Source organism: Rhinopithecus bieti, unplaced genomic scaffold (genome assembly GCF_001698545.2).
Source record: "Rhinopithecus bieti isolate Rb0 unplaced genomic scaffold, ASM169854v2 scaffold_4553, whole genome shotgun sequence".
NCBI lineage: Eukaryota > Metazoa > Chordata > Mammalia > Primates > Cercopithecidae > Rhinopithecus > Rhinopithecus bieti.
In genome coordinates this window covers 4,854,521-4,923,471 of record NW_016804694.1, presented here as the reverse complement: position 1 = coordinate 4,923,471, position 68,951 = coordinate 4,854,521, and the positions used below count along the sequence as shown (strand labels likewise).

The window sequence follows — 68,951 nt, the reverse complement described above, 5'->3', positions numbered from 1 at the left end:
GCGGGAGGCTCCTGGAGCCAGAATGGAGATTACCTCCAGGCAGACGTCTCCGTCCTGGATGGGTCTCCCACGGAACGGAATGGAGTTCCTTTGGGCAGACGTCTCTGCCTTTGGGAACTTCCCTGGGTCACCTGGTGACCGGACAAAAAGCCTTGGGCCTGCGCAGGACTTCTGGCCAAGGAATATGAGAGGGAGGCAAAAGGTACTCACCCATAGGAGACTTGGAGGTGGGGAAAGCGATGTCCAGGTCCTGGTCCGTCTGAGGCGTGGAAGGAGGAGGCTCCTCGGGCCTTGGGAGGCCCTGAGGAGGGGTCTCCTCCCGGGTTTCGGCACCACCTGATTTGCTCCAGACGACCACCAGAGTAAGTGCCAGAGAACAGGCAAGTAGGCAGGGTAAAAGAAAACTTTATTAACTAGCCAATGTGAAGGAGGGGCGAGGTTCACTGGTCTCCGGCGGCGGAGGCCGAGGAAGTCGCTCTGGTGTTCTCAGGCGAGGTTCCTAGGTCTGCATACGAGCAGGGGCTGAGGAAGTTCGCGCCGCACCCCACCGGGCGCGGCTTTTATGTCCTGGGCCTGGGAGTGGGAGGGCAGTGGGCAGGACATAGGTGGGTTGGGGGCGGGGCGGTAGGCGTGGCTAGGTAGGTTTCGATTTTCTCCGTCAGACCTCAGACTGCACCTGCACAGTCGACCTGTGTCTTTCCCAGGCACGGGAAAGTTGACAATGAAGAACCCGGAAATGTGCCATTTTAGTCCCTTTGTTCTTTTGTTCCCTCTCTCCCTCCCTCCCTCCATCCAGACACTGGGGAGCTATGATTATCAAATGTGCATGCCTGTCACATAGCAGTGTGCAAGGCTGTCTGCGCATGGCTGGTGCTGTCTCCAGTGGCCTATGTGTGTGTTGGCCCTGTGTGAGACTCCCCTGAGTGCTGTCAAGGAAAACTACAATGGTGCTAAATGATGCAGCTCTAAGTGCGATGATTAAATAGTTCAGTGACAGGAGCATCCTCCCAGGGAGAAGAGCAACAGGAGGCTCCTGAGGACATGCCTGAGAGCCTCACAACAGGGTTCTAGTGAAGGGAGCTGGCTAGCAGCACAGGAAGGTGGTGAATGCAACTTGTTCCAGGAGAAAGGTGACCTTACCCTTTTTGCAGGGAACAGTCCCCTCTGCACCAAGGTGGTAGGGAGCCGCTGTGCTCCTCAGGCCGGAGCTAGGAAGCTGTTGGACTGACACAAGCTTAAGGCATAGTCAGTTGTCAGCACTGTGCCATTTGTTCTGAGCACCCTCGGGCCCTCTTGTGTAATGCCGCATTTCATTTAGATTTTCTTGGATGCAACTCTTGCATATGTTAAGTTTCTCCCCATCACAGAGGGAGATTCCAGGACAGACTTTAGGGTGCAAGGTGTTGATTAGAGGTCAATGCCTATGAAAGCGGGGAGGAAGTAGAAAGGGGAATAGAAGTTGAGTAATAATGCAAACTCAACAGAGCCTCAGCTGACCCCTATAGGGAACTCTGCAGCCACTCCTGCCCTCCAGTTTTGGGCCAAAATGAGCAGGCCTCTACACCTTACCCCTCTGTCACTGGTCACAAACTGCCCAAGGAAGGGATGGATTCAAGTCCTTTCTTGATGGATCTAGGTGGCATATCTCCGTGTTTAAAACACTTTCCCAGTTGTGGCTCTGGTAGCCTATAGGATGGGGCTGCTCTCTGACCAATATGTACAGACCTCAGATCATGAATGGAAAGGATGACAGCCCCTGAATCCCTAATAAGGTTGGAATAGGAGCTACTCCTGCATGAGACAATGGGGTTCTGTGATGGATCACCGTAGTTTCTATTAGTCTGTAAGGTGCAATTTGAGTTTGTTTCAGAAGTTCAGCTTGAACCTACACTCGGCCTCTTTGGCACATCCTTGGTGTCCCCTCCTCCCTAAGACAGCCAGACTCAGATTGATGACACATAAGCCTACTAGAGGTATCTTCCTTAGGCATGGGACTAGTGATTGCAGAGCAAGAAGTACATTAAGAATCTGGATAATTAGATATATGCTAGTAACTGAGTGTCAGCAAAACTGCCATTCCCTAAATAGGAGAGTGCTTTCCCTCTCTTGGCCCCTGGTTCACCTCTGTGATCATCTGGATGGTGGTTCTGCTTTGGAGGAGCTGGATTATGCCATCACCCTGAGCTCTTCTGATCAGGTTGCTCTCACCATCCCCCTGCTTCCTATTGTAGCCCCACAGAAAAGGAATGGCTGTGTACTGAGCTCAGGAGAAGCTACAGTCACCTCAGGGCTCCTGTAGTCTTTCCCCAACTTCCCCCATCTGCAGGCAGTTATTAAAGGCTATGCTGTGTGACAGGATGAGACTGAGGGCCTATTTGCTTTTGTTCCCAACCAGCCGGTATACAGCTACCTGAGTACCATGTCACTTGTCTCCTTGAGCTGCAGTCTGGAAAGATGAGGCTTGCATCGCCTACTTTTGCCCAGCTATAGTTGGGAGAATAATCAGAAATGTGCCTGGGTAACCAGACATTCCCAGATACCACTAGGACTGAGCTCTAAGTCCAGAGCCAGATTTTCCCAGAGAATCGAGATCCTGCCTAGCTGAGGATTCCAAGCTGCTGTGGCCTAGATATTGCCCCTGAGGCTACTCTCACAAAACCTGCAGTTTGCTGTACCATATGCCACTCTTGGGGCATAGCCCACTGGCAGGGGCTATTTTCAGGCACATTGATGCCAGGGGATCATTGGGCGGCCTAAACTGCTGCTTCTAAGGCTATCTTTTCCATTCCTAGAGGCACCTATCAGTTAAGTTGGAACCAACTCCCAAATCCCCCTGCCTCTGGAGGGGCTAGAGGAAGCTGTCTGCCAAGGGATGCTGCTGACCCTGAGGCTAGCAGAGCTCCTCAGCCACTCAGCTCTTGGGATCATCTGTCAACGGGGCCCTGATAGGGAACTGATGGCTCAATCAAATTTGAATCATTCAAAAAATGTTGACTTCCAAAAGAGCTAACTTTGAAGCTACGGGTCAGGGATAGAACTGTCTTAGTCCATCTGAGCTTCTATATCAATATCATTAACTATGTGGCTTATAAAGAGGTCTATTTCACACAGTCCTGGAGGCTGGGAGGTCCAAGATCAATGTTCTGGTATATCTGGTATCTGGTGAGGACCTGGTTCATAGATGACACCTTTTGCTGTGTCTTCAAATGACAGCAGGGGTGAGGGAGCTCTCTGGGGTCTCTTTTATAAAGGCACTAATCCCATTCATGATAACTTTACTCCCATGACCCAATCACTTCCCAAAGGCTTTACCACCTAACACTGTCTTGAGGGTTAGGATTTCAACATGAATTTGGAAGAACACAAATATTCAGACCATAGCACAAAGAATGATCAAAAACATCAACGAAGTTGTTACCACACCTGAGCCCAAAGGTATTGGGGGTGTCCAGCTGGGGAGGTCACCAGAACCCAGGGAGCCAGTTCAGAAGAAAATACAGCCTTGAGTAGAACAGTGACTTTTTATCAAGGGTACAGGCAGCTTGAGGTGACCCTTCCACCCTTCCGCCCTTCCCTGGTATTCTTTCCAGTTTCCCCATGAACTGAAAACAGCCAGGAGACAGGGCAGGGGGCCCAACTGATGCCATTCACACAGCTAAGCCTTCCAAGGTAGAGTGAGGAAAGATGGAGAGTTTATCTGGAGCAAGTGGGACATGGGTACAGAGCTTTAACTTCCTCTTCAAGTGTGTGTATCCCTATCAAAGCTCATTCCCAAGGGCTGGCTAAAAGGCTGGTCTCTTATGTGCTTGTATTTACATATTGCTGCATAGCAAATTACCCTAAAACTTAGTGCCTTAAAACAAACATTTATGACCTGATGGTTTCTGTGGGTTGGGCATCTGGGACAGGGTATCTGAGGAGTTTCATCTGCAGGCTTGACTGGGACTAGATCATCTGCTTCCACAGTGACTGATTCACACACTCTTAGCTCAGATGACCAACCCACCCTGGTTTGCCCAGTATTGTTTATTGTTCATGGCAGCTGAGGCAAGCTACAACAGAAGAATTGACTAGTTGACCACTTGGCCCTCAAATCCTGAATACTTAAGGTTTGGCACTTTCTGTAGTTTGCCAAACCTTGACATAGACTCATGCTGAGAATCAACTCCAGAGGAAAAAAAGCTGCTTGGCCCCCAGATTTGTAGCAGATGCTCTACCTTGGTGAACACACATCTGCAGATGCCACCTCGGGACTGAGCTAAGCCCGTCCCCACAGATATTAGGGCCAGAGTCTTAGGATCCCACCTGATTGGAGATTCCAAAGCTCTGAAGCTTGGGTATCTTAACACCTATTTGATAAACATGTTTTGATGCACTTCAGTTTTGGCATTATGGGTGAGAAACTCATTTAAGTAAGACAGTGTTGGTGGCCTGCCCACATCCATTCATTCTTACCACTTCAGTGCCCCCTCGCTCAGTACTGACTAGCACCTATGACTCTTCCCCTGAGAGCTTTCTCTAGCTATTGAAATCTAGCACATGGCAGGCCAGAAGGCTAGGGAACTAACACCACTGAGAGAAACCCTCAGGCAGTGGCTTTTACAGAAGTTGATGTATGAATACCCCAGCTGCCTCTTCCTTCCATGGCAACAACTCTGTCCTGTACTGGCTCTCAGAATTCCCCTGTAAAGGTATGTTCCAGTTGCCCTTGATGGTAATGAGCTTGCTAACACACCAATTGTTGACTATCTTCCCTTTGTCTCACTTCTTCCCTGCCTTTCCTTGGCTCTCCTCTAAATAACTTGCTCAAATCTTGAGCTTGGGGCTCCTCTGTCAAAACCCAATTTAAAACACTGGACACTCAGACTTGAGGTGGCCTGAAGAAGCCCTAGATCTGGCTTAGATAGCTGATTCCAATGGTTCACTTTGCTACTTGCTTGTATGATTTTGTAGTTTGAAAGCAGCATGACTGCCCAATTTTCATCTATAAGATGGGAATGCCACATTCTTGATATCCTGACTGAGACTAACAAATCCCCCAGAACTCATTTGACATGAATCCTGAGTCATTGGAATGGAATGTTCGATGGAAATCTCTGCCTTGGGCATAATAACCACCACTCCTTTGGCCTTCTGCTGTCAACAGTGTGGTCAAGAATGCTGCCCTACAGGTGATTGAGTGGATCAAGCAAGAGTGGAAAATGAGGAAAGAGCCCCTGTGAGTGTCCTGCTCCCTGAAGAGCCTGAGTGGGACACAGGCAGAGGCTTACTCACCTCACTGGGGCAAGTAGCTGGAACTGGTGGTATGCCATGGTCTGAATGTGTCCCCCCAAACGTTCATTTGTTGGCAATTTGGTCTCCAATGCGGCAGTGTTGGGAGTTGGGACCTCTGGGACGTGACTGAGTTGTGAGGTCTCCGCCCTCATGGATACATTAATCAGTTCACGGATTAATGGATTGGGTTATTATTGAAGGGAACGGGTCATGACTGGGTCTGTCATAAGCCAGTTTGGCCTTCTCTCACAAGCCCTTTCACCATGTGTTGCCTTCTGCTATGGGATGATGCAGAAAGAAGACCTTTGCCAGACGCAGCCCCTCAGCCCTAGACGTCTCAGCTCCAGAATCATAAGAATTTTCTTTATAAATTATTCTAACCTTAAGTATTGTTACAGTTACAGAAAATGGATTAAGACATGGTGCATATGATGGCCCTCTTGGATTCAAGATACTAATGGATTCAAGTGAGGTCCTTTTTGGTGCCCAAGCCTGAGGACAACTATCCACCAAATCTATCGGTTTTCTGTGGATGACAATGCCAAATCTGATGTTGGCCCTTAGGAGGAACAGGTATTCCATGGAATTTCAGAATACAATACATTACAAGTCAAGAAGTGGCACAGGAAGTATCTGGAATATAATGTACCCTGACTGAATTACTGAATTGTGGGGATCTTGATTTCACTGAATCAATCGATTCACGATACATGCTAACTTGATTTTGACAGATGCTGATCTAAATCTAATGTTGCTTACTTGCTTGGAATCTGACAAAACTATTGTCTTGGTGCCGAAATTAACATCCCATCCCAGGGTAAGAGCAACAGAAAGGTGTTGGGCGATAATGGTCCCTTTATGATAGGGAATTTCAGAGCCAATATAGGAGGCAGGCTAATACTTTCAAAGGTAGTTGGATAAGGTAACAGTCTAGATGATAATTCTAGATAGGATATAGTCCAAGAAAGACTTCTGGAGGTGAAGTACATTACACAAGACAGATAGATGGGATTGAGGGAGAAATGTAAGCTGGCAGGAAAAGGGGCTTATAAGAAAGAGCTTAAGAAATTGAAGCTTTCAGAAGAAGCTGGATGGTCATGGAAGCAATCATATGGCCTTCAAGTCAATCTTGGGTTAGAATTTAACCTAACTACTTACAAGCTAAGAGCATTTTGGGCAACTTTCATGATTTCCACTCCAATCATCAGCTTGTTAATATATAAAATGGGGATTCACAACTATTTCCTAAGGGTGCTAAGAGGACTACAGTACCATGTTGGTAGAATGTCTAGCACACAGTAAATGGTCATCAAGTGGTAGTCACTGTCATCCCATGTGGCTTGCAGGAGAGGGATATAAGTTGGACTATATGGCCCAGGAACTAGAAGTTACAGGGAGACACGCTGGACATTCGAAGGACTGTCTGAATAATAGTGGATGCCCTAGGAGTCAGCGGACTCTCCTGTACTGAGCAGCAGCTGCTGCAGGATCATTGCTTGGCTGGGCTGCTGTAAAGGGTTTTGAGACAGTCTCGGATGGGTAGTCAGATAAGGTTCTAAGGTCACCTGAAACCCTGCAAGGGATGTGTACTAGTCTTGTTTTTCAGACCCACTAGACTTCAGGTGAACCTTGTTCTGACCAAAAACTCAGTTTTGTTTCCAAATCTCTTCTGTTAAAACCTTGTTGTATCTCATTGTCCAATCAGAGATTTTCATTAGGAGTAGTGAGGTAGATAATAGGTATGAAAAATGTTTTGACCTCCTTCAAATCTAAGAAAAAACAAATTACATTCCAGGAAATTTATTATAAATTGAGGTTCTGCACATAGCCGTGCCCACCCTAAACAAGTTCTTGAACCTGCACAGATTAAATCACTATAAATGCACCAGGAGAAAGCTTGCTACTTAACCTGCGTCGGAGGATGATTCACATGTTGAAGGATTCATGAGAGGAATGGATTTGTTTGTGTTGAAGTGACTAGTGAAACCATTTTGCAATTACTACTTATTATAAAATGAGTTATGTTCTCAGAAGAATTTCTTGCATCATTGACTAAGTATGGGGAAGAGTTAAAGGACCCATGCAAGTCCTGTAGACCCCTGTTTTTGCAATAGGCCTTGACCTTGCCTTTACCAGCCCTGCTTCTGGGACTCTTCTGGATGTATAAGTGTGTGTGTGTGCATACATACATACATACATACATATTTATGTGTGTATACATACATATATATACATACGCACACACACAACTGGCTACACAGAATCTGTTAGTGACCCTTCTATTTTCCTTGGACCTTTAGAGTATTCAGGGCTGACTTTTGTCAGCATCTACATCTCTGACAGCTTTTTTCTGAAACTGTAAGGCAATTGACATTACCTTAGAGCTGCCCTCAACCAGTGACTGGCACAAACATAACCCCAACTTCCTCTTACACAGACATACACACGACCTGGGGGAGATAATTCTGACATTAACTCTGCACCAGTACCTAGGGTCTCCAAAAGGAAGTTCCTGTTGCCCTTGCTCTCTGTAGCTTTATTGGCCTCCTTCCCTTCGCTGTATCACTTCCTATGTCCCTACCAGTTCCTCCGCATCTCCCAAATAAACCTGCATTGAATCCTTTCTGAGGAAACATAAACTAAGACCCTGGCTGTGTCAATCCCTTATGAGCCCTATTGCTAGATTGTTGAATACCAGGCCACCTTCTCTGTGTACACACCTACACTTTGTCTCCAGAGATCTCAAGGAGGAGCAGTACAGCCCTCAAACTGTGCCATAGTGGGGTCATGGGATTTGGGACTGGGGACCTGTTCTGAGGAAAGCTGCCAAGGGTCCATTTGGCTATTTGTTGAAGACTCAAGTTTCAGAACCAGGGCATAGATTGCTGCAAGGAGGCAAGGTATTCTTAATCACCTTATCCTGAAATACCCACCTCTTAGTCTTAAATAAATTGACTTTTCTGGATTCTTAAGGTGAGTCTGGCGTCTGTGTCCCTGTGAAGTCCATTTGAAGGGGAGCTGCTGTGTGGGTGTTCACCACCGCCCATTTGAGGAGAGTTTTCATGTTGTCAGATAGTCCTGCCTTTCCCTCTACCCACAGGATCAGTAGGGAGGGGTGTTCTTGGTTAAAGGCTTAGCAAAGTTCTTGGCATCATGGTGGTGCAGGCCTGTAATTCCAGCTATTCCAGAGGCTGAGAAGGGAAGACCGCTTAAGCCCAGGAATTTGAGACCATCCTGATCAACATAGCAAGATGCCTTCTCAAAAATAAAATACAACCAAGTGAAACACAAGATTTGCCAGGCACAGTGGTGCATGACTGTAGTCCTAACTACTTGGGAGGCTCAGGCAGGAGGATCCTTTAAGTTCAGGAGTTAAGTCCAGCCTGGGCAACGTTGTGAGATCCCATCTCAAAGTTTAGCAAAACCCTGCCTACTTTTACTTTATTCAAATGTCAACTTGAACAAAATATGCCTACTTTTATGCAATGATTTCTCCATGCCCCTACAAGGGAGGATACAACCTATTGGGAAGATTTGAGGGAAACTGAGATAAACTACATCTTTGCTAGAGGTTCTTATCAATGTCTTGTGGCTACTGACCTTTTCATATATCAGGTACCCATTTCTGCAGTTTACTTTCTTTATTAATATTGACTCAGTTCATTATCTCTGTCCACAAACTAATTCAATCTCTTGATTCAAATTCAGAAGGCATGTTAATTGCTCCTGTCTTAGTAGAAGCAAAACTCCTTGAGTGGCAAAATCACAACTTTTGGGTAGGGCTGAGGTTGAAGTTCAGGCAGAAAAACCTAGGGTGGCTCAATGCCACTTCAGTCTGGGCCTGGCTGAGATTTCATAGTGTTGACGGATTCTTTACATCCCCTGCCCCTCATATTTCCTTCCATGAATACACTGCAGATAACCCAAGGGTATTTAGAATGTCATTGTTTTGGTGGAGGCGGGGAACGTGCTCGTCCCCCAGGTGATGTGATAGGCCTGTTTCGCAGGGCTCTTCCCTCTCAGTGTGTAACCACTGATGCCAGACACATGGCCGTGCTGGTAAGAAGGAGCAGAGGAGAGTCATGAGTGATGTTCACAAGGGAAACTTTGAATTTTTAACTTGAAAATGGTGACCAGTTTTTTAATAGGTAAATATTTACAAACTGCTGCTACTGTATTAAATTATATCCAGTGTCATCACTTTTTATCAGTCCCATTAGCTTTCTGTTCATTGGTACATGGAAGTACTGTTCCACCTCGTCCCTCTGAGTTGGATAGGACCTTTAATAAGAGGTGGGACTTGAGGTGCCATCATGGATAGGAAAGGAGCAAGGCAGAGGGCAAGGTGGAGATACATGGCATAGATGGGGAGGTGCTAAGGGTGTGATAGGATTCCTTAAATTTAGAGCTCCTTAGGACATCTCCCTTAGTTCTGTGCCTGGATTACTAGATTCCTGTGACTTCTGCTGTGTTTGTAATTCATCCCCAACTTAAATAACTTCACAGCAATAATTGTCATGGGAAGAAAGGAAGATCAACTTTACTGAAGGGTATACCTTGAGGACCTGAGAGTAAAGTATATATGGGGACAAGGAGTTTACTGTTTTGCCCTAGAAAGGAATACAGATAATTCTTGGGGTACAAGGTGAATCTTTACCATCGATGCCCTCATATGTCCCATTTCAGTAGCGCTGTGGTGAATCTTTGTGGGATCTAGTAGGAATGGCCAAATTTTGATAGAAAAGAGAATCAGAAAGCAGGCTGAGGTGGCAAACTTCAATGTAAGACTATAAGCTTCCTCAAGGGCAGGAATCGCTTTAGTCCCTAGTGACAAGCAAGATGTTTTGATAAATGTGATCCATGTTTGTGCTCAGAAAATGCATGTTTGAGTGGAGAGACTCCTGGGAGCCATCTTGGCTGCTGGAGGTGAGTTTGAGCTCATGGTTGGGCTCTGTAAATGTCAGGGTCCTTGGAGGGGAGAAGTAATTACAGTTCTGACATTTGGAGCATGAGGCAGAGCTTGTGGAAAATGCCTGGCCCAGTGAACTATTATGGAAGCTACTGAGTGGAATGGGCAGCAAATTTTATTGGGAAGGTGCAGGGGGGATTCTCTCATCTTCCTATTTATGCTGCTTTTCCTCCCAGCCTTCCCACCCCTAGGATGGACCACCACACTGCTATACCATAAATACTTGTTAAAACCATGCTTTCTTCCTTCACAAGCTGCCTTGTTTGGAAGGAAAAGTAGGGTGCATTCAAGGAACAGCACATTCAGGGTGGTTGGAGGGAGGCAGTCTAGTACAAAATAGGTGTATTAGGTTCTTCAGAGAGACAGAACTAATAGGATATATGCATATATGAAAGGGAGTATATTGAGGAGAATCGACTCACACAATCACAAGGTGAAGTCCCAGGGATTAGGCCATCTGCAAGTTGAACAAGGAAGCCTGTAGTGGCTCAGTCCAAGTCCCGAAACATCAAAAGCAGGGAAGCCAACAGTGCAGCCTTCAGTCTGTGGTCGAAGGCCCGAAACTCCGTGGCAAACTACTGGTGTAAGTCCAAAAGCCAAAGAACCTGGAGTCCGATGTTCAAGGGAAGGAAGCATCCAGCATGGAAGAAAGATGAAGGCCAGAAGACTCAGCAAGGCCACTCATTCCACCACCTTCCACCTGCTTTTTCTAGCAGTGCTGGCAGCTGATTGGGGCCCACCAAGACTGAGGGTGGGTCTGCCTCTCACAGTCCACTGACTTAAATGTAAATCTCCTCTGGCACCCTCACAGACACACCCAGAAACAATACTTTGCATCCTTCAAGCAAGCTGACACTTAATATTAACCATCACAATAGGAATATTCACACACCTGAATGACTGTATTAAAATTAATTAGGGTCACTTTTTCTTTTCCTTTTTTTTTGTTGTTGTAGCCTGTCATTTTGTATTTAGTGTTCCCTGCCTATAGCAAAGAACTGTCTTTGCCTAGCTCCAGAAAGCTCAGGGCACTCGAGCTACCATTTTTTCTATTAGCAAGGATGAAGATGTTCCAATGTCTTTTCTCCAAGATCATCTTTGCATAATCTACTAGATCCCTTATGTGTAGAGACTTATCTAAAACCTCCAACCCCCTCCCTACCACCAAATGAGGGACACCTGGATAGTCTCCATCATAATCTTATCCCTAATGAGGTGGTTAGTGGTCAGAGCTGCTTTTGTGCCTGAACCAGTTTTGTAACAAAAAGGAATGGACTGATGTTGTTGTAGGAGTGAACATACTACTTCAAACCCTAGGTCCCTGATTTTTTGATTCGGGAAATAGGGGCCGGTGTTAAAGCTACTTAGTCTGACATCTGGAATTCCATGAGCTACCCCAGTCTTATCAGCCCAAACTCCTGATGTCTGCATGGGCTTTAAACCGTGAAATAATTTCTAGAAAGGGCTCCATCTGAAATTACGGCAACCAAATAGTCTATATTTTATAGGCCCATCCTTCAGACTAGAAATGGTTCTTTTAACCAGAGTTTCTATTCCTTCTGTACACCTTCTTCCACCCTCACAGTGCTGGTATCACAGCTATACCATAAATACTTGTTAAGATTACATTAGAAATCATAAGAAAATAGTGCATCTTAGAATTTTGTCCATCGTGGCACTTTTGTCAAAGTATGTTTTATGTTGAGAAGCAGGAGTCAAATCCTAACTAGTGTATCACCCAAGCCATTTCTTAAATATCATGTGACTCTCAACACATGATGGTGGTTTGTCTCCATTAGCCCCATTTGTCTCTTACTCCAGCTGTCTATTTGGGTTCTATGACTGGATCATAACTTAAAGTAGAAATGTTCCTGGGAGGGGCAAAGGATTAACCAAAACATTCTAGACATAAGGCTTTAGTTCATAGGTACAACTGTAAAGTATAGAAATAAGACATAGTCTAGGACATGAATATGTATATTCGAGGCTATGTGGGGCACCAGAGACTTTTCCCTCTTTAAACTCCTAGCTCATGAAAAATCTATCCCCAGTGTCTGGCATTTAAAACCCAATTAACTGAATGAAATCTTACAGCATAACTGACTCCTAGTCAGTTGCTGCTAAGCATAAACAGTTGGTCAAAAAAATGAGCCCCAGAAAGTGCTTTTCTAACTCTCTACTTTCCTCCACCCTCACTGCTCTGTCCCACTTTGTACCAGTGGCCCATGTGCCTTAGATCTGGTCTTGCTGACCTGATTGAGGAGGAGTTACAGCTGTGGCAGAGTCCACCAAAATACAAGTCTATTAAAAGCATCAGTTCATCAAAGTCCATGAAGTTAACTTGCTGGGTAAGGGGTCCCATTGGATTACATTTTTAATTGATATGAAGTGCAGCCCAGAAAACCAGGGTCTTGGGGAAACTTGATTCCTCAGCCTGGCAATAATTAACCAACTTCCTCCAGAGGTACTGCCCCCTTGGAGTATTGGAGTTGTTAAATCACCAGGCAGGGGGAAATTCTATTATCTAGAAGCCTAACCCTTATATATTCAGTTCTCTCCTCTACTCCCTTGCCATCTTACTGTTGTAAGTGAGCTATTTCTGACTCAAGGCTGCCGAGGAGACTCAGATCCTATAGAACTGTATGACCATGAGTGAATACCTGTTCGTTTGGGTATCATCTCTAACTTGTTTTCAGGGGCAAATACATAGGAATCTTAACGTGTTCAAACTGCTGTACCAGAATATCATAGGCAGAATGGCGTATAATGTATTTCTCACAGTTCTTGAGGCTGGAATGTACAAGATCAAGATAATGGTAGGGGACTACTTCCTGGTTCATAGATGATGCCTTCTCACTGTAACCTCACATGATGGAAATGGCAAGGTAGGTTTTCTGGTATCTCTTTTATAAGAGCATTAATCCCATTCATGAAGGCTCCATCCTCATGACCTAATCACCTCCCAAAGGGCTCTACCTTCTAATATCACATTGGTGATTGGGTGTCAACATACAAATTTGGGGGAAATAGATGACAGTATCTCACTCCTGACCCTCTAAAACTTGTCCTTCTCACATTAAAAATTTATTTCATCTCAATAGCAACAAAATTCATAACTCAATCCGGTATCAACTTCAAAGTTAAAGTTCAAAGTCTCATCTAAATATTATCTAAATCAGATATGGGTGAGACTCAAGGAATGATTCATCTTAGAGCAAATTGCTCTCCAGCTGTGATCTATGAAGTCAAACATGTTATATGCTCCCAAAACACACTGGAGGGATGGACAGAGGATAGGCATTTCCATTTTAAAATAAGGAAATAGGAAAGAAAAGGGTATTGGGGCCCAAGCAAGTCCAAACCTCAACAGGGCAAACAACAAATCTTAAGGCTCCAGAATCTTTCTCTAACTTGATGTCCCACCTCTAGACCCACTGAGGTGGGAATTGGACCCTCAGGTCCTTTGGTGGCACCACCCTCATGACTTTGCTAGGTACAGCCCATGCCACAGCTCTTGTGAGTTATAGTGGGTGACTGGTTCTAGGCTGGAATTGCACACCAGTAGCTCTACCAGTTTTGTGGTCTTAGAAATGGCTTGTCCCCCATGACTCTGCTGGGCATTGCCCTGGTAGGGGCTTTCTATGATGGGCCCTACCCCACAGTTCTCTGGGGCATCCTTGACAATCTTAGGTAGAGGCTGCCATACCTCTATAGCTTTTCCTGGTACCGCGCACACTGCACCTACCATGGCCAATGAATGTGGCAATGGAGCTCTGAGAGTGGAGCCTATGATGTGAGGTGGCACCACTATAGCAGCCCCTCCTTTAAAATCATCCTGGCCCATAGACCCTTGCATTCTGGGCCTGTGATTTGGTGGTACCCTGATTTCTGAATTGTCTTCAGGGTTTATGTTCCATTTCTTGGGACAGTAAGTCCTGGCTTCTCTTTAGATTACTGACTGATCTCTTTATCAGATGGTCATCCCCTTGTTTTCTCCTAAACATGCTTTCTCATTCCTGATAATTTTCCAAACTTAAGTGCTGCTTTCCTTTTGATTACAAATTTCATCTTTAAATTTAAGCATTCAAGAGAAGCCAAGTCACACCTTCAACACTTTGCTTAGAAATTTCTTCAGCCAAATATCCTATTTCATTGTTCACAAGTTCTACCTTCCACAAAACACTAGAAAAATATAATTCAGTCAAGTTCTTAGTGACTGGTCGCTTTTCCTCCAGCTTCCAATAACATTTTCTGCATCTCATACCTCATCAGAATGACCTTTACCATTCATATTTCTATCAGAATTGTATTCTCTAAGAAGATTGAGCCTTTCTGTATAGCCCTCCTACTCCTTACAAGTCCCTACCAGAATCGCCTTTTACAGTCTGTTCATGGCAATGCAGGCTCTCTCTAACATAGACCTCAACTCTTCCTGTCTTTACCCACTATCTAGCTCCAAAGCTGCTTCTACATTTCAGTTATTTGTTGTAGGGGCACCCATACTACTTTTCAGAACCAATTTTGAGTCTATTCAGTCTGATATAACAATACCTCAGAATAAATAGCTTATAAACAGAAATGTATTTCTCATAATTCTGGAGGCTGCAAAGTTCAAGATTAAGGCACCAGCATATTTGCTGTCTGATGTCCCATTTTCTGGCTTAGATATACTTTCTTGCTGGTAGAAGAGGTGAGGCAGCTGTCTGGGGCTGGGGTTCTCTTGTAAGGGAAAAAATCTCATACATGAAGGCTCCACCCTCATGATCTAATCACCTACCAAAGGCTCTACCTCCTAACAACTTGATAATTAGGGTTTAACATGAATTTTGGGAGGACACAAAAATTCTGATCATTGAAGAGCCCTTTAGACTGTCATTCCAGGACTTGAGATTTTCTACTACCCTCTGTAAGCCTGTAAGCCAAGATTGTGGAGTAGGATCACAAACTGTGATACAGTCATACAATGTAGAAAATAACAGAAGGCAAGCTGTGTCTTCCCTGCAAGGAATAAAAACATAATACACATAATACAAACTAAGTAATAAATTGCCAATCCAGTTCATGTTGCTGTAACAGAATACCTGAGACTGGGTAACTTTAGAGACTTCCCAGCCTCCAGAACTGCAGTAAGTCTGTCAAGGGACCACATCTGGTGAAGGCTTCTTGCTTGTGTCATAATGTGGAAAGTATATAGCAAGAACATGGAAGGGAGATGGGAGGGAAGCGTTAGGAAGGGGTCCAAACTCATCCTTTTCATCAGAAACACAATCCAGTGATAACCAACTCTATTCCATGATAATGGCATTAATGCATTCAAAAGGGCGCAGTCTTCATAACCTAATCACCTCTTAAGGGTCCTACCTCTCAGCACTGTTGCATTGGGGATTGTCTCCAACACAAACTTTGGAGGACACATTCAAATCATAGCAAGAAGAAACTGATACATGTGACAACATAGATGAATCTCAAAACTTTTTTTCCAGTAAAAGCCAGGCACGAAAGAGAAGCTGTGCTTCGGTATAAAGTTCAAGGACAGGCAAAACCTGTTGCGATAGAAATTAGAATAGGATTTGCCTATAAGGTGGCAGAATAGAAAATAACTACTAAGTGTGAGGGAGGTTTCTTGGGTGGCAGAAATAGTCAAGCACCACATGTTTTGGTCGACGATGGACCAAATGAGTTAGTCCTGTAGGATTGATACCATCTCTTTTTCTATGTTTAGATTCATTTAAATATACAAATACTTACCATTATGTTACAATTGCCTGCAATATTCAGTAATGTGCTGTATAGGTTTGTAGTCCAAGAGCAATAAGCTGTGCCACATAGCCTAGGTGTGTAGTAGGCTTATACCCTTTAGGTTTAAGTACACTGTTTACACAATGACTAAATCACCTAATGCGTTTCTCAGAACAAATCCCCATCGTTAAGCTACACGTGGCTGTAGTTTATATATTGAGTGTTTGGTGGTTAAACAGGCATATACAGTTGTTAAAATTCATTAGGTTGTACACTGAAGATCTATGCATTTCTCTATACGTAAATTTTACCCCAATAAAAGAGAATTAGACTTGAAGGGAACAAATACACATACCTCCTTTAACTCAGTAAATTCTACTGAGAATTTGTCTCATGTCATTAAGCAAGTATATAAAAACTCATTGCAGTTCTTATAATAGAAAAATATAGAAATAGAACTTAAATGCTCAGCAGTATAGTTAAATTATGGTAGCTTAATACAACAGAATGCTCTATGGCCATGAAAAAATAATGTTGAAATGTACTTTGACATGGGAAAATACAAAATGTGACAAATTATAAACATGAGAGTACAAATCCATTTTTGCAAACACTAAATATAACTGGCTTTTTTGTTTGGCTTAATTACAGGCAAAATTCATGCTTTTCTGAGTCCTATAAAGTATGTAACAGTATACGTGTCTATAATTAATGTGTGCAACTTAAATTTCTAGTTGTATTCTTACACATCTTTAATTAGATTTGGGACAGCTCCTACCACAGTGCCCAACTCTTAGAGTGCCAATGCTCATAGTCTGTTCTGTCTCCATTTCTTTCCCTTCTACTCAGGCTCTCAATCTTATATTCCTTTATTCTCTCTAGAAAAATAAAACCAGGAGCTTAGCTTTTTCTATATTGTTGATACACTGCCACCATTTAGTCCAGAGGAAGATACCTGTTTCTTCTTTTGGGCTTGAACTTGTCAGCCTCCTAGCAGTGGTCTGCTTCCAGTCACAGCAATCTAGTCCACATGCCTAGGTTTCTGCACTGCTCTTTCATGAAGGTGCAGAGTGACCTGGATGGGATCTATGTACCCTTGAGGGCTTTAAGGGCCGGTTTGTTGGTACCTTGCTCCTACTTGCAGGCCCTGGCCTCAGGTTCCAGGTGAGATATGCACACTTTGGGCATACCAGGCTGCTTCTCAACCTCTGATTTTGGTCACATCTCCACCCTGTTCCAGCTGTCTTGTCTTCCTCTGGCACTGTCTTTGGGCTCACACCTTCTTTTCACCTACCTTTTATTCTAGGTTTTCAGATCCTGAGACTCTCAGCTCAAAGTGCTTGTCTATTTTCATATTTTGTACAAAGAAGTAGTATAGCATAGATAAGTTGAATAGCCACCCAAAAAAGTATGTAAAAGTCCTAACCCTCAGAACACTGTGAATGTGACCTTTTGGATATGGAATCTTTGAAAATTAGATGATATCATCCTGAATTTAGGATGGCCCCTAAATTTGATGACAAGCAGCCTTATAAAAGTGAGATGTGACACACAAAAGACCATGTGAAGGTGGAGGCAGAGCTTGGAGTTATTCCGCAACAAGCTGGGGTACACCCGGAGTCATCAGAAGCTGGAAGAGGCAAGGAAAGAATCCTCCCTAAAGCATTGAGGAAGCATGGCCCTGGCCATCCCTTAATCTCAGACTTCTGGCCTCAACACTGATGGAATGAATTATTTTAAGCCACTCAATTTGTGGCAATTTACTCTAGCAGCCACTGGAAATGAACACAGGTAGTAACTGGCAAAGCATCTGTATCAGTCCTTCTCCTACCCCTGCCACTTAACCTGGTAGAAGGAACTGTGGTCTACACATGAAAGACACACATGAAAGCCTGACGTGAGGGCTGGTGTGAGTTCAATGCAGTCTGAGGAGTGATTCCATGAAACTGAGTTTGGAAACAAATTAAGTGAAATCAGGAAGGAGGGGCATCCAAAATAAGTGTGTGTGGTGTAGTAAGCTTGTTACCACCGTGGGCAAGGGAGGTATGCTTTTGCAGGGATTCTCCAGGAGTTATAGCAGTCCCACCACCACCCCAGAATTGTCTGTTCAAGGGTCAGAAGAGGGGAATATTTATTTCTTGGCTCCCTTTCCTAGTTGGTCAAGTCACCTCATTGGACATTAACTGCTCATTCCTTGTGCTGCTTTCAGCTGTGCCTGCAAAAGTGCCAAGTGAGAGAAGGCCCTTGGCAGCAGAATGTGAGATGTGCGGTGCCAGTGCTGGAGCTGGTATGACAGCTGTGGCTGGAGTAAAGGTGGGCTGGGAGGACTAAGGCAGGCCACCAGAGGTGTGACCTAGAGCACAGAAAGATGTGTCATCAGACTTGGACTGCAGTCTGTAACTTCAGGGAAATGCTCTCAAAACTCTCAGCATGCTTAATTTATAACAGCTCATCTGACTTCCCAGATCTGATGAAGGTCTGATAAGAATGAATATGAAAGTGTTTCATAAACTGTAAAACACTAATGAATACCAACCAGTATTTCCCATTGTATATAATCCACCCAAACTGCAAGAGCCTATTTCTTCAAGTCTCAGCCCCTGTGCTCCACTCCTTCTCCACTCCCCGCCTCATTCCTGTCAGATCTTGTTACATCTCAAGCAGGTGTCCTACCCAGACTACCTGCAGATGCAGGTTAAGGGGCAATTAAGTCCCTCGGAAGATGCTGCCCGGTGGAGGGACTTGGAAGGGAGAGAATGGTCTCCCCAGATACAGAAGGAACTCGCTCTCCTCAGAAGCATATTTTCCTATAAAACCTAATTGCATCTTTCCTACTTCTCTTGCAAATGAAGTTTAAATATTTAACAAGCACCCTTTGGGTGGTTGCAGTTTCCCCACAGATGAGATCTCAGAGGAAGGCACCTACATGGAGCCCACACAGTTAGCAGATCCTGTTCCTCTCCCTCACGTGCCCTCGCTGACCGAGCACCCAGGGTGGGTGGCCTGGGCCATGGCTACTGTTTGATGCTCTTGCCATACACAGCCTGAATGGGGCTTCTGCCACAGTTGGGCCAGATCCTGGTGGGTACTGTCAAACCATGAATGCAGACGGGCCAACCCCATGGTTGATGGGTTCAGGAGCCAGACCTGATGTGTAGCTACCTACCACCAGAAATGGATGGTTGCCCCCGGGAGTGGAGCCTAACACCCTTAACGGGCCAAGTGGCTACTTCTGTCGTCTTACTTTCTGTGATATGCTATGTCTGATCACAGGCCCCCTAACTATTTTTCAGAAGAAATGTTATAGGAATAAAACATTAAAAATCTATGTGTAACTATATTTTAAGTATACTTAATTATTATATAAACTATTATAACTATAATACCTATATTTTATAAGTTAGCTGTATTACAACTATGGTAAGTATTAGTCAAAGTTTCAACTGACAGATAGCTCCCACATACTAGGAGAATTGGAGGTTTATTTATAAGGGAACCCTTTACACAAAGCAAGGATGAGGTGTGCTGAACTGATTAGCAACAGTGAAACTGTGATCACCCTTAGGCCTGATGGAATGAGGAAACGGAACCCTGAAAGAGTTGTAACCTACAGGCCGCCTGGAGAAATACCCTATGAATGCACTTAGAGAATGCTACCATGCTAGGCATTGGGGATTGAGAGATGAAGGAAGATTCCTTGTGTTTAAGAAATTCTGCTTAGAAAGTGAAGCAGTTACCAAAGGCCATACAATAGGACAGGTGTTCTACATCTTACAGTTTACAGATACCTGTAGTAGGAAAGAATAGTGAGCTCCCACTCTTGGAAAGCTGGTCAGAAAGAGATTACTAGAAGACTTCACAGATGATAGCTGAAATGAATTTACGAGGTGTTGTTTAGATAAGCTTTAGGTAGAAGGAACAGCATCTGTGTACACTCAGTGGTATTTGGATTCCTGCCACGTTTTGGGAAGGACTGGAGTTTTGACACAGCTGCCAGTGGGGGTAGGAGAATAAAAGGAGATACCCCATTCAGTGACTTTCCAACACCTAACTCTCTGTTCCCACTTTAGTCAGATGCAGAGGATTTGGGGAACTACCGGGAAAGTCATTGTGAGGTTGGACACCCCATGCAGCTGATGGCCTACCCAAAAAGTCTGAGTAAGCTGCTCAAAGCTGTGGTGTAGGTCTATGAGCCCTCCTCCTGCTTTCTTCCTGGAGCCTCTCAAGGAGTATAGGCAGACCTGAAAAGACTGAAGGTTTGTGCAATATGGGACTGAGAAGCCTTGGGGTCTGGAAATGGGGAGGCCACATCATCTCTCTAGTTCTTGCCTGCACTCAGACTTGTTCCTGCAGGCATGCTGAAGGCCCCAGAGGCCCTTCCTCCTAACCCCAATTCTTAGGCTGTCTCTTCCATGCTAGTAGCATTTAAGAATCAATCCAAGATTTAAAAAAAAATCAATACTTAAATATGTACCTTCTCAGTTATCTGCCTATCTACCTCTTAATATTTCTACCACTCTTAAGGAATTTTGAAAGTCTTTTGACCAGATAACACCTGATAAAGTACCTATGATGAAGAGGGGAACACTATTAACCTAGTATCTATTATTCCTGGCAGCACAGATGTTCCCTTAAATCACAAAGATGGAACCTGGGACTGACAAAATTTTGAAAAGGGAAGAGAGAAGATGGAAAAATGTTAGGATGTAAGATACTGAATTAAGGAGGGTTAGCTTGAGGATTCTCTATGGATAGGAGAAGTCATGCAGTGAAGACCAAGATCAGTTTGAATTCATCAAATAGTTACTTAATCCTTCCTTATCTGGCTTGGACTGATACACATATTTCATTGGAAACCTATCTGGGGCATGAGCCCCATGGTGGTAACTCTGTACTCCATTTATCCTTCTTGGGAAATGTAGTTAAATCTGTGTGAAAAGGGATATCATCTTGATAGCCATGTCAGGGCACTTGATAGGAATATGGTTCCCCGCCAAGTCATCATTTCTTTACCTTGGGGGATGGGTAGAAAAGTAGGAGGTGCTCAAGACCTTTGCAGGCAGAATGTAAGGGAGGACTGACTCAGACTTAAGTAGGACAGTCTGAGTGTGAAGGACATTGTGGCCTTTGGGCTGGTTACTGAACCCCACAAGCCTTAATTTCTCCCATCTGAAGTTGAGTGAGTAATATCTAGCCCTCTCATATAGGTTTGGAAGGAAGAAATGAGAAACCAACAGGGTCTACCAAGGGGCTAAACTAACTGGTGTTCATTCCTTCCTATGAGATTAATACTACCTAAAAATGCAGGAAAATATCAAAAGTGATGAAACTCTAAAGGGCAGAAGGGAGGGACCATCGATGTGTGCTTGCCGTGGGAGAATAGAGGAGCACAAATAAGAGCATCTGTTTCATGACAAATGTGCAGCATCCTCACGATTAAAACCAGGGCAATTCAGAAGCCCTGTGCTCATGAGAAACTGCAGAAAAATAGGGCACCAACTAAGGAATTTTCTAGAAAACTTCCTCTTAACTACCAGTACTGCTGCTTTTTACTGTTTCCTTTGCTGTTCAGAAGTTTCATGCAGTTCTACTTGTCTATCTTTTTATGGTCTGTGCTTTTGATGTCTTGGCCTCCCAAAAAATTATTCTACAGACTAATGTCACTGAGCTTTTCCCCTTGTTTTCCTCTAGTATCTTCAAGTTTGTAGGTCTTTAATTCATTTTGGATTTTTTTATGGTTTGAGAAAATGGTTTATTTACATTCTTCTAAATGTGAATCTTGTTTTCCCAAAATCATTTAAAATACTACTCATTTTCCATCGTGTATTCCTGACACCTGACTATAACATCAAAGATCAATTGACTGTAAACTCCCTCAGATTTTCTTTTAGAAGTCCTTATCTCTCCGTTTTTGAAGGATGGCTTTGCCAGGTGTAGTAGTCTTGGTTGACAGTTTTTTTCTTTTCTTTCAGCTCTTAGAATATATTATATCACTCCTGGCCTGGAAGTATTCTGAGAAATTTGCTGATAGCTTTATGAGATCTTCCTTGTATGAGATGATTCACTTTTTTTCTTGCTGACTTCAAAACTTTTGTCTTTCACTTTTGATAACTATAATGTCTATGTAATCTTTGGGGTTATGTTTCAAACTTCACAGGTATGAATGACCATATTCCTTTCCACATTTGGGAAGTTTTCAACCATTTTATTAAAGCTTTTTGCCTCCCTTCTCTTCTCCCCTTTGAACTCCCCTAATGCATACATTGGTTCTCTACATGTTGTCCCATAAATCCTGTATACTTTTTTCTCCTGACTGGATAATTTTATATTACCAGTCTTCAAATTCAGACACTTGCTTCTGCTTGATCAATTTTGTTCAGGCTCCCTCTTGCATTTCATTTTATCCATTGTATCCTCCAGCTCCAGAATTATTTGGTTCTAAAAATGATTTCTACTTATTGAACTTCTCATTTTATTCAAGTATTTTCCTGATTTTATTGAGTTGTCTTTTCTCTTGCAGTTCACTAAGCTTCCTTAAAACAATTATGAATATTTTCAGGCAACTAATAGATCCTCATTTTGGGAAGATTGGTTACTTGAACTTTATTAGTTGCCTTCAGTGTCATATTCATTTGATCATGATTTATGTAGCCTTGTGTTGATGGCCTTGCATTTTAAGGAGCAAACACTTCTTCCTATCTTCTATCCTATCACAAGGACTGCAACCCCTAGGCAATTCCTAGTGCTGTGTTGGGCTCAGAACCAGTGGACTTCGGGAGCATGTGACCTAGTGAGATACCAGTCCAGGCAGCTAAGAAAGTGTTTCTGTCACCCTGTCTCCCAACCCCAGACAGCATAGCTCATAGCTCCAAAAGAGACTTCTTTCACTTGAGAGGAGAAGGAAGAGTAAAGCGTATTTCATCTTGCAACCTGAATACAGCTCAGCCACAGTAGGATAGGGCACAAGGTAGAGCCATGAGGCCCCCACCATTCTAGGCCCTAGCTCCCAGATGACATTACTAGACATACCCTGGGCCAGAAAACAACCCACTGCCTTAAAGAGAAGGGCCCAATCCTGGCAGGATTAATTATGTGCTGAGTAAAGAGCCCATGGGCCCTGAATAATCAGCCGTAACCAAGTAGTACATGCTATGGGCCTTGGGTGAGACTGAGACATTTCTCTAACCACAATGGAATAAAAGTAGAAATAAAGAAATTTTAAAAAGTGTACAAACACATAGAAATTAAATATACTTCTGGATAACCAGTGAGTAGATAGAGATTAAGAAGAAAACTGAAGTTTCTCGAAACAAATAATGAAATGACATATCAACCTATGAGACAGTGAAAGCAGCACTAAGAAAGTTTATAGCGATAAATGCATACATCAAAAAAAAAACTTCAAATAAACTTAAAGTTGCATCTTAATGAGAAAAGCAAGAGCAAACCAAACCCAAAATTAGAAGAAATAGGGATGAGAGCTGAAATAAATGAAATTGAAACAAAACAATATAAAAGAACAATGAAACAAAGTTGGTGTTGCGGAAAGAAACAAAATTGACAAACCTTTAGTCAGGCTAGGTTAAAAAGATGACCCAAATAAAATCAGGTGAAAATAAAGACATCACAACTGAGAGTGCAGAATTTCAAAGGATCATTAGAGGCTACTATAAGCATCTATAGTAAACTTGGAAGAAATGGATAAATTTCTAAACATATAACCTACAAAGATTGAATCATCCAGAAATCCAAAACCTGAACAGACCAATAACCAATGAGATTAAAGTTGTCATAAAGTCTTCCAACAAAGGAAAGCTTGAAACCTGATGGCTTCACTGCTGAATTTTACCAAACATTTAAAAGAACTAATCAAATCCTATTCAAACTATCCCAAAAATAGAGGGAGTGTCTTCAGACTCATTCTGTGAGGCCAGGATTACCCTGACACCAAAACTAAAGACGCATCAAAAAAAAAAAAAAAAAGGGTCAATATCCCTGATAAACATTGATGCAAAAATCCTTAAAATACTACCAGACCAAATTCGACTCATCAAAAAGATCATTCCTTGTGACCAAGTGGGATTTATTCCAGAGTTGCAAGGATGGCTCAACAAATACCAATAAATGTGATACATCATGTCAACAGAATGGAGGACAAAAATCATAATCATTTCAATTAATGCTGGAAGAGTATTTGATTAAAATTCAACATGTCTTCCTAATAAATTCTTGAAACTGGGTATAAAAGGAATATACATCAACATAATAAATAAAACCTATATATGTGAGACCCACACAGCTAGTATCATACTGAATGGGGAAAAACTTAAGTGTTTCTTCTAAGATCTGAAACATGATGAAGATGCCCATTTTCATCATAGTTGTTCAACATAGTACTAGAAGTCCTAGCTGGAACAATTGGACAAGAGAATGAAATGAAGGGCATGCAAACTGAAAGGGAAGAAGTCAGATTATTCTTGTTTGAAGATACATTTGGAAAAACCTAAAGACTCCATCAAACTATTAGCATTGATAGATAAATTCAGTAAAGTTGCAAGATACAAAATCAAAAATTAGTACCATTTCTATGACAGTAGCAAGTAATCTGAAAAAAATCAAAGTAATCCGAATTAATTTAACCAAGGGAATGAAAGATCTATAACTACAAAACATTGATGCAAGAAACGTAAGAGGACACAAATATATTTCATATTCGTGGATTAGAAGAATTAATATTGTTAAAATGTTCATAATACACAAATCAATCTACAGATTCAATGCAATTCCTGTCAAAATACCAATAATGTTCTTCACAGAAATATAAAATACAATCTTAAAACTTATATGGAACCAGAAGAGACCCAGAATAGCCAAAGACACCCTGAGCAAAAAGAACAAACTTGGAGGAAAGAATCACATTATCTGACTTCAAATTATACTACAGAGCCATAGTAACCAAAACGGCATGGTAGTGGCATAAAAAGAAACACATAGACTAATGGAACAGAATAGAGAATCCAGAAACAAATCCATATATCTACAGTGAACTCAATTTGACAAAGGTACCAAGAACACACATTGGGGAAAAGACAGTCTCTTCAGTAAACAGTGCTGGGAAAACTGAATATCCATACACAGAAGAATGAAACTAGATTTGTATCTCTTGCCATATACAAAAACCAAATCAAAATATATTAAAGACTCTAAGACCTCAAACCAAAACTAACAAAAAAACATTTGGGGGAAACTCTAGGATATTGGATGGGGCAAAGATTTCTTGAGCAATACCCCACAAGCACAGGCAACCAAAGCAAAAATGGACAAATGGGACCACATCAAGTTCAAACTCGAGCATGGCAAGGGAAACAGGAGACAACCCACAGAATGGGAGAAAACATTTATAAACTATCCATCCAACAAGGGATTAACAGCCGGAATATATAAGGAGCTCAAACAACTCTAAAAGGGAAAAACCCTAATAATCCACTTTTAAAATGGGCAAAAGATCTGAACAGACATTTCTCAAGACATACAAATGGCAAATGGGTATATGAAAAGGTGCTCAATGTCATTGATCATCAGAAATGCAAATCAAAACTACAATGAGATAATCTCATTGTAGCTTTGTGTAGTTAAAGTGGCTTTTATTTAAAAGACAGGCATTAACAAATGCTGGCAAGGATGTGGAGAGAAAGGAACCCTCGGGCACTGTTGATGGAAATTTAGATTAGTACAACCACTATGGAAAATAGTTGGGAGGTTTCCCAGACTAAAACTACAGCTACCATACGATCCAGCAATACCATTGCTAGATGTATATATCCAAAAGAAAGGAAATCAGTATATTGAAGAGAGATGTGCACTACCATGTTTATTGCAGCACTGTTCATAATAGCCAAGGTTAGGAACCAGCCTAAGTGTCCATCAACAAACAAGTGGATAAATAAAATGTACATATACACAATGGAGTACTAGTCAGCCATCAAAATGAGATCCTGTCATTTGCAGCAACATGGTTGGAATTAGGGGTCATTGTGTTAATGTTCTCATTTGTTTATGGGAGCTAAATATTAAAACAATTGAATCATCCATAGAGACAGTAGAATGATGGTTACCAGAGGTTGAAGTATAGGATGGGGAAGTGAGGATGATTCATGGATTTAAAAAAATAGAATAAGGTCTAGTATTTGATAGAACAGCAGGGTGATTATGGTCAATTTGTGTACACTCAAATAAGTATAACTTGATTGTAACATAGGTTAAATGCTTGAGGTGATGGGAAGTGGTGTGAACATGAACATGATGTTGCCTGCTGTGCCACAATAGTCCTTTTATCTCGTACCCGTGAGTCTCATGTCTTCTGCCAACATCTATAGAACTATGGCAGGCTAACTTACTAAGTAGAGTAAAATCTCAAACTTTTCGTTTCTTGACAACTATCATCTCAAAATGTATAAGATAAAGAATGTAATAATACTCTACAACTATTTGTGATAAAAATTCTTATATAAGACAACATTAAAAGCATTCTTTTCAAATCAAGAGAATAATTTTACTGTAATTCAATGTTGTATTGAAGATCCTAGTCAGTATAATAAAACAAAAATACAGGCATAAGGATTGGAAAGGAGAAATTAACTCATAAGAAACTCAATCTACAGACAAGTTATAAGGAAAAATACACATTAAGATGGCTATAAGAATGGCATTCAAATAGTATATTCAAATTTGGTTGTATATCCATATGCTAGAAGCAAATAATTTAAAAGCGTAATCAAGATTCTGTTTAGAACACAAGTACAGAATATCAGGGATGTAAGAATAAATCCAACAAAAAACGTAAGACCTCTATAGAGAAAAAAAAGCCTTAACGCTGAAATATCAAAAATGGAGAATTACAGCATGTTTATTAAAGGCTGAATGTTTAAATTTTTATAGAACTCAATACTGTCACAAACTTCATATAGAATAGTAAGTATTCCAAGTATATCATCCAATAAAAGAATAGGAAGGGTACATTTGTGTATCAAAAAAATAATCATCATGCTCTATTACACTGGTTGATCTTGACAGGGGTAGAAAATTTGACCAATGCAATAGAATAGGGAGTCCCAGAAACAGACTCTGAAAGTGAGATGTCATGGGTGAGGGAATTTTTCATATAGCTGGATTATTTTAACCTTACGAGAAACAATTTAATGCCTACCTCACACGACACCCAATAATGTCACATGAATTAATAATTCACCTGTTTTGTACTGAGGGTTTAAGAAGCTTTATTTTTTAGCCTGGGAGTTAAGAAAAACCTAAGACACACAAATATTGACTATGAAAGAAAATTAATAAACTTCATTAAAATTCACTTTATGAACTATCAAAAGCTAAGAGAAATTATGAATTGATATTTTTGCAATACATACGAAAAAAAATTTTCAGAATATGCAAAGAAGTCCTACAAATAAGCAGCAAATGGACAAAAGACATAAATGGGCATTTTACTGAAGGTGAAAAAAACCAATAAAATAAGAGATTTTTATTGGTGATAAAATGCCATCTCATTGTGATCTTGACTTGCATTTTGACATCCATTCAACTGGCAAAAACTTAAGTCTGACAATGCCAAGAGTTGGGAAAGCTGTGATTCTGTAAGATTTCTTATCTTACGAACAATAACTTGAGAAGATAACATTAATACCATAACTGATGAAATACTTCATATATACACACACACATACATATATACAGGAGAAGAACTGTTAGATTATAAAGTGTTTTAATATTCAGCTTGAGGAGATGCCACCAAATTCTTTTCCAAATATATCTGATCTACTCTCTTCTCATCAAATATACAACCTAGCCCCTTTTGCTTAGGTGGAGCCATAGGTCTAGTTGTGACCAATGAGTTGGGAGTAGAAGTGACACGTTTCTTCCATGCCAGGGCACTGAAATGTTGATTCCAGATTCTTCAGAACTTTTTCCCTCTGGCAGCTACTGTCAACCTTTCAGACAGTGACTGTTCTGTCAGCCTAGGTCCTTGATTCCATATAATACATTCTTTCCTGTTGAATACAAAGGACATACAGCAGAAGTGAGAAATAAGTCTTTGTAGATTTAAGCTGCTGAGATTTTGAGGGTTGCTTTTTACTACAGAATACCATGACCTATTCTGACTGATACATACACAATAGAAGACATGGACAAGGCTGTTTTATAGCACCAGTGTTCACAATGGCTTTGGAAAAAACCCAAATACCTGTCCCCTAAAGGAGGATGACTAAACTGTGGTATATTTACTCAGTAGGTTATTCAGTCATGAGAGTAAAATAACTACACTGACATATAACAACACATATGAGCTTTAGCAATATAAATAAAGTGAAAGTAAATCCAAAAGTTATAAATGTCACATATATTTTCATATATATAACAAGACGCACTCTTTAGAAAACTAAAATTCAAATACTCTCTGAGAATACATATAGGCATCATAAAATTGTATAAAAAGGAAAGCAGAAAAATGATAACCGCAAGTTTCAGAATGGTAGTTACCTGAGGTAGGAAGAGTCAAGGGCATAGGATGAAAACTGCATTGTTATATGTAAGCTGTTATCAAGATCTCGATTTTTGAGGAGTAGCAGAAGTATTTTATAAGTATGATATAATTAAAAATAGCTAAATGGCAGTTTATTCATGATTGAATGCTTTATGAACTAGAATCATAGCTAATTCATATTCTAAATCTATGTACCTGAGATTGTTACACATAATGACAGAACTGGTCCTATTGTCGCTATCTTTGCAGAAAGAGGAGCATATATGTGGATGGGTTCTCAGTCACCCAGGGTTCAGTTAGAATACAAATGTGCGCCTTTTACCAGCATTAAGTTTTGAGAGTAGGGTGACTTGTGACCAAAAGGATCTCTTTTTGATAGGATCCAAATCTGCCTGAACATTCATGTATCATATTTCTTCTATAAGGTTCTTAGTTATATAAATTCTTAGTTAAAGGCTGAGCAGGAGGTAATTTCTGCATGAAACAGGAAAATTAATGATGTATGTAGTAATTACTTGATGACCATCTTACTCCTTTGTTCCTATTCTGTCAGGCATTGCTCCAAAGACTGGGGATGGGAATGGTACACAAGTACTCTCAAGGCCGGGAAATCTGTTTGTTGGGATATGCAGGCAAACAAAATGGATGTTATGGGAAGTAAAGGAAGGTCCCTAATCCAGACTGCTACTGGGAGGAGAGGTGACCCCACCACCACCACAGCTGAGGCCTAAGGTACAAATATGATCTATCCAGGTAAAAAGTTGGCATGATGGGGGATTAAGGGTGCAAGATAAAAAGAAGGGGTATCTCAGGTAGAAAGCAGTATGCAGCTTGAGGTTGCAGCAACAACCTCGAGGAGGTTTTGGTCAACTCTAAAGTTTAGTCTGACTGGACAGAAAAGAACAAAGGGGAGAATGACAAGAGGAAATGTGAGAATAAACAGATTATGCAGGGCCTGGCATGAGTTGGATTTTAACCTGAGGGCAGTTAGTCACAGTGTGTGTGAATCAGAGGCGTGATGTCAGATTTGCATTTCAGAAAAGTGACTCTGTGCTGCTGTGTGAAGGAGATACTTAGAGGGTGGATGAGGGTTCCCACAGGAAACAAATACTTATGGGGTTCGATTGAAGAAAGTTTTAGGGAAGAGCTACTTCTCTAAATGTAGGCAGATCAAGCCAACCACAAAGGGGACAGTAGCACCCAGGAAGTGGCAAGAGCAGAGCCTTTACCACACCAAGACCAGAAGGTCAAGGTAGCACAGCTGTGTACCAGGGCTTGGTGGGACCTGGAGCCAGGAAAGTGGCCACCTTAAGCTGTGGCTCTTGAGGAATGACACTGCCAAAACCATTCCCAGAAGGAAGAGGGAGGGATACCCCAACTGCCATGTCCTTCTAACATCTGATTTCCTGCCCTTGCCTCCCACTGGCCTAACCCAACCAGAAGACTGATGGCACAGTAGCCCGGGTGATGCAATCTGTAAAGTTCAGCCTCCTGGACACAGAAGGATATAGAGGAGAAAACGTGCACAGGAGATTTGATATGGACTGCATGTTTGCATCCTCCACTCCCCAATTTATGTTGAAGCCCTAATCCCCAATGTGATGGTATTTAGAGGTAATTGGATTTAGATGAGGTCATGAGGGTGGAACCCGTGATGAGATTATTATCCTTAGAACAAAAGAGCCTAGTCTCTTCCACCCATATGAGGAAAAAGCAACTTTGTAAGTTAGGAATAGGGCCCTCACCAGGAAGAAAATCTGCTAGCACCTTGACTTTGGACTTCCCAGCCTCCAGAACTGAGACATAAATGTCCATCGTTTAAGCTACCCAGCCTATAGTATTTTGTTATGCCAGCTCAAGTTGACTAAGACAAATCACTAGTGGTAATTTCAGCATTATGGTGGGCTGAACAGGGAGATGGCATAGCAGAGAACTGGGAAATTTGAATGAGATTTAGTAAGTCCATCCAACTAGAGGACTTGTTTCCAAGGGGTGATGAGCACAGAAGAACTACAGACATGGTCCACAGAAGGGACCTCTTTTCCCCCTCCATATGGGAATAGGAGAGCTCAGGAATATCTACCACCCTTTAGCACCCTCACTCCTCCTTAGGAGAGTAATGCTTAATGCAGTAGGTTGGAATCTGACATTCACAGGTCATGATTCTCTGGTGGATAGGTACACATGTCAGTGATCTTAGGCAGAATGGCTTTCCCTCACTCTCTTCTTTACAAGCAGCATCCACATCCTATCATGGCCTTGACCATGGGTAGAACTAATCAGCTGAGCCAGGGTCCCTCATATGCTCTGGCTGTATATCTCACCCAGTGATCCTGGGCATGTGCTTCTGCTCTGTAGGCCAGATCTCCCCTCTGAGGGTGTAATGTTAGACTTGCAGGGTTGTAGGAGGGGAGGGAGGATGTTTGGCAATTTGATCATGGTTTAGACCCAAGTCACATTTTTCGGGTCAGCACCCCCAACAATAAAGTTTATAGCTTGATCTCGACTGAGATGTCCCTGGTGTTTACCTTTCAATTAGTTGTGAGATAACACAGAAAATACAATGAATATCTCCAAAGACCCCACCTGTGGGTTGTCTACAGGTTATGTGACACCAGAGTCATATCGGCTTCTGACCGAACCTCCCAGAGGTTGAACATTTGTCCAACCAGCATATGTTCACTAATATCCTGCAAAACAGGTAAGATTTCTAAATGGTAGCTGGGAAGGTTTCTTTTTATCTGAAAAGGAGAGCTACATTACTGGGCGCTGCCATTCTTTTCACAAAGTGGATCAAAAGGAAATGGTTGTGCTTCAAATCAGAGGTGTGTGTTTACCACATTATATATGACTAGAATCATAAAAGCAGCTGAGTGTTAAATGTATATTTGTGTGTGTAATCACTTGGATATGCGAAGTTTACCTTATACATGTTTTCTTTACTGCAATAGAGGCCTCTATAGGGTATGGAACAGCATGGCCCCAGAGGAAGGTCAACAAATAATGTAGACCAGAAAGGAGAAAAGAGTCCAGTAAGGGATGCAGCAATTGATGATACAAAGTTCATGCCATGCATCTGTAGCTTGTAATGTTTGTAAATTTAGCTTAATATAATAGCCTACCAATCACTTTAAATTTATCCATGCCTACTTGTCCCAAAAATGATTGAGTATCCATATCATAAATTATTTGCAATATATAACAACCATTCTCTTTATAAAGCCTAAAGATCAAGAACCCCTTTGAGTATTATTGACAATTAAAGATGTTTAGTTCAGGTATCTCAGCACCAGAACTTTCTCTGTAATGAAAGATGTGTATTTCTATCCAAGAGCATCACATTTAAATATTCAGAAGTAGCTGATTTATAAACACTGGGGATTAGTTACAAGAAGCTAGCAATCCCAGTGTTTTTGTTTTAGCATCTTTTTGTGAAGGAACTCAGACTAAGATCTGAGTGCACGTAGTTTATTTTGGATGTGATCCCAGGAAACTAGTTGGGGAGTGAGACGAAGCAGTCAACAAAGGCTACCTTACTCACCACTGTAGCTCCTGGAGCTTAATCCTGTTGAAGGATTCGGGGAGCCATAGTAGGAAACAATCCTCAGAGTTATCCCACACACGAGGCAAGGGAGCCAACACCAACTCCCATCAGTCAATATTTGAGGACTCCTAGTCTATGTGTGAATCCACTGTTGGAGGATAGAGGAAGTCCTCGGCCTAAGAAGCAGGTGCTGGTGAACGGGAGTCAGGCCAGCATGCCCTGAAATGGAAGGGGCTGACAGAGCCTGGGCAGGGTACCAGCAGTGTCTGCTATACGCAACCACAGACCTTTGGCCCTCTCTACCATTATTTAGAGGGCCTGGATGGAATGAGTGCCCTGGATGACACAGAAGGGCACTGGGTGATTATATTGGACCAGAGCAGCAGGAGGACATAACCCACTGAGTATCCTGATATGAGTCAAGGACACTGCACTAGAGACTTTACAGCAAGACATTACTGAGCACCTTACTTAAACATTCCAATGTAAGAACCCAGGGTTATCAAGAAACAGAAAGCTAGAGCCCTAAATACTCTGGTCTGACCTTGGTCTCCCATGGTCATGTCTAAACAGTTCAGACCTGAGTGTCTCTCTTACAGGGGATTTCATGTGTTTGGAAGGATTCTTTCTCCTAAGCCTGTTGGCTTAAAAGTGCCCTGATTTCTCAAGCAAATCTCAATCTATAGTACTTGGAAGGAAGGGCCTCTTGGCTCCTTATGCACTTCACCCTCCCATTTCCCAATGCTGTATCCTAATCTAGAGAATCTGTTCCTTATGGTGCAAGTTAAGTGAAACCAGACTTAAATGAATGCCCAAAGATTGACATCCAAACAATGCTTCTCAAATTGTGGTTCTGAGATCCCCTGCGCCAAGAGCTGGAGGAACTTGTTTAAAAGGTGGATTTGGGGAGTCCATTCCACACCCATTGAATCTGAATCTGAGTCTCTGAGAGGATAGCTGCACCTATTTTTTTTTTAAAGAAATCCCATTTATTTTTGGCTATTGGGGCAATGTCATCTTTTCAATATAAAAAAGGCAAGTTTAACACATAGAAATCTCAAATGTAGGGTAGAACAAAACCAAGTGTAGGGGCGGGGGAAGTAGCAGCAGAAGGAAGATATGAGATGTTGCAGAAAAGATGGAGGAGGGTTCCCCTCTCCTCTGGAGATTGACTCAAACGCTGATGTGGCAGTATACACCACTACATAGTCAGGGATGTTAATTCCTTTTCAGGGGTAAGAAAAGGTGGGGATTAGGGCATTCCTGGAGGCTTAGGGACCAAGGATGGTCTCTTGTCCCCACTTGATCCCCTTCCTCTAATCTGAGATGTGCTTGAAGAGCTCCTGGAAGGCCACATAGTTCCCAATAGAAACAGCCGAAGTTTTCAGGCCACGAGATGGAATGTCACGTACTGTGTTCTTTACATTGTTGGAGATTCATTCCACAATGTAGCTGCTGTTCATTTTTGCAGATTAAGCATTTTCTCATTGACCTCCTTCATGGACATCTGACCACTGAAGACAGCAGCCATGGGAAGGTATCATCCATGGTGGCGTTCACAGGCATTCATCATGTTCTTGCCATTGAAGATCTGCTGGCTGAATTCAGACATTGAGAGAGCTCGATACTACTGGCTTCCATGGCTGGTGAGAGGGGAAGAGCCAGGCATAAAGAAATGGAGATGTAGGAAAGGGACCATGTTGACTGCCAACTTGCAGAGGTCAGCATTGAGCTGGCCAGGGAAGCAGAAGGAGATGGTGACACTGTTTATGGTGGCTGAGACGAGGGGGATCATATCCCTGTAGGTTGGTGTGGTCTGCTTCAGAGTGTGGGAGCAGATGTTATAGAGGTCTTCATTATCAATACAGATGGTCTCATGAGAGTTTTCTCTCAACTGGACAGAGTGTGATATTGTAGGGTTCAACCACGGTGTCCTTTTGGGTGAAGGCACAACACTGAAGATGTTCACAATGCAACCAGGGTACGCTTCTCAGATCTTGCTGATGAGAGTGTCCATTCCAGAGCCTGTCCCCCGACTCAGCGAGTGGGTCACCAAGAAGACCTGCAGGCAGTCACAGTTCTCTGCCTCCTTCCATACTGAAATAGAGAAAGAAAAGAAAATTATTATGATTACCTAAAATTGCTGTTTAAGCTGAAATAGGCTTCTGGTAACCACACTGCCCCGCTCCCGCAACCCCCCAAAGTTGAAGTTAAGAAAGAATATTAACTGCTTCACTGTGAAACATTAACCATGTCTCTGTTCTGCATATTTTGTAAGTTCTCTAAGTTCCTGTTTTTCTTGCTGCGTAGCACAAGGTAATAAGACAGATAAGTGCGAGCTGCAAACATGTTTTCTAAGATGTAAGACCTGTCACATGATTAACTGCTTTTGTTTGGGCTTCTGTAAGCCCACTTCCTGCTTCACCTTTTTCCCGCCTCAAGATGCTTAAAAGGGCCTGTCCCTCTCTGTTCAGGGCTCAGACTTTCTGGATGCAAGTCCACTGAGCCAGTGTACACCTTAATCCTCCTGTAACCTATTGGTCTCTCCAGTTCTGATTTCCCAGTACATTTTCTGAGGGCTCATCCGGGATTGGAGATGGCAGATTTTGTCTCCTTTGCCTGTGGGATTGGAGCCCGGGCTGGGGCAGACCCAAGACCCTAGGCAACAATGGGAAAACTTCAGCCCAGAGAGATCAGCTCTCCTATGTCCCGGTGCCCTTCCCTGCAGCAGAACCAGAAAAGGGGCTGCAGGATGATTCCAGGAGCAGTGTGCATTCTTCAGAACCACAGTAAGGTTTGGGGCCCCAAGACAGGACCCCTCCCATAAACGCAGAAGGGGAGACTGATTGCCTCCCAGGGTTTAACTACTAGTTTGACCCAGAGGGTCTGAGGGTGGAGAGGATGGCTCACCAATTCGGATGAAGCTTACACCCCCACTGACACAGGACATGAGAGGCTTGCTAAGTTGGCTTAGGAAAGGAAACAAAAACTGAAGGTGGTGAGAGTGGCTCGCCACCCCAATTAAGGAACAGGTACTGGGAGTGAGGAGGTGTGTGAAAGTGTGTGAAAGAGACAGTTCCAGGAGGGACCATTGCGGGGCGTGATGTGGGGAGGTACAGATCTTAGTGTTGACTGTGTGCTCCGAAGCAAGTGTGTGACTGAGCAGGTCTAGGCGGATCTGCATATGGCTGATAGGAGCTGCCTTATGACTGCAGCAGTTGTAACAGGAATAAGGTACTCTCCTAGCTAAGTGGTGCCTGAAACTCCCATAATAGGAACCGGTCTGGTCAGTCCGACACAAAAGGCTGAGTGATTACGCATCATAAAGGGAGGAATGGGAGGAAATTGTCGAAACTTACTCCATTGGAGTGCATGTTAAAGAATTTTAAGAAAGGTTTTGGAGGAGATTATGGAGTTAAAGTGACCCCCCTGTGGTTGAGAACTCTCTGTGAATTAATGGCCTTCTTTTAATGCAGGTGGCCAGCTGAAGGAACAATAGATAGGGAAGCAGTTGGCCATGTATTTTGGGTGGTAAGCGGAGTCGGATAGCCTTGGCATCCAGATCAATTTATATACATTAACTCCTGATTAAATGTGGTCCAGACTCGCCCCAAATGGCTATAGCCTTGTTTAGCAAACTATTGTAAAGCCTTAGTGGCCCAGGATGAGCTTAAGGTGATAGAAAAGCCAATTATGCCAGGGACCTCAGATGAAAAGAAAAAGTAACAGGAGAGCCAGGAAAAGCCAGTCCTACAAGCACCTCCAGAGGAAAGAGATTCCTCCTGTTATGTTCCATTACACCTGCCCTTGTCAGGGCTAGGACAGGGTACAGAGCTAATGGCCCTTGAGGAATCAGGCTCAGAGGAAAGCAAATCTCCAGCATCACCCCACAGGGGAGAGCCTGAATCCCTGCCCGTGAAAGCCAAAGAGGGAAAACAAGGTGATGTAGCAAGCCACCTCCAGTCTGGCCGCACCCGAGTCTTACAAAATGCCCCTCTGTGAGACTTGAGCACAAACTTATAATGAACAAGGCCAGGTTGGGGGAGGGCAGTGGATTTTCATCTACCAGCCCTTCTCTATGACAGACCACCTAAATTGGAAACAACATACTTCCTCCCATATGGAGATGCCACAGGCTCTCATAGACTTGATGAGGTCCATTTTGCTGACTCATAACCCCACCTGGCCAGACTGCCAGCAGCTCCTTCTGACACTGCTTAATACAGTAGAGCACTGGAGAGTGACACAAGCAGCTCTCCGGTGGTTAGAGAACAATGTGCCAGGTGGCACAAATGATGTCCAGCGTTTTGCCCAGGAGCTGTTCCCAGAGACGGATCCTAACTGGGACCCAAACGAGGCAGGGGAGCTCCAACACCTGCAAAGGTACCGAGAAGCACTCTTAAATGGAATAAAAGCAGGTGGGACGAAGGCCATGACAATAGGAAAGATTTCAGAGGCCCTACAAAAGGCTAATGAAACCTGAAGTCGGTTCTACAAGAGGCTCTGTCAGGCACACTGGCTCTATACTCTATTTGATCTGGAGGCTGTTAAAAATCAGGACATGGTGAGTACCTCATTTGTTGGTCAGGCACAAGATGTGACATTAAGCAAAAGCTTCAAAAATGGGAAGGTTTCACAGGCATAAATGCTACTGAGCTTATAGAGGTGGCTACCAAGGTGTACGTCAACTGTGAGCAAGAAGAAAAGGAATCTGAGCAGAGGATTAAGAAAAAGGCCAAGCTCTTGGTGGCAGCCCTGGTTGAAAGAGAGACTGGCATAATGAGGGGACGCAGTCATGGCCGTGAAAGAGGTCGGGCTAGACCAAGATTTGAAGGCCAGATTAGGCTGGAGAGGGATCAATGTGCATTATGCAAAAGGACACTGGAAGGATGAATGTCCACGGAAAGATAAAGGAAATAGCTGTGACCAGGGAATTTGGCTAGAGCCACCAGCTGCCAGCCATTGTGTTCTAAAACCAGACACTCACCTGATCAGCCTAGCAAAGGCTGCAGGCTGTGACAACTGAGGCAGACCAGGCTCCATCTCTTCAGGCCCCAGGAGCCTATGGTCTTAGTAGAGGCAGGGACCAATGAATGGACTTTATGGTAGATACAGGAGCTGAATACTCGGTAGTGACCCGACCTGTAGTGCCACTATCCAAGAATTATACGACTATTATTAGGGCAACTGGAATCTCTGAAAAAAAAGGCCTTTCTGTCTGTCCAGGAGGTGCATTATTGGAGGATGGGAAGTCAGCATAAATTTTCTGTACCTCCCACACTGCTCAGTCCCCTTGCTAGAAACAGACTTACTCCAAAAACTACAGGCACAAATTTCCTTCGGGCCACAAGAAAACACATCCTTAAACTTCAGTCAACCAAAGGCTATGGTGTTAACCCTCACACTCCCAAAGGCCAAGGAGTGGAGACTCTATGCAGAAGTACCACTTAAGCCAAGACTGCCAGAACCTCTTGAAATATATGGGCTAATTACTAAAATACCTGCAGTGTGGGCAAAGGACAACCCACCAGGGCTGGCTGTAAATCGGGTACTAGTCCTAGTAGAGCTAAAACTGGAAGCCTCCCCAGTACGAGTTCGCCAATACCCAATTTTCATAGAAGCCATCTGAGGTGTTCAAAAGCATATAGACCAGCTTTTCAAGCATGGAATCATAGTTAAATGCAGGTCACCTTGGAACATTCCTTTATTGCCCGTTCAGAAGCCGTCTGGTAAATACAAGCCAGTACAGAATTTGCGTGCTATAAACTGGGTTATGGAGACAATCCACCCAGTAGTGCCCAACCCATACACCTTAATGGGACAAACACCAGCTAGTGCAACCTGGCTTATTTGCTTAGACCTAAAAAATACATTCTTTTGTCTCTAGCTGGCACCAATAAGCCAGCCTATCTTTGCATTTCACTGGGATGAAACACAGCACACTTGGACAAGGCTCCCACAGGGGTTCAAGAATTCCCCTCCAATCTTTGAAGAAGTGCTGGCATCACATCTCAGAACTTTTGACACAACTAATGACAAATGCATCCTGCTGCAGTACATAGACAATCTACTTGCAGCCCCTACTTGAGTGGACTGCCTACAGGGCACTAAGAAGCTCCTCTGCCTTTTGTGGAAAGCAGAATATAAAGTATCTAAGAAAAAGGCACAGATCTGTTCAGAAGGAGTCAAATATCTAGGTTTTGAAATAAGTCATGGGAAACGTGAACTTGACAGTGAACAAAAGCGGGGCTGTGTGGGCACTTCTCACCCCAACCACCCGGCGTCAAATAAGTTTTTAAGAGCAGCAGGTTGTTGCCGCATTTGGATTCCAAACTTCTCACTTATGGCAAAACCCCTATATGAAGCCACAAAGAGGGGGAAAAGGGAGTCCCTCCTTTGGGAGGCTGACCAAAAAACCCTTTAAGAAAATTAAAAAGGCCTGGTTTCAGTCCCCAGGGTTAGGGCTGCCAGGTCAAACCAAGGGCTTCTTTCTGTATGTCCATGAATGGAAAGGAATGGCTATAGAGGTCCTAACTCAAATTATGGGATCGTGGCATCGACCTGTGGCATACTTATCTAAACAACTAGACCTGTTGGCACTAGGCTGGCCTCCTTGTTTCAAAGCGTTAGCCGCCACGGCTCTGGCTTCACAAGAGGCTAACCAATTGGCCCTAGGACAAAAATTGATTATTCAAGTGGCACACACAGTTACCACCTTAATGGATCAGAGAACATCATTAGCTATCATCAAACCCAAGAATGACTAGATATCAAGGACTCTTATGTGAAAATCCTCACATCATTATAGAGACTGTAAATACACTAAACCTAGCTACTCTGCTGCCCATAGACCAAAACACCCCCTACCTCAGTATTACTGTGTGGACATAGTAGATGAGGTGTTCTCCAGCTGAAGGGACTTAAAAGACCACCTCCTTGGTGGTCCAGATGCTGAGTACTTCATGGATGGAAACAGATTTGTCTCAGACGGGGTCTGTTGAGCTGGGTATACAGTACTGACATGGGATTCCATGGTAGAGGCACAGCCTCTACACACCAGGACTTCAGCTCAAAATGCAGAACTGATGGCTCTAACAAGGGTCCTGCTGTCAGCCAAAGGAAAAGTGGTCAATATTTTTACTGACTCTATGCCTTTGCCACATTACATGCCCATGGAGCCATATATTTTTTAAAAAGCTAAGAAAAGCATAACAACAAAAAAGGACACAAACATAAAGGATAGATATAGGAGACAGAAAAAATAATGAATGGCCTCCTGAGAGAATGAAGTACCATGGCCCAGCCACCTGGGCAGAGGATGAAACATGGGGGTACCATACCTCCATTTATGTGATAAATTGTATCATATGGTTACAGGCTGTTCTTGAAGTTATAACCAATGAAATGTCAAGGGCCTTGAATTTGCTGGCCGTGCAAGCCACACAGATGAGAAATGCCCTTTATCAAAATAGGTTAGCACTAAACTACCTCCTGGCCTCAGAAGGAGGAGTATGTGGGAAGTTTAACTTAACAAATTGCTGTCTAGAAATTGATGATAATGGACAATCTGTCATGGAAATCACTGCTAGGATGCAGAAATTAGCTCATGTTCCAGTTCAAACCTGGAAAGGTTGGTCTCCAGACTCCCTTTTCAGAGGATAGTTTTCATCTTTCAATGGATTTAAAACCTTAATAGGAGGGTTTATGCTTATCCTTGGCAGATGCTTAGTACTCCCTTGTCTTCAGCCTCTTCTATTCAGGAGTATACAGTGAACTGTAGAAGCGATTGTGGCCAGACATACTACCACCCAAATAATGGCCTTAACTAAATATCAGCCTCTACCCAAGGAAAAATATGTGCCAATCCAGGAAGAAATAAATGATAGTGGTGCCTTCTATTAAAATCCATCTATAAAAGGCACCAAAGAGGGGAATGAAAGAAAAGAAAATTATTAGGATTACCTAAAATTGCTGTTTAAAGTTAGGCTGAAACAGGCTTTTGGTAACCAGCCCCCCCACACTTCCCCGCCCACAACCCCTCACCAACCAAAGTTGAAGTTAAAGAATATTAACTGCCTCTCTCTGAAACATTAACCATATCTCTGCTTTGCTTATTTTGTAAGTTCTGTAAGTTCCTGTTTTTCTTACTGAGCAGCTGCAAGGTCACAAGGCAGACAAGCACAAGCTGCAAAACATGTTTACCTTTTCTAAGATATAAGACCTGTCACGTGATTAACTACTTTTGTTCTTGCTTCTGTAAGTCCACTTCCTGCTTCACATTTTTCTCACCTCAAGACACTTAAAAGGGTCTGTCTGTCTTTGCTCGGGGCTCAGACTTTCTGGATGCAAGTCCTCTTAGCCATTGTACACCTTAATAAATCCTCCTGTAACCCTATCTATCTCTCCAGTTCTGATTTCCCACTACAGCACCTCATCCAGGATGGAATCAACCAGCTAAGCCACTTCTGTGTAGTGGCCTTTGGCCCAGTTGTTGCCAGCCCCAGACTGCCCAGAAACAAAGTTGTCTCATCTAAAGATCTGGCCAAAAGGACCTAAGCAAACAGAGTCCATGGTCCCGGGTTCTAGATCCAGCAGGATGGCACAAGGAACATACTTTACACCTGTGGCTTCATCATAGTGCACGGAGATGTGGTCCATCTGCAGATTGCTGTCCCCATGGTAGGTGCCAGTAGGGTCAATGCCATGTTCATCACTGATCACTTCCCAGAATTTGGCACTGATCTGGTTGCCACAGTGACTGGCCTGGATATGCACGATTTCCCTCATGGCTAAAATTTAATTTTTTTGTTCACCTCAAGGTATCTATGGGGCAAGAAAACGTGATTTTTTTTTCTCTGTTGGTCACAGGCTAGAGGGCTGGAATGTGCCACAGAGGCTGGAGCCAGCAAGGTGTGAACACGGCAGAGGAAGGTTGAGAGGAAGAAAGCAGCTACACTTTTAAGAAGCAACCTAGATGATTTTAATACATGACCTAGACTTGTGGTTCTCAAATTTTGCTACACATTTGAATCACCTGGAGCACTCCTGAAACTCCTAATGTACAGGTCACACCCAAAGCCAATTAAACCTTCTGGCTAATGTCCAGATCTCACTCCTGGATTCTGGCTTAAGACTCCCCAGGTGATTTCAGTGTTCAGCCAACTTTGAGAACTAGTGACCTGACCTATAGCTAGTAAAGATAAAGCAGTTACATGATTGACTTTGAGAACCTGGGTTTTCTCAGACATTAAAGAATTTTTGAAAAACAGACCCTTCTTTACTTCTGGCCTTAGAAATCTTATTTAAGATGTTCAATTTATAGGTGAGGAAGCTGAGTCCTAAAAGGTAAAACTGAAGTGGCTAAACAGCTAATTAAATTGATACTTCTTTTTTTATTCAATATAATAAGTGTTCTTAAAAGTTTAGTGCTAATATTCAGTGCTTAAGTCATTGTCAGATGGAAAATCAGTTTTGTGTTACCCTAATATTCCAAGCATATCCAGTGCATGATTTTAAAAGTATTTTTAGGCCAGGCATGGTGGCTCATTAGCCAGGCGTGGCCGTGCATGCCTGTAATGCCAGCTACTTGGGAGGCTGAGGCAGAATAATTGCTTAAATGCAGGAGGTGGAGGTTGCAGTGAGCCAAGATAGCACCACTGTACTCCAGCCTGAGTGACAGAGCAAGACTGTCTCAAAAAATAGAGTATTTTTATGACTTTACTCTTGTACATTTTCTCAATTTCTAAAACATTTTAATATTTCAATGTCCTGACTAATCTCCTTAAACAATAACAGCAGAACTTTTGGCAAAAATTTGAAAAGACATATATAAAATCCACAAATAAGAGTTAAGTCCTCCAACCCATATAATCAAAGTCATAGGCTTTTAATAATGAGCAAAATAAACACATACAAAATTTTGCATATACATACATAGTACAAGGCTGAAGTATATTGACATTTATCTCAACATTTGCAAGTATATAAAATATTGGAAGCCCTGGCCAGGGCAATCAGGCAAGATAAAAGGCATCCGAATGTAATAGGAAGAGAGGACGTCAAACTATCCCCATATGCAGATGATATTCTGTATCTAGAAAACCCCACAGTCTCAGGCCAAAAGCTCCTTGAGCACATAAACAACTTTAAAGTTTTGGAATACAACATCAATGTACAGAAATCAGTAGCATTCAGTTACCCTAACAGCACCCAAGCCAAGAGCCAAATCAGAAATGAAATCCTTTTCATGACTGCTACAAGGAGAATAAAATACCTAGGAATATAGCTAGCCAGGGAGGTGAAAGATCTCTACAATGAGAACCACAAAACACTGTTCAAAGAAATCAGAAGACACAAATGGAAGAACATTTCATGCTCATTGACAGTAAGAATCCATATTGCTAAAATGGCCATACTGCCCAAAGCAATTTAAAGATTTGATACTATTATCAATCTACCAATGACATTCTTGACAGAACTAGAAAAACCTATTCTAAAATTCATATGGAACCAAAAGGAGCCTGAATAGTCAAGGCAGTCCTAAGCAAAAAGGACAAGGCTGAAAGCATCATGCTATCTGACTTCAAACTATGCCAAAGGGCTACAGTAACCAAAACAGCATGATATTGGTGTAAATGGACACATAGATCAATGGAATGGAATATAGAGCCCAGAAACATGGCCACACACCTACAACCATCAGATCTTTGACAAAACTGACAAAAACAAGCAATGGTGAAAGGACTCCCTATTCAATAAATGGTGCTGGAATAACTGGCTGGCCACATGAAGAAAATTGAAACTGAGCCTCCTTCCTCATACCATATATAAAAATCAACTCAAGATGGATTACAGACCTAAATGTGAAACATAAAACTATAAAAACTCTGTGAGAACCTAGGAAATACCACTTTGGACATAAGAATGGGCAAAGATTTCATGACAAAAATGCCAAAAGCAATTACAACAAAAGCAAAAATTGACAAGTGGGCCCTAATTAAACTAAAGATCCTCTGCATGGCAAAAGAAACTATCAACAGAGTAAACAGGCAACAGACAGAATGGGAGAAAATATCTGCAAAGTATACATCTGACAAAGACCTAATATCCAGAAAATACAAGGAACTGAAACATACAAGCAAAAAGCAAACAATCCATGAATAAGTGAGCAAAGGAAAGAACACTTCTCAAAAGACATACATGAAGTCAACAAGCATATGAAAAACTCCATTATCACTGATCATTAGAGAAATGCAAATCAAAACCACAATGAGATACCATCTTACCGTCTCACACCGTCAAAATGGTTTTTCATTTTTATTTTTTATTTTTTATTTTTTGGGACAGGGTCTCTATCGCCCAGGCTGGAGTGCAGTGGCACGATCTCAGCTCACTGCAGCCTCTGCCTCTGGATTCAAACAATTCTCCCGCCTCAGCCTCCCAAGTGGTTGGGATTACAGGCGTGTGCCACCATGCACAGCTAATTTTTGTCTTTTTAGTAGAGATGGGGCTTCACCATGTTGGCCAGGCTGGTCTTGAACTCCTGACCTCAGGTGATGCACCTGCCTCAGCCTCTCAAAGTGCTGGGATTACAGGTGTGAGCCACTGCATCCAGCCTTCAGCATGGCTATTATTAAAAAGTCAAAAAATAACAGATGCTGGTGAGGTTGCAGAGAAAAGGGACTGCTTATACACTGCTGGTGGGAGTGTCAATTCGTTCAACCATTGTGGAAAGTGGTGTGCTGGTTCCTCAAAGAACTAAAGACAGAACTACCACTTGACCCAGAAATTCCATTACTGGGTGTGTACCCAAAGGAATATAAATTGTTCTACCATAAAGATACGTGCACACGTATGTTCATTGCAGTAAAATTCACTATAGCAAAGACATGGAATCAACCTAAATGCCTATCAGTCATAGTTTAGATAAATGTGGTACATTTATACCATAGAGTATTATGTAGCCATAAAAGAATGAGACTGTGTCCCTTGCAGGAACCTGGATGGAGCTGGAGTCCATTATCCTTAGCAAGCTGACACAGGAACAGAAAACCAAATACCTCATCTTCTCGTAAGTGAGAGCTAAATCATAACATATGGAAACATACAGGGGAACAACAGATACTAGGCCTATCAGAAAGGGGAGGGTAGGAGGAGAGCGGTTAAGAAAAAACAACTGTCAGATACTGTGCTTAGCATCCAGGTGCTGAAATAATCTGTACACAAAACCCCCAAGTGACAAGTTTACCTATATAACATGCCCATGGACCCATGAACCTAAAATAAAAGTTAAAATATTATTTTAAAAAACCATTAGTAGAGATGGGGCTTCACCATGTTGGCCAGGCTGGTCTTGAACTCCTGACCTCAGGTGATGCACCTGCCTCAGCCTCTCAAAGTGCTGAGATTACAGGTGTGAGCCACTGCATCCAGCCTTCAGCATGGCTATTATTAAAAAGTCAAAAAATAACAGATGATTGACTATAATGCATACATTTTGGGATTTGTATGTTTATTATCATAGCTATGTGTATTTTTCCCCACATGGAAATTAAAAAGAAACTGAAGAAACTTTTTTTTTTTGAGAAGTTCATATGCAATGGAATGTCATAAGGTAACGCTCAAGAACTTCTTGTTTGCTTCCAGGAGATTTTGCTTATAGAAAATTGTTAGTGAAACAACCTCAGTTATTTCCCTTCACTTCAGTGCATCACATCTTACCTGCAAAAGAAGACGTTCCCACTCCCAGGGAGGGGTGAGGCCAACTCCTCCCTACAGCCAGCACAGACATGATTCTCCTCGTGTGTGCAATATGGCCACATTAGAAACCCAACAAAATCAGTATCATCCAATCAAATATACCAAGGAACCGTCAGTGGGTTTTAGTATTGGTATCATTTTCAACTTCGGATTTTAGAAAATTAATATGAAGAAAAAAACCATCTTTTTAAAAAGAAAATTATAGGCTTCCTATAGGGGCTGTTTGCCAAAATGTAAAGGTAATTGAGTTGCACTGAAACCAACCATTGCTTAGTTAGATTTTTCCTGGAGCCAATAATTGTTTGCTTCATGTATTATAAATTCTTATTTTTCTTTATGCTTCAAACCTCCCAGGAAAAAATACTCAAGGTGAGTCTGTATGAATAAAGTATAAAGTATGTTATTAAAGTATAAAGAATTAAAGTATTAAAGAATAAAGTATAAAGAATAAAGTATGTTATTCTTTCCATAACATAGGTTTGGCCTACCTTAAAGGAAACCCTCACCTGGGTCATTGCTTGTAGAAATACTGAAGCAGGCAGGGCAAGGCATTCTTGCAAGTGTGCAGCACTTTCTCCCTGAAGTGCTGCTTTTCTGAAACCATCTCCCAATTCTGGCTCCTACACTCTGCCATGCAATGAGAGGGCTGATCTTTCAGACATATGCCCACAGCTTGGAGCAGATCAGGTTGGAGACTCAGGACAGGTGGCTGGAAGCCCAGAACTATATGGCCGGTATGTGCTCCTGGTAAGATGTAAAAGTTATCTCAGTTCTATGCTACTTTATTCTAGAGTCTCATGTTTATTACCTTCATTTTCCTCCTCCTCTGATTTCCTGGGCAATGGGGTCTGTGTCAACAAAGGTCCAATCAGGAAAAAAAAACACTCCAGGTACTTCGAGAAGGGGGGATTTAACTTGGGGTGGGTCTCAGCTGCTTTGTTTCTGGGGACTTATGGTGGGGGGTGGGGTAGAGCATGCCACCTCCTGAGGTATGCACCCAGGGCATGTATACTAGGTTTTCTATCCTAGAGATACCCAAATTCCTGGATTCTAGCAGGAATGGGAAGAAGAAAATCCTCCTCTCCAACTCCAGAACAGTTCTCCTGGGCCCAGAGGCTCGAGAGCCTTGCTCTGTGTATCAGTGTCTCCTGAAGAGCAGGTCTGACCGCTCGCTCTCTGTTGATGCTGGACAGGACTTAGACCTCAGACTACCTTTGTTACACTTTCTTCTTGAGTTTTGCACCCCAACCAAAATTGCTTCCCCAAATTACAAAGCAAAAATTCCCATCCTGTATCTGTGCATGTACATAGGTACCTTTGGGAGTGACAGAGTGAGGCATTGTCTGTACAACAGGCAAGGCCCAGCTGAAGCAACAACAAAAACTCTACAGAAAAGATCAGTATTAGTATAGGTATATATAAAATGAAAATCTCAAACCCCCTTCCTCTATCATAGATCTGTTTACATGCCCATTTTCTTCCTATTCTCTTGACCCCCTGCACCTAAAAAAAGTGGACCGTGCTTACTAGTCCCCAAGGCCATACCTCTCAATCCCAAATGCATAGCCAAGAGGCTGAATATTGGTTCAAGCTCCAGTACAATAATGCCACCAGAAGCTTGGGAAGGTCCCAGGATTCAAAGAGCCATTGGCCTTTTAGTTATTGCTATGAAAGAAAATACTTCAACATTTAACAGGTTAAAACAACAAACATCACTATGTACCCCCTAAATATGTACAATTGTGTCTATTTAAAAAGTTCTTAGTTTCTAAGGATCAGAACTTCAGGAATAGCTTAATTTGGTCCAGGCTCTGGAGGCTGCAGTCATGCTGTTGACTGGGACCTCAAGCATCCAGGCCTGAAGGATCTGTTCCAAGCTCACTCACATGATTGTTGGCAGGCCAGTGATCCCAGAGGGAGAGAGAACCTGAAACTGAAGCTACAGTGTCTTTTATAACCTAATTTCACAAGTAGAGTGCCATCACTTCTGCTGCATATTGCTCACACAGACCAACCCTGGTACAAAGCAAGAGGGGACTACAAGAGCCTGAATACCAATAAGTGGGGATCATTGAGGACCATCTTGAAAGCTGGCTGTCATGTCCTCTGATACCTCCTACCCAGCTTTTGCAAAGAGTAATACCAGAGCGGGGAGGTCCTATTCCACTTAACAATCATCAGTAATTGCTTTTCATTCAGTTCCTGTTCCTTATCTTCCTCCAGGGATCATTGTGAACTGAAGGAATGACTGACATTCTGGGATCCCATGGAAATACCACCAAAAGCTATTAACTATAATCATGGCAGATCAAGTGAGTATATGTGTAGAATTTGGGAGTTAAGCACTATATTGGAAAGTTGAGGTCTTTGATGTATAGCTGGTCTAAGATCATAAATTGAGTTTGGATCTTGGCCTGTATTGGAAGTTTTAGGGTCAGGGGAGTGTCTCACTCTGGGACATTAGACTGGAAGTGGCTACACCTATGATGAGGCCTTGCATGCTAACCTCATTCCAAATAGAGAGGGGCAGGGCTCTCATCTGGGCCAGAGGAAGTGTAATTCAAAAGAAGCCCTTTAATCTTTGGTGGACGTAATGCCTTTTGGCTATCACAACTCCTCCTCCCTCCTCTCAAAAAGTATATATATTCTCAAATGCTGCTCACGAATTTTTTGCTTCTCCTGGGGAGCTATAGTTCTGATGTTGCAGGCAATATAGTAGAGAAAGGGATTTTTATGCTTCCTTTGGAGTAGTAAAATCAACCAAGGCCTAGGGAATCCGAAGGCTAAAGTAAGACGAAATTTTGCAGCATGTGGAGCAGAAGTCCTGATGTATTTCACTGGGTTTCTGAAGCATGAACTAGGGGCAGTCTAAGATACCAGAAATAGTCAAAGGTGTTTTTCCTATTCCTTTACTCAACAATCAACACAGAATACTACAGGTCACTACAATGTGTGGGGATTTCTCCTCACACAAAACTAGTCAATTATCCAGCAGACACAGGCTGGGTATCCTTTAATTCAATTCTGATGTTATCTATCTGGAGATAGCATCAGATACCACAGGCTGAGGGCTCAGTCCCACAAGACTGCCCCCCACTTCAGGTATCAGCTGCAAGTAGGTTGCTGCCTACACTTCTGACCAACTGGCTATGTAGCAGGGGTTCTCACAAGCCCCTCCTTGGACTTGATTAATTTTTTAGAGTGGTTCATAGAACTCAGGGAAACATTTACATTTGCCCATTTATTATAAAGGAGATTACACAGGGTACAGGTGAACAGTCAGATGGAAGAGACACAAAGGCGAGGCATGTGGGAAGGAGCTTCCATGCCCTCTCTGGGCAACATCTTCCAGGCACCCTCGTGTGTTGAGTTTAGCTATCCAGAAGCTCCCTGACCTTGGACCTTCTGGGTTGTTATGGAAGCTGCTTTATAAAGGCATGATTTATTACATCATTGTCCATTGGTGATCAACTCAACATTCAGTCACGTTTCCCTCTTTGGAGGCTGGGGATGGAGCTAAAAGATCCAACCCTCTAATCCTGTCGTGGTCTTTCCAGTGACCAGCTCCCAACCTTGAAGCTACTTAAGTGACTCAGCCATCAGTCATCTCATTAGTATACCAAAGACACTTCAGAAACTCTGGAGATTCCAAGGATTTTAGAAACTATAGATGTGTATGTATATGTCTGAAAACTGAGAAAAAGAGCTAAATATATATTTCACAGAATCACAGTTGGCTTCTATAGTTATTCAAGTTGGACTTCTGAAAGGCTTAAGAGAAGCAAATGGTAAAGGTCAATGAGGTTACTGGACTTCTGCTATGTTGAAAAATATTTTATATCAGGATAAGCTAGATTGTACTATAGTAACACAACCCCCAAATTTTGATGGCTCAAAGGTTTCTTTCTTTCTCATACTCCGTGTCTGTAAGGGGTTGACCTGAGTATTCTGCTCATTATCACTCAGGCTGGTGAAGCATCTACCATTTTGAACTTGCCAGGTCATAATGCCCATAAAGAACACTCTGGAGAGCCTCCCACCAAAAACTAAATCCTCAGTCCTAAATAGACATTGTTTCCAGTCATTTCTGCTCATCATTTTGGACTTAATGAGTTACGTGATCCCAACCAACCAGGAACCAGGAAATAGGTTTTTTTAAAAAATATGTGCCTGGAGTGAAGAAGGTCAATATTGGTGAACAGCATTATTAAAGACCACAACTGGCATCCTATGAAACTGAAGCCCAGATTTTCTCTTTTGCTTTGTCTACCTCAGTTCCCCCAGATCGCACTGCATCTGTGTTAGTGTCTGTAGCTGGCAACAGCAATGTGAGGCTAGAGATAGTAATATATGCTGTGTTCTGGAAACATTATACTTGTATTAGGAAATGTTATGGTTGTACCTAGATGGTATAGGTCTAGAACTGGTGCTATGACATCCATAGGTTCTATCTACCATTTATTTGGAAGACTACCCTTAGGAAAAGTGGAACAGAAGAGCCTCAAGGTTGGAATTTAACAGTGAAAGTCCTAAAATAATTCCATCCCCTCCAATGGAAGACATCCCAGGATGCCGCCATTGGAGAAGGGCCCACTCTTCCAACGCTGCCTGGTGCCAGGTACTTAGGGAGTATGAAGTCAAGCTCATGGCAGGAAAGAGAATGCAACTTAAATGGCTCAAAGGAAAAGGACTTAATGGAAGGATTTTCAGAGGTGTGGGCAGGATTAAGAGAATCAACCAGGTTGTTGAGGCACCCAAGGCTAGCATCAGTAGGAACCTGGTAATCCCTTGAATCATAAGAAGAGGAAATAGTGCTATCTTAGTTCATCAGTGCTAGAACTGGGGAATAGGGGCTGCTGAACAGATCTATGCTTATTCAAGTACAGAGCCACTGCCAGAAATGTGGCCCAAAGCAGGGAGAAAGCTGGAAGAAATAGCTCATCTTCTTTTCCCACCTGTCAATCTCCTATCACTGTCTCTCATTGGCTGAACCTGATAAGCCAGCTAGGAAGGGGGCTCCAGTGATGTATTTTGTAGTCACCAGCTTCCTGGGCAGAGAGGTGCAGGAAATGATCTGAGAAAGATGAGGAATGGGGCTGGGGCTAGGAGAGTAAGCAGACTCAACACAGTGAGACTGTCCCTAGCTGAGGTTGAGCAAAATAAAATTACAGTGATTTTTGGCCTTTAATTTATCTAGGATTTTCATTTTCCCAAGGGAAGGGAGATTTTATTTTCTTCATGGCAACAAATAAAGGGTTCGTTACTGGTGCTTAAATATCTGAGAGAATTTAATAAAAGGAGAAGATTCATATGGTTTGTTTGGGACATTTTTCACATTGAGCATTCTATGTTTGCTACTTTAGGTGCCCACTGTTCTAGCAAAACAGGTTTATCCATGGCAGGCAACAATTTGAGTTAAGAAATAAAATTGAGGGGTCAATATCTGACTATGAACTTGGGCCAAATGTGTTGGTTTATCTATTTCAGAAGAAGAACTGCCCATTTCTCTGGGCTCAGGTATTTATAAAAGTCAGTCGTACTAGGAAGCAGCCTTAAGTGTTTACCTTGAAGGGAGAAACTTGCCCAAGTGAAGGAGGAGGTCTCATTCCTGGTTGACTATAGCCTTGAGTGAGGACAATAAACCTGAGCTCATGGTTCTGATAAAACACAAAGCAGGTAAATGTTGATGAGGAAACACTGCCACCACTCCCACCAACCAACCAACCAACCATCTCCTTAATCTCCACTCAACACACAAGGAAGACCTGTTACATCTAGAGATATTGCTGAGATGTTGGTTGGGTCTCATTTACTAGTTGATGGAAGGCTAGGCCTATGAGGGGGTCCCTGATTCGGTGTACTCATTCGGTCAACTGGAATGAGAGCTCTAGGAAGTTTTTCATGATCTTTATTATTTGAGTGTCTTCACCAAATTCCTTCCTCCTTGCAGTTTGAAGCTCAGTTCTCTTTAGCTAAGTATCTTGGTTTCTAATCCATGGCCTTTGAGAGTGGAGGGTAGATAGCAAGCCGTGCCAAAACCTCAAACCCCAGCCTTGTGTTTAATTCAGAGCTCTGTGTTGAAGGTTACATGTCACTGACTGCTGTGGTTTGAATGTCCCTCAAAGTTCATGTGTTGGAAACTTAATCACCAATGCAACAGTGTTGGGAGATGGGGTATAAACAGAGGTGACTAGGTCCTCAGGGCTCTGCCCTCATGAATAATTCCATTATCAGAGTTAGTTTCTGACAAAATGATGAGTTTTGCCCCCTTCTCTTCCTCTTTCCATGTGATGCCTTCTGGCATGGTATATAACAAGGAGACCCTCACCAAATGCAAACCCTCAATCTTGGACTTCCCAGCCTCTAGAGCCATAAGAAATGAGTTTCTTTTCCTAGTTACCTAATCCATAGTATTCTGTTATGGCAATACAAGATGGACTAAGACACTGATCTGCCAAGTAATAGAGACACTTTGAGTTCTGACTTCAATTTTATAAATGTCTCTTGGGGAGCAGGGGACTAGACATCCACTATTCCTTACCCAGTGAAAAGAAAACTTTTCTTTTGGTAAGAACACTTTCCTTTTGAAAAACTCTGCTTTCTGACTTAAATCATGCAGTTTGAGTAAGGTTGTCAATCAGAGTCTATAGGGTGGGCACATGACCCAAGATAAGCCAATCAGAACAACAGTAATGATTGGCCCTGCTTTGAGCATATGTTCATCTTTTGCCAGTGTCAGTCCTTGTTGTTAACCTGAATTCTGGTTGGAAACAGCCTTTACCTTTCCTGTAGTGAGGCTGGTAAGAGATGAGCATAAAGCAGCCAGGACCCCATCTCCCACCAGAGAGTCAGTCTTTCATAAGAAAGAATGAATTTGACATTCAAAGCAATAGAAAAATCGGTGAGAATATTCCAGAAAACATAATTGTCACTCATCCAGTCTTTCCCAGCTGTACCCATGCCCTCCCTGAGGCCAGAAACATTTCCTTTTTGTCTAGGGTAGACTTAATTGGATTTCTGTCACAAGCAACAGAGTCCTGACTGATTTAGTAGAGAAGATGTGTGGTGGTTCTGGGTCCCTGGCCATCATACAACCTCTGACCTAAATCCCTCACAGTATAGATTATGTAAAGGAATGCCACGAAGTCAACGGTGATCAAATCTCCATAAATAGGTCAGGTGATGCTTCCCAAAGAAGTAATGCCTATTAAAGGCATAGGTTTTCAGACCCCAAAAAGCACCATGGAAGAATTTAAGGAGCTTCAAGTAACAGACTAGTAAAAATAAGGAAATTCTGCAGCATGAAAAATGTCTTACAAGCCATGTTATGGCATTTCAACTTTATCCCACAGGCAATGGGGAGCCACAGGGTCTACCATCTAAGACCCTTAACCTATCTATTCCATCAAAACAACTAATAGGCCTCAGACTGGCACTTCTTGTTTTCAGTGGTAGAAGTTGAGATTAGAAGTTAAAAATAACTGGAAGCAGAATCTGAACTCATTGCATTGTCCTTAGAAGTCTGAGGCAAGGGAGAATGGGACAGTGCTATTCCTTGGTGATCTCGAACCAAGTTACTGCCTCCCTGACCACCAACCCTACCCCTTACTCCCCACCCCCATCATCTTATCTGTGAAAGTGGCATTTCCCATTCAGCCCTTTAAAAAAAAAAAAAAAAAAATGGTTCATTGAGAAACCTTTGCTGACTCATGTACTAACCAACACTTCCACCTAGTGGGAACCTTTGGAAATCATCTCACAGGATCAACACCCCTCTTCCCCACCACCCACTGCACAGCTTCTATAAAAGACAGAAACATCCCATTCTCTGCTTGGTCTCTCAGTGACTGTCTCTTTGCTCCCAGTCTTCCACTGCCATGCACATGAACATAGTTCCCTACATGGGAATAAGATTTTGTAACCTGCAAGCAGTGCTCACATATCAGCCTCTGTGGCCCTCATCCAAAACAGTACATCCGTGCTTCCTGGCTCTGTTCGTCATCTTGGTATAAACACAGGATGGCAATAGTGTACAAACATGGCATTCCTCTGGATCTTGCACTGTCTATTTTGAGTGGCCTTCAGCCCCGTCATATTCCTCCCTGGTAATTTTAGAAATTGTCAATGTCAGTTGACAATGCCAGTCATCTGGGTAACTGTAATGTATGCCATGTTTATTTATTTATTTATTTTTATCAACTATATGTTCACTCACTGGAATGATGTTCTTTTGGCATTCATCTATAAATATTACAGCTCCTTGCTTAATGAGATACCAAAGCCCATGTAAGATACTGGGGACACTGTTATCTATGCTGAAAAGGCCACCATCACCAGATGTCCTCTAGTGTCTGAGCTACTAGTGTCATTGTCAAGGGTATTGGCTATTACTATTACCAGGACATCATCCCCCTCCCCCGCCCCTACCGTCTCCCCTCACTATCAGCAGTTGTCATCAATTGGCTGTCTTACATATTCAATGTTCTATGAAGACAAAATGCTTCTGCTCTACAGTCCAAAGACTGATGAAATATTTCTATTGGAGAAAATTATCCCTACTTCTAATTCTACTTATTTCTATACACCAAATTCTATCTACTTTTTTCAAACCTAGGGTCAGAAGAGCAATATGTCTATTGAAACTTTGTATGAAGTTCCACCAAAGTGAGTTTTGCTGCTTCCCTTTTCCAGTGCCTAATTCTGAGACATGGCCAGGTTTGAGGCTGGGTAGGAGAAAAACAACTAGAGAGCCAAGTCTCACTGCTCTGTTTCTCACTTTGAGAAAAGGGCAGATGATTCAGGATCCTCTGATCTGGACTCCAGGCATCATTCTTGATGGATTTCTAGACCCGGGAATTGCCTTGGACATCATCCACTTGCTATATGCTATGTTCAGCCTGGAACATCACTGAGGGAAGAGGATGGGAGGGTAAGGAAGAGTGGGCAGAAGGGAGGGAGAGACAGGAACAAAAAGAATACATTGAAAACTCTGAAAAAGTAGCAAGTGTCGATATTTTTCAGGTCACTTGGTGGACATGACTTCCTATCTTTCGTGTAGTATGGAATCAAAATTGTTGAAATAGACTGATTTGGTCTCCCTTAATTGTCAGGAGTGAAAGAGTAAAGTGATGTGTTTGTTTTGCTTTGGGTCTATTTTTGGTCATGAATTTTGCAGGATTGCCAGGGATTATGTTTATTTTCTCTTGTTGGCTGAAGATTTCACTCTGTTTTTCTGAGAGGCTGGGCTTGTCTTTTCCACCCATCTCCTGGGAAAGAACATAGAAAAGCAGGCAGTGGAATGGCTTCTGCAGAGGCAGGACTTGAGCTGACCTAAGAGGAGGCAATGGCTCGGGTCCACAGAGCAGAAGGCCTGGCTTTCAATTCTCCACTTGCATCACGGTCCCTGTGTTAAATATTGCTAAGTTGCGGACTTCATGCACCCAGCGCAGGCCCTAGGACAGAGTAGGCATGCAGTAAGAGCTTGCTGAATAGAACCAAACAGAGAATATCAAGGTTATTGGGAGATACCTAGAGGGTTAATCTGGATCTTCTATGCAAAACTGTAGGAACAATGAAGGAGGAAGCTATTTAGTAGTTGAAAAGAAATATCAGAAACTGGAAAGTGCAAATTCAAAAATCCTGCAGAGACATTTAGAATAGGTCTAAAATCTTAGTGTCAGAAATTGAGAATTTGAGGAAATGTAGTTGAACCTGCTATTATAACCAATGAAGTGGCCGTGTCTTGATTCTGCCACCAGTTTTTGGGCAACACCAGGCAAGTTTTTCTATCTCCCTCACGTGGCCTGATTCACATTGCCCAGGATCCTGTACGAGGAAGGGAGGTGTCCCCTGTGGCAATGAATGGAGGGGAAGCATTGACTGTAACAGGAACAGGGCATAAGAATAACATGTTCTCATTGCAGCATTTGGGAAATACAAGGAACCAGAATAAAACTGTGTCCCCAGAGTCTGGAAATAGGGTTTCTTCACTTACCAATGGACTAATATTTTTTTGAGACAAGGTCTTACTCTGTTGCCTAGGCTGGAGTGCAATGGCATGATTGCAGCTCACTGAAGCCTGACCACCACGGCTTAAGTGATCCTCCACCTCAGCTTCCCTAGTAGCTGGGACCATGGGCATGCACCAACACACCTAATTTTTTTCATTTGCAGAGACAGGGTCTTGCAATATTGCCCAGGCTGGTCTCAAATTCCTGGGCTCAAGCAATCCACCTGCCTCAGCCTCCCAAAGTGCTGAGATTGTGAGCATGAGCCACAGCACTCAGCTCACCAATGAATTATTGAATGGTATGTGCCAAACTCAGTATTGACCACAGAAGATAGATAGATGAGGAATATGTAGTCACCGTTCTGAGAAAATTCATAATCATTCAATTGACTCATACTTTTCTCTAGAATATCCAACTCCAGCATCCCTTTTACTACAAGTTCCTGTCTCCTATTCCTTCTGCTGCACCCACTCAATGATTCCTTGACCCACCCCAACACTACCCATCTCCCAGCTCCCAGCTTACTCAGCCTCCTCACCTCCCTACTTTCATATTTTCCTATGAATCCATGGCCAGCTGTATTCTTAACAACTTCCTAATATTCCCAATGCCCTTGATCTTTCCACCTTGTCAAGTCCCAGTTTAAATGCAACCCATGCTTTTCATCCATTACTTAAATATTCTTTAAATACCTGCCATGGACCCCAGACACTCTTCTTAGATGCTGAGGATACATTAGTGGGGAATAAAATTTCTCCTGGGGCCTGTGTTCTATAGGCAGTAGAAAATTTTCATATAAACAATATATAGTAAAAAAAATGCAATGAAATGTCATAAGGGCTATGAAAACAAAGCAGAGTAAAAACAGGGGTCAGGGAAGGACTCTTTGACCTGAATGAAATAAAAAAGTGAGCCAGGAGAATATCTTGAATAAGAAAATTCCAAGGGCTGGGCAGCCTGTAATCCCAGCACTTTGGGAGGCTGAGGCGGGCAGATCACGAGGTCAGGAGATCGAGACCATCCTGGCTAACACGGTGAAACCCCATCTCTACTAAAAATACAAAAAATTAGCTGGGCGTGGTGGCGGGCGCCTGTAGCCCCAGTTACTCGAGAGTCTGAGGTAGGAGGATGGCATGAACCTGGGAGGCAGAGCTTGCAATGAACCAAGATCACACCACTGCACTCCAGCCTGGGCAACAGAACGAGACTCCATTTCAAAAAAACAAACAAAAAAACAAAAAAAACTCCAGGAAGGGAAGCCCTAGGGTAGGAAGACAGTGTGGCTGTGTGAACTAACGGAGAGGAGGAGTGGTAGGAAGTGGAAAGCCAGAAACGGGTGCACATAGGGCCTCGTGAGCTGTATTTGAATTCTAAGCATAAAGGGAAGCCATTGGAGAGGGAATATTTCAGCAGGAGTGATGTGATCACTGGAGGAGAGAGCCTCCAACACAGGTGCTGTTGCAGAAATCCTGGGGAGAAATGGAGATTCATGCAAGGAGGGTGGCAGTGATGAGAAGGGCTCAGGTGCAGGACATGGGGACTGTAGGTTGAACCCACAGAATCTGTGAAAGAACCGGGCATGGGTCACAGGGAATCATGAGACAGAATCCAGAGTGACTCCAAAGTGAAGAGTGTTGCCATCATAAGAGATGGGGGATTATGAAGAAAGGAGTAGGTTGGCAGAGAGTGACAAGGAAATTAGAAGCTGTTTCCTAGACACATTTGAGATGTCTCTTAGCCAAGTAAGCTATTAAGTACGCAGTTTAACATACAATATAAACATGGGGTGCAGTGGCTCACACATATAATCCCAGCAGTTTGGGAGGCTGAGATGGGTGGATCACCTGAGATCAGGAGTTCAAGACCAGCCTGGCCAACATGGTGAAACCCCATCTGTACTAAAAATACAAAAAAACAGATGGGCATGGTGACAGGCGCCTATAATCCCAGCTACTCAGGAGGCTGAGGCAGGAGAATCGCTTCAACCCGGGAGGTGGAGGTTGTAGAGAGCAACTCCAGCTACACTCCAGCCTGGGCAACAAGAGCAAAGCTTGTTGCCAAAAGAAAAAAGAAAAGAAAGGAAAAAAAAAAGTGGGGTCATCAGATTACCAATAATGTCTGAAGCCACAGTGCCACATGAGATTTTCTAAGGAGTGGGCATAAATAGGTATAAGAATGGAGCCCTGGGGACATCTTGATGTTTAGAGTCCAGAGGGGTAGGAAAACCAGCAAGGACATTGAGACAAAGTCACCAGAAGGATAGAAGGACACCTAGATGAACCAGAGTCCTGGAGGCAAAGGAAGGAAGCATGTCAGAAGGAGCCCTTTGACTGTCTCCATGTGCCTGGCTGTCACTAAGATGGCCCAGGGAGCCGGGGAACGTGCTCTCCCTGCATGTCCATGCTTTCCATCTCAAGAGGGTCTTGGGGCTGCTGGGTCCTCTGCTCAGCCTTTACTGGGTAGTTTCCTTGACCAGGTCCCACAGTATTTCTTTTGCTTTCCCCATCCCTGACCCCTTCACATCCTACAAACAGGCTTTTCCTCTGTTAGACAATGAGAGAACTTCCTTTCCTTCACATCAGAATGACTTCCATCCTCTTTTTCTGTCAGAGGAGCAGAGGTGAAGCTCTGGATTCCTTCTCTGGGCAGAGTACCACATTTGCCACCTGGATTCTCAGTATCCCAGACTCCCTGTGGCCAAAAACCTGCACAGATCACCAACTACTCATCCTGCCCTCAACGGGCTGCCTAGTCCTGGTCTTAGAAATAGAAAGACTGGTTCATCTCTAATGTGGACAGGCTCCTAGCTTCCTCACTTTTAATTTGCCTTCCACCTTATCAAACTCAGATCTGGTGGTCACAGTGTTTCCCTGTTCATAGACTTCAGAGGCTTATTCAGGAGAAAGTCCACATTTATTGCAGGGCATTTAAGTAAAACCCACTGCAGTCTTAAGAGATGACTCCTCAGTCCTCCAATTTGTCTCCTGCTGTACACCAATGCTCCACTATGTATGGGGAACATAACCCTTCCCAAAATACCGTGTACATTCTTGGCCACAGGCCAAACTTAATCCCTATGCCTGGATTGTACCATGAAGGCTTCAACATGTCAGCTCAAACGCTATCACCTTTGATGTTTTCTGGACCATCTCCTCCCTGCCCCAGTTCGTCTACCAATCAGAATTCATTGCTGTCTCCTCTGTCTACATAGACTTTGTTCCTCTATTGTTGTGCCTGTCATTACAGTGCCCTTGTCTCTGTCACTCACACTGACTCACAGCTAGTTCACTGGTGGTCATGTTCACTTCTGTTTACCCCACAGGGCCTTACCCTTATAAGGGGCTCAAAACTGGAACTGGGTTTGAGCTGGGTTGGGGGTTGGCTGCCAGTTGCAGGAGGGATTTTACAACTAAGGAAATGCTTCGAGCTGGAGCCTTAGGTACGGATGGGTCTGGAATGTTTGGTAAATAATGGGCAGGCCAGTGTGGCTGGAACTGAGGGTTCTGATGATGCTAGGAAGACTAAGTTGTTGGGGTCAGGGATTTCAAAGGACACTAGTGGTCATGCTCAAGGGTCTGGACCTCATCCTTCAGGCAGTACCCTGTGTTCTCCCAAGTTCTGTCGATTTCAAATGTCTATTTTTCTGTCAGACCATTCACTGCAAGTATCTTTCCAGAAATCATGGTTCTGTGGCAAAGTGATTCTCAGCAGGGTTGTGACATGGAGAAAGGGGTGACTGGAGAAGCATGTATGCTACCGTGAATTGTGGAGGGGGATGACATTGGATATTTGGCAGGGAGGCTGTTAGTGCACTGGAGGTGACAGAGGAGGGCCAGGACCAAGATACTCAAAGTGGGGACAGGAAGAAAGCAGCCCTGGGAAATCCTGCACTTCACAGGAAGAGGGAAGCACCAGGTCCACCCCTTGGGCAGACAAATGAGATGTCTAAGAGCCTTGAAGGTAAATAAGTTGCCTAAGCTCCTGGATTAAAATTCATTTCATAGCTCCTGGTCCAGTGATCCTTTCCCCTCCTGTGAGTGGAATGAGAGGCTATGAGTGAGAATGGAGCTCAGGAGATCCCAGTGATATGTGCAAATTTAATACTAAAATAACCCTGGGGCACATATATATACTAGCTTTGCCTCTAGCATCCCAATAAACAGGGGTTGACTGGCACATTCTCTCTGAGGCCTGCGTTTTCTGAGCTGGCTCTTCTGGGTGTGCACCTCTCCTTTGCCATCACAGGTGGCCTGCTCTGCTCCAGACTCTGGGCTCACTGGGTCCTGGAAAAGGGGCAGCCAGGGTGACTTTTGAATACAGTGAATTTTCCCCATTACACAACTGCATATTCTCATCACTGTAGTCCAGAGAATCAAGACAATTGGTACCAAAACAAATGACCCACGACCACAAAGGGCATCAGCAGTTTTCTAGGCACACAGCCTCACCTGGTGAGAATTCACAGCCACATGCACCTGGCCTGGATCTGCTTTCCTGTGGCTCTCTCGGGGCTTCTCCTCCCAGGAAATCCTGCTCTGGTTCTACAACCTTCTCTGGCCTGCTCATATTTCTACCACTAACTACCACAGAACACAAAATGCAACTGTTTTGCCAATACAGGTTGTTCTGGAGTTTTAAACATGGAGTTTAAAACTGAGGCAGTTATAATAGAAGTCAAAGAGGAACAGAATGGAAAAACAGAGTGGAACAAGAGGAAAGGAAATATTAAGATAATCACTAAGAATACGTCTTCAAAAGAGCCCATCAAGTATTGAACTTCTAAGATGACACACACTTAGAAATATACTGGTGACATTTCTGTACCTCAAAGATAAAGAGAATTTTAAAAGCTTTCAGAGATGCAAAAAATTTTTCCACAAAGGAACAAGAATCAAAAAGACATAAGACCTCATCCAATTCTGGAAGCTAAATGACAGTGGAACAATGCCCTCAAAAATCTGAAAGAAATGGCTAGATATAGAATCCCTGGGACAAAAATATCAAATCAAGTGTAAGGAAGTATAAAGATGATGTGCTAGGGTAGGTCCTTGGAGAAACATTACAAGAGAGGATTATGTGTGCAAGAAATTTATTACAGCAAACATCTGTAAAGACACGAGGCCAGGATAGGCTCAGCAAGCTGTCAGACAGCAACAATGATCTTGACCCCCTGTAAAGGAGAGAGTGAAGGAAGACAGGGCAGGTGGGCATATGTAGACTGCACTGCAGTCTTAGAGTTAGAAAAGTCTGTGGGGAGCTCTCAAGCCCCTGGGGAGTATTGTCTTCCTGCTCAGTCTTTGGCTGGGAGTAGCCTCTCAGAAGCCCCAGTGTGGACGTGCTGATGGATTTCAGAGGCAGCATCAGAGTCTGTGGGTCAATTATACTCCCTGCAGTGGAAATTCTGAGGGACACATTCTCACAGCAGCCACAGATGTCTTCTGATTTACAAAGATTCAGAAAGTTTACAACCCACTAACCTTGTGTGTTAAAAATGAAGGATATACTTCATCCGAAAAGAAACACATTCCAAAAGGAGAGGGAAATCTGATAAATCATAGGCACTGAGATCACCCCAGAACAGCAAAAGAAGTTGGAAAATTATGAAAGTTCACATAATCTCAATGTCTGGCACAGTACCCTGGTGGCACAGGCTATAAAGCATCACACTTCCTTCCACTAAGGGTTCAATCACCCCATTTGGAATTGGCTATAAATAAAAGCCAAATAATCATAATCATAAATATTTTTTGTTTCTTACAGAATCTGTGGAAAAGCACAGTAGTCATTTTAGTTAAAGGACACACACAAAAAAACTGTATACTTTTCACTTCGTTAAAGTTTAATACAGTGAGTCAGATGGGGGAAGGGGAGAAGGAAGGTGGAAAGAAGTAGCAGCTCACTAATTTTCTCACCTTTCATGACAGAGGTATGTCTAAATGTGAGCAGGTGGGAATACAATTCATGATGATATTTGGGTGGGGACACAGAGCCAAACTACATCATTCTGCCCCGGACCCTCCAAATCTCATGTCCTCACATTTCATAACCAATCATGATTTCCCAACAGTTCCCCAAAGTCTTTACTCATTTCAGCATTAACCCAAAAGTTCATAGTCCAAAGTCTCATCTGAGACAAGGCAAGTCCCTTCTTCCTATGAGCCTATAAAATCAAAAGCAAGCTAGTTACTTCCTAGATACAATGGGGGTACAGGTATTGGGTAAATACAGCTGTTCCAAATGGGAGAAATTGGCCAAAACAAAGGGGTTATAGGGCCCATGAAGGTCTGAAATCCAGCAGGGCAGTCAAATTTTAGAACTCCAAAATAATCTCATTTGACTCCAGGTCTCACATTCAGATCACACTGATGCAGGAAGGTGGGTTCCCATGGTCTTGGGCAGCTATGCCCCTGTGGCTTTGCATAGTATAGCCTCCCTCCTTGCTGCTTTCATGAGCTGGTGATAAGTGTCTGCGGCTTTTCCAGGTGCATGGTGCAAGCTGTAGGCAGATCTACCATTCTAGCATCTGGAGGATGCTGGCCCTCTTCTCACAGCTCCACTAGGCAGTGCCCCAGTAGGGCCTCTATATGGGGGCTCCAACCCCAAATTTCCCTTCTGCACTCCCCTAGCAGAGGTTCTCCATGAGAGCCCTGCCCCTGCAGCAAACTTCTGCCTGGGCACCCAGGTGTTTCCACACATCTTCTGAAATCTAGGAGGAGGTTCCCAAATTCCAGTTCTTTGCTTCTGTGCACCTGCAGGCTCAACATCACATGGAAGCCACCAAGGCTTGGGGATTGCATCCTCTGAAGTCATGGCCTGAGCTCTACATTGGCCCCTTTCAGCCACAGCTGGGGTGGCTGGGATACAGGGCACCAAGTCCCTAGACTGCACATAACACAGGGACCCTAGGCCTGCCCACAATACCATTTTTTCCTCCTAGACCTCCAAGTCCGTGAATGGAAGAGTTTGCAGCAAAGGTCTCTGACATGCCCTGGAGATGGTTTCCTCATTGTCTTGGGGATTCACTCTAGGCTCCTCATTACTTATGCAAATATCTGCAGCTAGCTTGAATTTCTCCTCAGAAAATGAGATTTTCTTTTCTATCAAATTGTCAGGCTGAAAATTTTCCAAATTTTGATGCTGTTTCCCTTTTAAAACTGAATGCTTTTAACAGCACCTAAGTCACCTTCTGAATGTTTTGCTGCTTAGAAACTTCTTCTACCAGATACCCTAAATCATCTCTCTCAAGTTCAAAGTTCCACAAATCTCTAGGGCAGAGGCAAAATGCCTCCAGTCTCTTTGCTAAAACATAACAAGAATCACCTTTGCTCCAGTTCCCAACAAGTTCCTCATCTCCATCTGAGACCACCTCAGCCTGGACATCATTGTCCATATCACTATCAGGATTTTAGTCAAAGCCATTCAACAAGTCTCTAAGTTCCAAACTTTCCCATATTTTCCTGTCTTCTGAGCCCTACAAACTGTTCCAACCTCTGCCTTTTGCCCAGTTCCAAAGCTGCTTCCACATTTTCAGGTATCTTTTCAGCAGTGCCCCTCTACTGGTACCAATGTCCAGTATTAGCCCATTTTCATGCTGCTGATGAAGACATACCCGAGATGGGGAAGGAAAAGAGGTTTAATTGGACTTACAGTTCCACATGACTGGAGAGGCCTCAGAATCATGGCAGGAGGTGAAAGGCACTTCTTACATGGCAGCAACAAGAGAAAATGAGGAAGATGCAGAAGTGGAAACCTCTGATAAAACCATCAGATCTCATAAGACTTAGTCACTACCATGAGAACAGTATGGGGAAACTGCCCTCATGATTCAAATCATCTCCCACCAGGTCCCTCCCACAACATGTGGAAATTATGGGAGTACAATTCAAGATGGGATTTGGGTGGAGACAGAGCCAAACCATATCAGTGTGATTTAGATAGATGTTTATGAGTAACTTTATCTGCCTCTGAATTGTTTGTTCTTGACCAGTTTGCTTCTGATTCCCTGCCGGTAATTCTTGGAATATATATACAGAGGACAGTCACATAAAGAACCTTCTGGCCTGTTTTTATCTAATGCTGATAGCAGAATCCTAAAAAAAAAAAAATCACAGATTAAAGCCAAAACTCATTCCCAGATATAAGCACCAAGTAAAGGGTCATTCTAGAAAACAAAAAAACTTTAGATTATGAAGTTTTATATATTTTGATTGCTTTGTCTGAAGGACAGAGCCATGACCAAATGATGTAGAGTGTATACTGCTGTCAGTCATCCAAGGGCATAAAAGGAGAAGGGGATGAACCAACACTGAATGTTATTCTTTTAGAGTAGTTGTATTGGGTTGTCTATGTATTGGGTAGGTCAGCCATGCAAGCAACTATATGAAGGCTTAGGATTAAAACCTGAGCTGTTAATAAAAAAGGCATCTGTTTGAGGGGAGAAAAAAAAGGTGAGGGATAGAAGGAAAGTGGGCCCTCCTTCTGTAGAAGGAGATAGGGGTGCTCAGGACTGAGAAGCGGATGGTTTGGCCAGAACCTAGAGGAGACCTCTTGTGAATGCGCACAGACTTCAGATTCTAGAAGCAATGATATACAGTATCCAATATCAAATTTTTTCCTTTCTGCTTTGTGACCATCTTCTATTACTCTAAAGCTTTCAGTAAGATACACCATAGCCTAAGTCTAATTGTAAGAAGGAAAGATGCAGTGGCCAGACTTGGCCAAAACAAATGTAATAAGAGCAGCAACAGTCAGTAGAAGCAATTTGTAGAGAGCAGAAAATGCCTTAAAGAATTTTGGAACTGCATCATTGGTAGAGGGTTTCTGTGAAATTTTGTGGAGAACAGATAACTTGATTAGAAGAATGGACTTCCCATGGCCAATTAGAAAGGTTTTATACCCTTATCTCTAAAAGGGAAGGCTGGCTACTTACCAGTGGAGAAATCAGGGATTAAAGATTTTTTTCTACAAGTAACCATTAATTTTGCATGTAAAATCTATTTCTTTAGCTTCTCTTGAGTTTTTTAATGAGGACAGTCATAACATATACAATTAGTGAAAACTTTGCTTTTATCTTTCCAATGTTATTTTATTTTTTCTTATTGTACTGCCTAGGATTGCCCAGTTCAGGGTTAAATAGTAATGGTGGTAATGGGCATCCTTATCTTGTTCCTGATTTTAAAAGAATACTCATTATGAAGTATGTTACTTCCTATAGGTTTTTGGAAGATACACTTTGTTGGATTAAGCAGTTGCCTTGTATTCCTTGTTAGTTGAGAATTTCATAGAATGGCATCCATTGAGGTATATCATTTATCTCCTTATCTCTGCCAATATCACAGACTTGATTACTAAAACTATGTAAGGTCTTAAAGTTGGATAGACAGATTCCTTCCATTTCATTTTTTTTATATAAAATCAAATCATACCAATTACTTTGCTTTCCTGTCTAAATTTTGGAACAACTTTGATAGAAATTTGTTTAAACCTGGGGCAAATTTATATAATAACTATTGACATCTTCTAATGCATGAACAGTGTAACTCAATTCATTTCTTTGATTTCTTTAATCAGTGTTTGTTTTCAGCATAGAAAATGTATAGGGTTTGTTGAATACTATTTCATTACCTTCTGAGAATGTCTTGATTTACCGTTCATTCTTGAAGAATATATTGACTGAATGTAGAATTCTTGGCTGACAATTCTTTTCTTTCCTACTTGAAAAATATTGTGCCAGACAGTTCTTTTCTTTCATACTTGAAAAATGTGCCATTTCCTTCTGGCCTCCAGAGTTTCTCATGGGAAATAATTGCCATAGAAGTTGTTTTTCTCATAGTTAACGTATCATTTCTCTTGCTGTTTTCAAGGGTTTTTTGGTTATTTTTTTTTCTCTATAGTTTTTGGAAGTTAGAGTATGCACGACTTGGTGCTGATTTCTTTGGGTTTCCCCTGTTTGGAGTTCTCTTAGCTGCTGGAATCTGTAGTTTTATGTATTTTGCCAAATTTGGGGAGTTTTTAGCCACTATGTCTTCAAGAACATTATCAGACTCATCTTCCTTCTCCTCTCTATTTGGGACACCAGTGATGTAAATGTTAGATTTTATATATATATATATGTACACTTCCACAAATCCCTGAGGTTCTGTTAATTATTTTTGGTCTACTTTCTGTTCACACTGCATAATTTCTTATATTCCATCTTAAAGTTCACTGATTATTTCTTCAGTTTTGCAAGAAATAATTCAGACTTCACATTCTAGAAGCAATGATATTCAGTATCATCCCTTAAGGGTTTTTCTTCTGACTACAAAGACCCAGAAGAAAGAGTTTTTTAAAAACGATTTAACTAATTGTATTTTTACTTCTAAAATTGTCACTTGATTCTCATATCTTCTATGTCTTTGAGACTTTATTTGTTTCAAATATGGTCATAATTGTACCTTGATTTTTTTTTCTTTTATTTTTTTTGAGACAGAGTCTCGCTCTGTTGCCCAGATTGGAGTGCAGTGGCGTGATCTTGGCTCACTGCAACCTCTGGCTCCCGGGTTCAAGTGATTCTCCTGCCTCGGCCTCCTGAGTAGCTGGGATTACAGGTGCACGCCACCATGCGCCACTAATTTTTGTATTTTTAGTAGAGGTGGGAATTCGCCATGTTGGTCAAGCTGTTCTCAAACTCCTGACCTCAGGTGATCCACCCACCTCGGCCCCCTAAAGTGCTGAAATTACAGGCATGAGCCACTGTGCCCGGCCTTTTCTATTTTTTATTGTACTAAAATACCCATAGTGTAAAATTTATCATCTTAATCATTAAGTGTATAGTTCAGTGGTATTAAGTACATTCATACTGTTACACAACTTCATCACTATCCATCTCTTTTCAAATTCAAACCGTCTATTCCCATTAAACAATAACATCCCATTCTCTCTCCTCCCAGCCCTTGGCAACCACCATTCTACTTTGTCTCCCTAGTTTTGACTACTCTACCTCATACATGGAATTACATAGAATTTGATATTTTTGTCTCTGTAGCAAAATGTCCTAAATGTTCATCCACATTGTAGCATGTGTTAGAATTTCCTTCTCTTTGGAGGAAGAATAATATTCCATTATATGATATGCCACATTTTGCTTGTTCATCTGTTGATGGCTGTTTGGGTTGCATCCACATTTTAGTTATTGTGAATAATGCTTCTGTGAATATGGGTGTACAGATATTTCTCTTAGATCCTGCTTTCAGTTTTTAGGTGAAAGTGGAATTGCTACATCATATGGTAATTATATTTTCAACTTTTCGAGGAACCACCCTACTGGTTTTCACAGTAGTAGTACCACTTTATACTCCCACCAACAGTGCATGAAGATTCCAAGTTCTCCACATCCTCACCAACGCTGTGTTTTTTTTTGTTTGTTTGTTTGTTTGTTTTTTTGTTTTGTTTTGTTTTGTTTTGTTTTGACAGTAGCCGTCCTAATGGGTATAAGGTAGTATCTCATTGTGGTTTTAATTTTCATTTCCCTAATGTTTAGTGATGCTGATCATCTCTTTGGGTGCTTACAGACCATTTGTATCTCTTCTTTGCCGAAATGTCTATTCAAGTCTTTTGCCTATCTTTTAAAGTCTGGTGTTTTTCACTGATTTTTATGATGACTATCTTAAACTGTTTGTCAGATCATTCTAATGTCTCTGTCATATTGGTATGAGCACTTATTACCTCTTTTCACTCAGTTTGAGATCTTTGTGGTTGGTATGATGAGTGATTTGTGATTGAACCTTGGAAATTTGGGGTATCATGTCATGAGAGTCTGATCTTATTTAAACTTTCTGTTCTAACTGGCTTCCTCTGACACTGCACTGATAGGGGAAAGGGGGTTCCATTGACAGGTGGGGCTGGAAGTCCAGGTTTCCCACTTGGCCTTTATTAGCACCTGAGAGAGGGAGAACTCCTTGTTACTGCTTGGCAGAGGTGAAAGTTCCAGCTCCCAAGTAGGCCTCCCTGGTTAAGGGAGGGGTAGAAGTTTCTCATGAGTGTTCTCCAAATAGCCTCCACTGACACCATAGGAGTGGAGGGTAGCCTCATTATGGCTGGGTGGTGGCGAAAGGCCCAACTCTCTCCATAGGCTTCCTGACACCCACCCTCCAGCAGGAGGGGAGAAATGTCTTATTACTGCCAAGAGGCCATGGAAATTGAGGCTCCCACATGAGTGGAGGGTGCATGGTACTGCCAGGCAGGATGAATGTTTCCACTTGGCCTTGATACCAGTTTTTGGAGGAGAGGAGATTTTAGTGCTTCCTTACAGTCTGGCCAAGGCTCCCCACTTGGCCTCTGCTGGCCTGGGGACCACCAAAACTCTGCTTTAGCCAATGGAATGTGAGTAAATTTGATAGGAGGAGGAGACTCAAATATGTTAGCGCAGTTTCGTTTAATCTTTTTTTTGTTATTATTATTTGAGATGGAGTCTTGCTGTCACACAGGCTGAAGTGCAGTGGGACAATCTGGGCTCAATGCAACCTCCGCCTCCCAGGTTCAAGCGATTCTACTGCCTCAGCCTCCCTAGTACCTGGGATTACAGGCACATGCCACTACACCAACTGTTTTTGTATTTTTTTTAGTAGAGATGGAGTTTTGTCATTTTGACCAGGCTGATCTCAAACTCCTGATCTCAGGTGATCTGCCTGCATCAGCCCCTCAAAGTGCTGGGATTTACAGACATGAACCACTGTGCCCAGCCTAGTTTAATCTGTTCCTTGCCTGCCATTCACTAAAGGAAGAACGTGCTCCAGGTTTAAGGACCTGAACACAACCTGCAACTTGAAGGCTGAAACCCAGATTTTAGCCTATCCCAGCTGACTCATATACCCTGCAGTAAGAAATCAATGCTTGCTGTTTAAATGCTGAGTTTTGGTGGTCCTGAGGCCAGCAGAGGCCAAATGGGAGGCCTTGGCCTTGATAATGAAGCCCTTTTTCAGCGGGGCAGGGAACTATATTCTGCCCAGAAACTTTACAGTATCTTTCCATTGTACATAGAGGATGTGGATGTATAATTATATTATAGGAGAGTAAAAAAAAAAAAAAAAAACCGAGTCCAACGCGCAATATATTACAATTAATTGCTGATCTCTATTGTCCTACATTTAATTACTCTGGACTCTGTTCTTTTTCTAATTTGTTGAGTTGGATGATAAACTCACAAATTTTCAGACTTCTTTGAGCATATGAGGCTGTAAATTTCTCTAAAGGTAGCTTTAACTGTGCCCCATGAATTTTGAAACCTAGATTTTCATTATTATTCAGTTGAAATGCTTCTTTATATCTCTTACAATATTGTCTTTGACCCAAAAACGACATGTTTGAAAATTTCCAAATGTATTTTTATAATGTTTTGGTTACTGCTTTCTAAGTTAATTATACTGTGATCAGATAATACAATCTGTGTGATATTGATTCTTTCAGTATTTGTAAGGTTTGCTTTATGTCTTAATATGTGGCTAATTTTCATAAATGTTCCATGTGTGTAAGAGTAAATTTATATTTTTTAAATTTGTGATATAGGGTTCATTATATCAGTCATTATGTTAACATCTGCCAAACATTTATTAATTTTGTATTGATCTGTCAATGCTAGATTGTTTTGGAGTTGACTGGAGTTGGCCTTTTCCTTATACTTCTCTCAACTTTTTGCTTTCTATGTTTTTAGGCTGTTTTAGGCATATAATATTTAGAAATGTCGCATCTTCCTTAGGAACTGAAATTTTACAAATATGGAGAAGCTCTCCTTAAAGCCAAAAAGCATTTCTGGAGGTATTTTGAGATACCTACACCAGCTTTTTGGTTAATATTTGCCTGATATTGTCTTTTTTCCAATCTTCTATGTGTGCCCTTTATGTTCTTTCATGTGTGAAGTATCTCTTAATGATGGCATAGAGCTAATTTTAAAATATCCAATTGGACAATCTGATCTTGCAAATGACTTAGCCCCTTTATGTAATGATTATTGTATACTTACACATTTCTAGAATATTTCTGGTGCTGCTAAAAGACATTTTCCCCATGTTGTCATATCTTTGAAATTAAACTGTTTCTTTTTTTTTTTTTTTTTTTTTTTTTTTT

General features: G+C 42.4%; 1 pseudogene; it reads right to left on the bottom strand.

Annotated features, from left to right (window-relative positions):
- Window positions 1–33,326: 33,326 nt before the first annotated feature.
- On the bottom strand, window positions 33,327–40,866 carry LOC108528370 (tubulin beta-7 chain-like; annotated as a pseudogene).
- Window positions 40,867–68,951: the final 28,085 nt, after the last annotated feature.